The sequence below is a fragment of the Osmerus eperlanus genome, chromosome 2 (assembly GCF_963692335.1).
Source record: "Osmerus eperlanus chromosome 2, fOsmEpe2.1, whole genome shotgun sequence".
In the NCBI taxonomy this organism is placed as follows: Eukaryota; Metazoa; Chordata; class Actinopteri; order Osmeriformes; family Osmeridae; genus Osmerus; species Osmerus eperlanus.
Genome location: NC_085019.1, coordinates 6,867,557 through 6,938,099, shown reverse-complemented (window position 1 = coordinate 6,938,099; position 70,543 = coordinate 6,867,557). Strand labels below are relative to the sequence as shown.

Sequence of the window (70,543 nt, the reverse complement as noted above, 5' to 3'; positions counted from 1 at the left end):
TTGACTGCACATTTTGTAGGTACATATATGGCTGAACTCAGCCGCGAATGCAGCTGATCCAATCACATGTCTGTGATCTCAATTTAAGATCGCGCAAGAAACTTGCCATTATCAACAAGTTTGTCAAATGTTGAGGGTTTAACGGACTCAATCTATATATGTGCTGAACAGGAAGGAAATGTGTGACAGGAGGAAAACAGTTCACTTGACGGTATGCTACATCAAAGTATGACCACGTTCATGCAGTGAACACAAAATTGTAAGTCGCTTGGCAACAAGGAAGCAGGGCTTTCACTTTGTCCCTCCTTTTAGAAGATCTCAGAGCACCTGACATACCAGACTAGATTTTTGTGAATGAAATCCTTGATCCTTGGATTTGTCCATGCAAAGCAAATCCATTATAAACGAAGCTATGGTTCACTGATGATGTATTAACAAGTCTTAAATATATTTAGGTTCAAATATTTGTAAACAAAAACATTTTATTTGAGAAAGAAATGTCTCATGAAATAAAGATATATACATATCATGCCTCTAGTACTATTACCCAATCCAATAGACTCTACAACACTTGATAGCTGGCAAACTATAACCCAGTGCAATAGAAAGAGAAATATAATGGCTGAGGAATAGCCAAAAAGCGCCTGTGTAGTACGATAAGCTTAACTGTCTGATTGTTTTCCCACCTATGCTTTACTTGCAGTGTGAAATAATCTTTTTATCGTCACAAATCACAACTCTTAACAAAGCAAATATTTCTTAACAAATACACTGAATTGAAAAATACAGTCAATTGATTAGTCCAGTAGAGATATTCAGTTTTACTAGACAAAATAATCCTTTCTTGAAGTCCACATTGGGGGGATTATAGTTAACAGTTGTTAATAGTGTATCTCAGACAAAAATGGACAGCTGTATGGAAACACCGCATGTCTGGCAGTCGACAACCATATATGAATGTCCAAGGTCCATTCCGGAACAAGGGTTGGCGAGGGTGAAGACAAAAGTTTGTAACTTTGTTTAAGTGTTTCTATAAGCAGTCCATAGAGTTTTCTGGAAGCAAGCCCATGGGTGGGGCCTTGCCTGGAAGACAGGAAGGGGGCAGCATAGAATTGGGGGAAGGGTCCACATTCTCAGAGTCTTCCATCCGTTCAGCACATCCTTCCCAATTGATATGGAATCGTGTTACACGTGGGTTTGAAGCCAGGATATTTCTCTGCAGCTGAAAGACAAACAATGTTAGGGGGCATTACATTGAAGGAAGTGTTAATGATATACAAGTGTTGATAAATGTACACTCACAATTGTATTTTAACAATTGACATACTCAGTTCACAACACTTTTTTTCCCGTTTTTCTGCAGCCACACATCGGAGACAACAAGAAGCATCTGCCCACCAAAGTAAATTCCTTGTTGTGTAAACTACTTGGCGAACTTTAAACTTTATTCTGATTCATATAATGCTACATGGTGTAGTACATCATTCATGATGACTCAATACAATTCACCTTGGACTTACCTGTGCATAGTCTGGCTTGACAGGAGGGTTCTCACGCAGTTCTGGGTCTGTGTACTCATTGTTGACATAGTATCCGATCCGAATGAACTCTTGTCCACGATATGTGCAGGTGATAAGCGCCACAGTGACACCTACAGCATCACTCTCTGGAATCAGACCAGTGTTTGGGGCATCAGCCTGTGGGTTAACACAGAGTTTGGAGCTAACTTAAGCCACAAGGTGAAGGAATAGAAGAGCAGCTTGTGTCTCTAACAGATGTGTCTACAGCTGGTTAACAATGAAGAACTAGCCGTGGTTCAGTGTATGTAGAGAATTGTATAGAGTACGGTAGTAAGGAAAGACATTCACTGAAAAAAGCACTGTTGTGACAAATGGTTTGTCACCAACTAACGTAGTTAGCTACTGAGGTTGCAAGCTTATTTGATTTGAAAACTCACTTGAAACACAAACATGTGTCTTCCTGCTGGTACTGGGCCAACCAGAACAGAATCAAGGGTCTGGTCGTATTCTTCACTCTCTGCTGAGCCCACGTAGATGATTTTCCATTCTAGGTCTGCAACACATAACGTGTTTCAGTGTTCAAACTTAAAATTTGCGCGCTAACACCTAGCAAAGTCCGATGGCCAGTTAGTTCGCTACAGTAGCAAGGTAGAAAGTAGCTAATTTATGTTAGCTAGCTAGCACTGGTTAGCTAGCTAGCTACCTAGTTGCTGTTCTGGGTAGAAAAAACGAGTTAGCTAGCTGACTATTTCGGAGAGCCACAGACTAGTTCTGGCAACAATCATAACAACTTACCTTCAGACAGGTCTTCCATGCACTCGAATGTTATTTCAAATTGGAAAGGGTTTCCGAAAGGACTCGGATTATCAAGAACAGCAACATTTAGTACTTGGACCTTCGCCATTGTTGCAGTGTTGCCGCCGCAAATGCTGGGCTGGCGCGTAAACCAAATGCTCAAGTGTCAACGTTGGGCCCAGTTCGAACATCTAATAATGTATCCTATACTTCATTCCTTCTTCTTTCAGGAAATCGTAGGACTAATAAAAGTATTCTATTTAGTCTTAATGGTGCAACTCCGTCAATTGCATACCACTATATTGATAGGATAATGGCAGTTTTGTTGACAATACTATTGTTAGTGTGCAAGGTGAGTGTGGTTCGTTATTTTATGTTCGTCGAATGGGATCCCTTTGGAAAGGCATTGTTATTCATGCAACAACCAGATGAGGGCAATTCATTCGTATGGTGCAGTCGGCTCTTTCACTCTCAGCGTCTGCATACAGAGTACTGTATCTTAAATCAGCTAAACTTTTAAATAAGTAGGTTAGTAACAGCGTACAAACGGGTTGAACCGAAAAATATAAAATGTTACAACATTTGCACCAAAAAAGATTCACACACCATAATTTGAATTGCCCCAATTGGGTAATTATTGTTGGGATGAGTGAATCACCTGTCACTACGCCAATTTGAACGCCAAATAGCCTAGTCCTACAATGCACATTTCTATCTAGTCGAATCTTTTTACTTTTGTAGGCTACATGACACTACTGTAGCTACAAGTAAGGATTATTTTCGATAAATCCATTGTGGTATTTCAGGAATGTGTGATCTACATTTGAGAAAAACGCCTTTTTGTGCACACCACTAGATGTCATATTTCACATTGAAACCATATTAAATCCAAATTGTTATTACATCATAATAATGAGAATTGTAATAATAATGAGAATTACACGATCATATCACAATTTGGCCTTGGCTATAACTTAGATTAGACAATAACAGTTAAAACATTCGGTAGAACTATTGTTAAGATCCCAGTCTTGAATTCCAATTAGAAGTTGGACAGAAACGTCAACGAAATCGACATGGAAGGCAATATGAGAGGGGCCTGGATGACTGTAGTGATAGGTCCATTGAGCAGGTGGATTTTCTCTTCTGCCGTCCCTCTTTGACTCGGGTGTGCATACAAAGGCTATCTGTTCTTCCCGTGCAACGGGTTGATACCATGCACAGGTACTGTAACATGAGACATGACCACGACATGTGACCAAGGGCGAAGAGAGGGAAAAAAAACTGTTTTACATAGTTAAAGCCACAGGTAGGCTAGGCTACGATGATGTCGAGACGCATCGATCATTTATCATCTAAAAGGATAACTTAAAAAAATCATTAATAAGGCACTTGATGAAGTTTGGATGTTCGGTTGGTCTCTTGATAAGGTGAGGCGGAAGTAAACAGTTGTTGTTTTTACACGGAATCTACTTGACTTATTTTCCGGTTGCCTCACCTGGATATCTATTGCAAGCAGCGCAAGTCGGTATGTACTTCATATTCAATACAGTTAAACGTATAATGGTATAGGCCTAGTGTGTGTAGAACTGAAGCGTTGGTATTTTATTGGGCACGGATTACCAAATAGCCTACAGGCAACTGTTGCTGTTTAAGTACGCTTGAACTAAGTGACATATTTCGAAACCAACTATTACAATGTATTAAACCATAATACGATTTCAGCTGTTAGGGTTTTGATATAACTATTGAAAGTATTTTGTATTTAAACTTTGATTGTTATGGATGTATCGCCATACACCCTTCCTTTTTGAACAGGTGCAATTTTAGACAGCGCCTTTAGCCGATATGGTTTTCGCTCGCACTATGAACAAAAGTAGGCTACTTTAAAAAGTAGACCTATTGCAATTGAATACATCTATACCAATCTCTTGTCAATTAAGTTGTCCAATCCGCATAGTCATGTGCCTGACAACACCGGCATGTAGGATTCTACAGGTTTACTGTAGCCTATCTTTAATCCTTGTTAAGTGGGCTTAGTGGTCAAATCAAAGAATACTCAAATTAATCTTTTTCTAGACACCACTGACTAATATGTCGTTTTGGACCCATGTGGCATGTAACAGTATATTAACTAGACAATGATAACAACATTAATTAGACTCCCAAATTGGAATAGTTTTGTCTTCATACACAAGCCATGTGATTTTTACTGTAACATTTATGTTGATTATCTAGACAGCCTCTATAGGGTTGTGTTGAATGTTGGTCCTGCTGAAATGGCCCCAAGTTGATGTCCCAATGGCAGTCTACGCTCTATGAGGCCCTCCTGGTGCGAGATAGACATGGCACAGCTCCTGGATATCATTCCGATGCCTGGTCTATTGGCAAGGAGTATCCTGCTACTGGTGCTAGCCATTAATCATGCCGAAGGTGAGTCACTCCATCCCTACTTCCTTCAACTACATTCATTCTGTTAGCCCTTCCTCTCTACAGTAAAGTGTCTTATACAACATGAAAACACACCCAGTCTCAATTATTATAGCCTCAAAAGCTGTTGCAGTTGTTCATAGCTCAGAGAACCAGACATGTTATGACATGTTGCCATAGCAAGACCGTCTCATAAAATTTGGTTTAAATGTAATGTGACTGTGCTCAGGAATTACATTTACATTACATTTAGCAGATGCTCTTATCCAGAGCGACTTACAGTAAGTACAGGGACATTCTCCCCAAGGCAAGTAGGGTGAAGTGCCTTGCCCAAGGACACAACGTCATTTGGCACGGCTGCGAATCGAACCAACAACCTTCTGATTAATAGCCCGACTCCCTAACTGCTCAGCCATCTGACCCCCTTAGGAATGTGAACACAATAATTGTTTAAAACCTCTGTAATGTTCAAACTGTCAACCTCCCCTTGTGTTGCAAGCTAAAAGTAACTTGCCAATATTACTGCCTTAGACATGTAGAGATCCAATAGAGAGAGCAAATGTGTTCACCCTCCCCCAAGTGTACCGTTTCTTTTTGTGTTCTTTTTTCAGAAAGGTGTACTTTTGTCCTTGAGAAACTTTCTGTTTACTCTAGTTAAAGATTAACTCGCTTTGAATCCGCTGAGTGGACTGATAAGGCTTCTAAACAAGACACCTTCAATCATTTAATTTCTGAAAGATAAGCATAATGACAAGTTGACTTGTGTTTTTTATGATTTAAAATCCATGAGTTTGGTTGGAAAATGTCACTGACCACAGTCACAGGCTGCATTCCAAGCACTCACCTCCCCCTCGCTGTTCAAGCTGTTACTGTGCGTGTGATCTCACATAAAAATCACATGGTTGGCCATGGATAAAGTTCCTGAGACACAGTTGCAGTAGCTGGACTTGAATAATTTTGCAAAGCAACACCTTGTGTATTCTAGAACATGAAAGTCCACATTTAGCTTTTGGTTCATTTTACACATTACTCACAGTGTTGCTGGTTTAACTAGTGTTTGTGTTGTTTTAATGCACTGTTTATAATGTCAGACAGCTTTCATGACCAGGACTTTGATACATTTTTATTCAAATGTAATAACAATCTTGGACTCTTTTCATAGGTCAGAATGATTCAACTACCAGTCCCCCTAGAACTTTTACAACAACAAGTGCCTCGGTTAGTATGCTATTCATATTTTCTTCCTGCTTAAGTTAGACCATTTCAGTATTAAAGAGAGTAGCTCTAATCCTTGTGTTATTCCACCTGCAGGGACCAAACATTGCTGCCATTGTTGCCCCAACTGTTATCCTGGGGCTTTTGGCTATAGCTTCTGCGGTCCTTGCATGGCTTTTTTGTGTGGTTAAGAAGAGGCGGCAGACTGAGGGGACGTACCATCCTAGTGCTGAGGAGCAATCGGGGACTCGCAGTGTAGAAGCGCCAGACACACTCAAACTACCCAAGGAAGAAAGGCTCATTTGAGCCTTGCTCGTGGCGTTTGGGGTTGCTATTTGGTGGAAGCTCCGCACCTGGAATCATTAACACCTCATTTGACCTTATTGTTGGAGGAAGAACTACCTGTGCAGAAACAAAGGACGTGTGAGCTGCAAGATGTGAAAGGTCATTACAAAAAAAGCCCTGGAAAAGGATGTTTCCAAGTTCTGGGTTCATGATCTGCTTTGGTAGCCACAGATAATCACTGACACACAATTGTTGACTGTAAATAGCAATTGCTTATTCAAGAGGAACAAATACTAAAATGGTCTTATGGACGGAGGTATCAGACTACTGCACTAAATGAAAGAGGAACAGTATTTTGTCATTACACATTTCACTGATGTTGTGACATCCGTCATGGCCAATCTGTCTTGCTTTTCAATAGCTAAATGGTGGAGATTACAACCGATAAATACATTTATGTTTCAGTATCATCCATTCAGGATGATTAGTTGAATACTGAATTCTGAATACCACTATTGACTGTTGATATTTATGATTTCTAGATAATTTATACTTCAGTACAACACTGAATTTCAACCACAGACTAGTGTTGTTTTGAAGAATATGCTATGGACTTGCCTTTTATTGGTTACTAACTAGTCAGTTATCTAATATCTAATACCAGTTGTTCTGTCTTATTATATTGATTCATATCATTTTCAGTTAATACAATAGTATTGATTATGTTACCAAAAAGGAATAATTGTTTACACTTGAATATTTAATCTCCCAATTATTCCACTAAGTAAATGCTCCAAGATTTCTAGAATTTGGTATGTCAATGAATAATGACACTGATGTGGAGATATTTAGCAATGCTTTATCTACGCTCACAGTGGAATAAACTGATGGTCATTGTTTAAAATTATTCACCTAACGTTGTCAACAATTTTGAAAAAAGCTAGTGTTGAACCAGAACATTAGCAATTTTGTGTAGTTGCTTTCACTTAATGCATTATAGGAATGCAGAGTCTGCTTGTGCGCCGCATGATCACAGTAGGCAATGCAAATTGTTCTTATTCTGCAATATGTGGTGAACTGAGACTTGGATTTGAGCTGTCTGGCTATTTCTCTGGTTGTTTGACATATTTAGAAATTAATCTGATCATTCAATGTCAATGCTGCCATCTGGTGGCACACATGTGTCACAAGTATCGTTTTTCAATACGTATCAAATGAGCATTTATTTTTATATAATAAAATAAAGACGGTCAGCATGATTATCAGTTAATCAGACACCAACTTTTAATTATTGTCCAATTCAAGGGTTTCACAGTTAAATTCACTTTCTTTCTTAAGAAAACAACTGGATGGATGTGGGTATGGGAAGAATTCAGTGCATTCAAAACACACAAAGGCATAAAAGTTCACTACTATAAGTTAACATCACTATCTGGTGCTATGATGATTGAGGATCATAGTATGCCAAACCATTTCAGCAAGTAAGGCAAACAATTTAAAGTGAGTTGAGACACGAAGGACAAAAGATAGGTATGGAGTTGGGAATGTAATGAAATGTTGTTTAGCAGTTAAGTGGCCAGAGGGTTTAGGCCACTTCCTCTTCTCCTTCCTCCTCAAACTCGCCCTCCTCTGCAGTGGCGTCCTGGTACTGCTGGTACTCCGACACCAGGTCGTTCATGTTGCTCTCTGCCTCAGTGAACTCCATCTCATCCATGCCCTCGCCCGTGTACCAGTGGAGGAAGGCCTTACGACGGAACATGGCGGTGAACTGCTCAGAGATACGCTTGAACAGCTCCTGGATAGCGGTGCTGTTGCCGATGAAAGTGGCGGCCATCTTGAGCCCACGGGGAGGGATGTCGCAAACGGCCGTCTTCACGTTGTTGGGGATCCATTCCACGAAGTAGCTGCTGTTCTTGTTCTGCACGTTCAGCATCTGCTCGTCCACCTCCTTCATGGACATGCGGCCGCGGAACACGGCGGCCACGGTCAGGTAGCGCCCGTGGCGGGGGTCGCAGGCGGCCATCATGTTCTTGGCATCAAACATCTGCTGGGTGAGCTCAGGCACGGACAGGGCGCGGTACTGCTGGCTCCCCCTGCTGGTGAGAGGGGCGAAGCCGGGCATGAAGAAGTGCAGTCGGGGGAAGGGCACCATGTTGACGGCAAGCTTGCGCAGGTCGGCATTGAGTTGGCCAGGGAAGCGAAGGCAGGTGGTCACCCCACTCATGGTGGCAGAGACCAGGTGGTTGAGGTCTCCGTAGGTGGGAGTGGTGAGCTTGAGAGTGCGGAAGCAGATGTCGTAGAGAGCTTCATTGTCAATGCAGTAGGTCTCGTCTGTGTTTTCTACCAGCTGGTGCACGGAGAGGGTGGCGTTGTAGGGCTCCACCACAGTGTCAGACACCTTAGGAGAAGGCACCACACTGAAGGTGTTCATGATGCGGTCAGGGTACTCCTCACGGATCTTGCTGATGAGCAGGGTACCCATCCCTGAACCAGTGCCCCCTCCCAAGGAATGGGTGAGCTGGAAGCCCTGGAGGCAGTCACAGCTCTCTGCCTCCTTCCTCACCACGTCCAGGACTGAGTCCACCAGCTCAGCCCCCTCTGTGTAGTGGCCCTTGGCCCAGTTGTTTCCAGCACCACTCTGGCCTAGAGAAAGCAGAAAAATTGAGATGCCCAGAAAAGCATTAGAGGATTACAAGTTATGATACTAAAAAGGGCTGAATTGAAAATAAACAACACATCTAGCATAACCAATCAGAGCCAATTAAAATTAAACAATTAAATGACAATGAAATACATGACTGGACTCCATACTGTTAGACACCTTTGATTAAAAAACACCTACCAAAGACAAAGTTGTCAGGCCTGAAGATCTGTCCGAAGGGTCCCGACCTGACTGAGTCCATGGTGCCAGGCTCTAGGTCCACCAGGATGGCACGAGGAACATACTTTCCACCTGCAAATGTGACAGGTTCACCCCTGATTGTTTTCACTGGTTCACGATGATGCTGGCATAGCATGAACTATAATGGTTTATTTAGGATACGAGAATTATATGTATACAGTAGAAATAACAACCTGAGGCTTCATTGTAATAGACACTGATCCTGTCCAGCTGCAGGTCACTGTCTCCATGGTAGGAACCAGTGGGGTCGATGCCATGTTCATCACTAATCACCTCCCAGAACTGAGAGAGATAGGGAGAGAGAATGGATATAGGTTGGGGAAAAAGGATGGGTGTAAGAATGTTGACTGATTAATTGCTAGTTTTGAATATAACCCTTACATATTTGTGTCTCATGAGCCATGCATATGTGATACATTGTGTCTTTGCAGCTGAACATTGTTATGCAATGATGGTAGCTTGAACTCAAATCAGGCAACTAAATCATGATAAGACAGAGAAATGTAGAATAAATAGGTCAAGTTGGTTGGGGAGGGAATGGCATCTGATGGCATCAGTTTGAGACACCATGACAGTATACTACCAACTTCCTCCTCAACAATGATTATAACAAGGTAGGCTAACAATGAGGAGATAAAATGCATTTGACATTGATTCGTGACTCCGTGACCTATATTCTATAATTATAGGCACAAAAAACAATAATGATATATAATAAAAACAGAATTGCATAGTCTACAATTATGTATTTATTTAATGCACAAAATATACAAAATCTTCTGTCGCGCACGTGAATTACAGTCATGCAGTTTCATGATGGAAATTCAGGGATCCTCCATTTTCTGCGGCTTTCTAGCGAATTGGGATATGATTAGTAGCCTTTCGGCTGCAATAAAAGGAATCCTGCAAGCAATCATGCATGTAAATATGTTTTTTTAAATCAAAATATCAAACTAATATATTTCATACCTTTGCTCCAATCTGGTTACCGCACTGGCCAGCTTGCAAATGCACAATTTCGCGCATTTTGATAAGAGGATTTGACAGAGCTACAGGAATCAGGATTCTTCTCGCAGAACGCTCATGCGCTTTGACAGTCTAGGTCACGCCCGTCTTTAAAATGACCAAATCATTGATGCAACTTCACGTCATCCCCATGGTAACCAAAGACAGGAGGAGGAGATGATGTATCCTTGTTCGTGATAAAGATACACATTGACAAGTTGGCCGACAGCTTGATCGGCTAGCAGCTACGTGATCGCAGAAGCGAATGTTATCAAAGACTGAGTTCACTTTGGCTCTTTACGGGCAGTCAAAGTATATGGGCCTGTATAATGTAGCTCGTTTGAACACAATGAGTCAGAGGGAGGGCAGCCTCACCCAAGCGACAACCAAACGGATTAATAAATAACACCACAGACCTACAAACCTCTTCTTTTTTTTCTCTCATCTTGAACGTTTTGTACCTATGTAGAATGTTTCTATATAGTCATTGAATAAAGTATTCGAGTTTCAGACATTTCTATACCTTACAGGTAAAAAAAACATTCTATTCCAAACAAGCAACGGGTTTTAAACAAGTTTGAAACTATTTCACATTTGACCTACTGTAGGCTACCGAGCAGGCTTGACTTCCTGTTTCCCAGGGTTTTTTTGCATTCAGTGTCAAAAGTGCTCCGCGTCTCTGGAGTCAGTCAGACAAACCGAAAACAGGAAAATGGTCTATTCTAAAATGGTTTTCTCTGCGTCAAGAACAATGGAACAACAAAGACTTTAGACTTTTCATTTTAGGCTAAATGCTGTCTAGATTTAGGTAAAGTTTAAAACAACCTACTTTTCTTCCTCTCATTATTACGTAGTGTAGTTAGTTTTCAAAGACAGACAAGTTTTTTTGGGGACATTGGAGCTCCTCTAGCCAACCCCTGACCAGGTGAAGGACATGTCATGTGGCGTCTCTCTCCCCGAGGAGGACCTCTACTGTCCTGTTTGCATTGACATCTTCAGTGACCCTGTCCTGCTGACATGCAGCCACAGCGTCTGTCGGAGCTGTATCCAGCGCTGCTGGGACACTTCAGCCTCCAGAGAGTGCCCAGTCTGCAGGTGCAGGGCCTCCAAGCACAGCCCGCCCTCCAACCTGGCCCTAAAGAACCTCTGTGAGGCCTTGGTACAGAGCAGGCGGGAGAGCCATGCAGGCAGGGAGAGATTACTCTGCAGCCTGCACGGGGAGCAATTTAAATTATTCTGCCTGGACGACATGCAGCCTGTCTGTGTGGTGTGCCAATCCTCCAAAATGCACAAACACCATGAGTGTTCACCGATAGAGGAGGCGGCACTGGATTGCAAGGTGAGTGAGAGGTTTAATGACTCAGTGCCCACACAGAATAACACAAAAACAGATGACTCAAATAACCATGTTATTCCATTCCAGTCAGGTTGAAGGTAGAATTCTTTAAATGTTGACCAGAGAATTTGAATGTCAAAGCTTAGGTTTATCACCATCTAATGGTTTATCACCATCTGCTGTCAAATACAGGAATTTTCCTGTTTAGAGTATACAGTAAGTGCATGAAAGTATGTATGGATGGCCTGGTTCACACAAATAGAATTACTCTTCCAGAATGAGATCTGTGCTTCACTGAAGACCCTGAAAGACACTCTGGACTCCCTCACCAGGGTACCCAATACATTAAAGACCACGCTAGCACACATAAAGGTAACTCCTAACACATCACCAGTTTGATGTCCAAAGAAATTCGCAGAAAAACAAAAAAAAGTATCTGCGTTTTGATGTTCTTCAGAGTCAGGCTCTGGAGACTGAACAAAAGATGAAAGACCAGTTTGGACAGTTGCACCAGTTTCTTTATGAGGAGGAGACGGCCATGTTAGCTGGTCTGAGGGAGGAGGAGGAGGAGAAGAGGAGCCTTGTGATGATAGCGATGACAGAGACTGCTGCAAGGACACTGTCTCTCACAGAGAATATCGCAGTCCTCGAGAAGGAGATTGCGGAAGATGACATGACATTGCTACAGGTCTGTATACATCTAGGATACCGTCCAATTAATTGAGACAATCGACAAGGATCTTAACAGTGATAATGGTTTATTAGGTGTGAACTTGACACAATGTGTTTGTTTTCCACAGAACTTCAAAGCCACTTTGGAAAGGTATTTGAACACACTGTCTGTGTTGCACAAACCCCCCCCCCCCACACACACACACACACGCACTCACACACATACACACATCCTTCCTTTCAAACACACTTTGCTTCCTATTTTGTTTCAGAGGGAGCTGTGTGCCACAGCCTTCAGTGACAGTTTCAGGGACACTTGTTGATGTGGCCAAACATCTGTGTAATCTCAAATACAGAGTCTGGGAGAGAATGTCACACCATGTGGATAAAGGTAAAGTAGTAGGGGGTCAGATGGCTGAGCGGTTAGGGAATTGGGCTCTTAATCAGAAGGTTGCTGGTTCAATTCCCTTAATGTTTTGTCCTTGGGCAAGGCACTTCATCCTACTTGCCTTGGGGGAAATGTCCCTGTACTTACTGTAAGTTGCTCTGAATAAGAGCGTCTAGTTGACTATATGTAAATGTAAGTATATGTAATCCAACAGATGGTCTATCAATCCAGCGGGGAGATGGAAACTCTTTCCTGCCCTCTAACTGTCCTATTTCCTCTCCCTCAGCTCCTGTGATTTTGGATCCAAACACAGCCCACCCCTGCCTCATCTTGTCTGATGACCTGACTTCACTCCACTACAGCAGCTTGCCCCTGGGTGTCCCTGACAACCCTGAGCGCTTTCACATGAGTGCAGAGGTAGTGGGCACGACAGGACTGGGCTCAGGGAGTCACTGCTGGGAAGTGGAAACAGGAAGTAACGAGGACTGGATTCTGGGTGTGGTCAGTGAGTCTGTACCGAGAGCGGCTGAGGCGTTAGCCAGGCCTGAGAATGGCTTCTGGACCTTGTGTCTGAGGAATAAAGAGTACAGAGCCATGACCTCTCCCCCAACACTGCTGGCTGTTGCTAGGAAACCCCAAAGGGTCAGAGTGCAGATGGACTGGGACAAGGGGGAGGTGTCTTTCTTTGACTCCACTGATCGAGATGCGGCCTTGTACTCATTCTCGCAAACCAAGTTTACAGAGAGAGTTTTCCCATATTTTTATACACAAAGTAAACACCCGCTGAGAATCCTTAATGATGAAAAACAATGTTTTGGATGAAAACAATTAGATTTTAATGACAATGTCAGAAATGATGGGGTTATGAAAATGACAGAGTGACTTGAGAGTTTCATTTTTACTTCATGTAATGTCATTTCCATATTCTATGAATGATGATCAATAATCGACTTTTTACTTTCCAAGGAAATGATCTTGAATATAAAAATGTGCATGTTTCCACATGCAGTTTTAAACTTGTACACATGGTGGCGGCCCAGCTCCAGCTGAATGTAATCCATAGAGAAGAGGATGACGCTTACCCATAATATCTCATTTGCTCTTTATATATTTCTTCGTAAGAAAATGTACAAGCTGATGTGGCTACATGAATACATCAATGTTTAATAGAACTCTGCTTCAAACAACTTTTCCTGTGACTACTTGTCCATACTTTAAATCACCTAAGAAAACATACTATATATTTAGCAAAACAACCTTTGGACAAAGAAATGGTTAATCTTGGACTTTTAAGCAGCATTAACAGGAGGTGAATCGGGCTTCTCCTTAGAAGTGTTCCATCTCTTCAGGCAGGAGTCAGGAAGGAAGGGAACCTTCTCTAGGCGTGAGAGGTAGATTAGTGGCTGGATGCTGCTACTGATGTTGACAAAGGCAAAGCCCACAGGCTGCACATAGCAGCGGAAGGCATGTGGCGGGTAGTAGTCCTGGAAGGGGAACAGAGCTACAGGTGGCAGGTAGTTAAACACAATGATAGCCAAGATGGAAAGCACCATGTTAAATGCTTTCTTCTTCATGGGGTGCATTTCATCCTTGCCTGCCCCACGGGACCTTTTTAAGGCCAACAGAATGGCGATATTGCAAAAAACCATCCAGGTGAAGCTTGCCAGGATCTCACCAGTGAAGACCTTTTCAAAGTCACGGAGGCCCCCAACTGTCTTGGCCGAAGCATAGGCAAAGGTGAGACACAGCACGAAAACAGAGAGACCTATCCTGTACTTGTTATCTTTGAGTTGGCTGAAGGCTATTGGGCAGAGTACTGCCACAAAGCGATCCAGGCAAATACAAGAGAGAAAGAGGGGGCCACTGGTGTCTTTGACACCGTAGGAGAACTTAAAGGCGGACCACATCTTCATGCTTTCCCAGTAGTAGAGATTTAGGTAGATAAGGGGTACCATGCAACCAAAGTAGAAATCCATGAAGGCAAGGCACCCTAAGAAGATGTCGGACGTGGAGGGCTGGTGGCGGTTACGGATGAGGATCACCATCACCATGATGTTGGCAGGAATTCCCACCACCACGTTGAAAGTCTGCACGGTCAGGTCAAAGAGAATGCCTTCCACCATGTCGTCACAGCCATCAAACACGCTAAAGTGGTGCACGACTGTAGCGTTGGCCAGGGTTTCAATGGGGGCGTCAAGGGTGGATGGCAGGGGGGGCGTGGTGGTGGTGGTGTTCACTGTCAGGTATTTATTCAGAAGGTCCCACATGATGCCCTCACAGAGATCAGATTGAGATCAACAGCAGGAGTCTGAAGGGAGAACATAGAGAAGGGTTAGGTTAGGTAAACATCAAGGCATCCAGATGTACTCTCTCTCCAGCTTCGGATCCATTAGTCTTGTCAGCTCCCTGGAGTCCCTGATGATTATAACTGGGCTACTGTGCCACAAAACACAGTTGAAAAAACAGCAGGGACAAACAGAAAGAGGGCATCCCGCAGGCTGTTATTCTGTTTTTGAGTTCTGGTGAGGCACACTCTGGGCCCTGTTTCTCTCTGGAGAACCACTTCTCTGTACACACCAGGAAATCAACTCCCAACTGACTAGCTCCCCCAGTGCTGTTCCATCAACCCCACCCCTCTCACATAGAGATAAAAGGACACTCCGCTCATTGCTGGGTGTTAGAAGCCCTTGTCAGGCATCTGTGGTGATTGGTGCATTCAAGCAATTGTTGTGTGAGTAGAAGTCTTTGCTGACATTTTTCGATTCAGTTATTCCGAGTTCTTTTTTGACATTAATGCAAGCAAGTCATGTTTAAATCATAGCTTTTTTACATCCAGGAGTTGCCAGAATACTTTGTTGACAACAAATATCGACTAGACTGATGAATACAGTTCTGACAAGGAACTGTCAGATATCCTAGTCCTGATTTCCTTCGACAGTCTAAGTCCTGCTGTAGTGTGCGTGCCACAGGCGGGGATCATCCCTGCTCCAGTACTCTGAGGGCCTGCTCTGGGTCACACTGTTTCCCTTCTTACCCCTTCTTCCTTCCAGGCCTCTCTAGGTTTCTACCTCCCCCTGACCTCTGAGCTGGCCCTTTTCTCCTGTGGAACCAGAGGCCAGACTGTTGTTTTCTGCCGATGGTACTACAGATGCAAAACCTGATCAAAAGTCCTTTGTTTATAACCACCTGACAATGTGAAACCAAAATAAATGACGGCTGAGTTGGCGTGGTGGTGACAGCCGGTGTTAAATGCCCATATAATACAATTACTGTTGAAAGCATTTAGCATCAGAGTCTAATTTGGTATATTAGAACATTTGAGGAATTATGTGATATGAGAAGGTGATCATTCATAATCAATTTAGAATGTTACCCGTCACCTCAAGATGTAAACGTCTCATCCCGTCAAGGCATGTCATTCCACCCAATCTATTTTATGGAAACCTGTCACAATAACACTGCCTTTCTGTCTTCACTCTCTGTACAGGAGATGAATAAACATTTCCATATTGGGAATGTTAATTGATCCTTAACGTTAACACAAATTCACGACGACTGTTTTGTTTGAGACCTTCTAAGCCAAACTGAAAGCAATCAAAATAAATCCATGTTGTCATTCAAATCATCAGCATGGCTTGATGTAGGCCTACAACACAGGGCAAAATGAATAAAGATCAAACATACACTTACCTCAGCGACGGCGAAGCTCTATCTTGCAAAAAGTGGAGGTTCTCAAAGAGGGTGATTTATTTGTGGGTTTCAGTTTATATATATTCTCTGAAGAGGGATTTGTTTGTGCTGGGGGAAGTAAATGGGAGGTCCTTCCACTTTGAGGACATGTTCCTGTGGGGTCTAATACGTACTCTCTTGTTGGTTAGCATGTGGTCCTCTGTGGAACACGCCATCCATTTGTACATTTGTATTTTGTGTAATATTTGTATTTTTGTCTTTTTATATTGTAAATTACGGCGCTAGTTTATGTACCCTTCGTATAGATAGTCCACATATTTAAATTTTAGGTCCCTATATGTTTATTGTATGCACCTTCCTGCCAAAGCAAATTCCTTCTCTGTGCAAACTTTCATGGCGAATAAATCCCATTTTGATTCTGATTCTGATCCGTATCACCTCAAAGTATTTCTGAATGTTGTCTGACCATAACTCCTAATATAAAAAAATGCAAGTATACATTTAAGTAAAAGAATAATAAAGCATGATTGTTGTAAAAAAAAAAGGAAAAAAAGCAGTTCGGTGATGATGAGTGGATACTCTCGATCTACAATGTTACAGCCTGACTAAACGGCCTCCCCGATGCTTATAGGAAGGAGGTGGTGTTTTGTGTCTCTCGCTTCAGCCCTCCCTGGGCCCTCCAGGCTCTCTGAGTGAATCCAGGGGCCTGATGGGCATCATGGGACTGGTCCTGCTGGAGCAGTTGGAGTCAGTCCCCCCCCCGGGGCCATGTGTGTCATTTTCACTCAACAGTTCATCTCATCCGCTGTACAGCCTGAGTTGGGGAACGCAGGTGTTAGAGCGGCACGGCATCCACATGGTGATCACGTCACTCAGGTGACCTGATACGTGTGTGTCCGTGCGTGTGTGTTTGTATGTGTCTGGGATTGTGGTGGTGGTGGTGAGGAATACTGGTGAGCACGCATGGACCTTTCGATCACTCGAATGTCCACTATCTCAAGGTGCCGCTGTTCAATTCAACTGGAATTGAAGCCACTTTCCACGTGTCAAGAAAAACACGTTGCATTTGCACCTACGGATGAAGCGTGTTCATGCAAATCATGAATGTTTCCTGGTCGGTATTGTCGCTGCTACAAAAACAGCAAGGTGAAGGATGCTCTACACCTTGTGTGTGCGCGCAAGTGTGTTTTAAAGTTTATTGAGATTGATTCTGGCACAGGGCGGTTAAGCGCATTAGCCTGTCTTCTAGCAGGAATGAAAGAAGCCAATGTTCTGTTCCCACTGTGGACACGTTATCTGAGCGACACAATGACCCCTAAGACTGGGAGACAGAGACGGCCGTGGCAGAAAGACCATAAACTTGACTGACCAGAGGGGGCAGCAGTGATCTATAGTTTTTGTGTCACCAACATCTCACTCACCGACGGCATCACGGGCACTGTGCTCTATCTATCATTCCAAGAGTCTGTGTGTGTCACCTACTTCATCATGGGCACTGTGCACTATCTATCTATTGCTCCAGAAATCTGTTTGTGTGTTTCTCACAGTTATCTTAATCACCGACTGCACCATGGGTACTGTGCAATAATGTAATGAATGAAGTATGCAGTTCCAGTTGTACTTGGAGTTTCAATACTAAATCCTGATACAGTATATGCCGGACTACAGCTTTGAGGTTGTACTGATGTGCCATCTTCCTACATCAGAGCCTCTGGTGTGTGTGTGTGTGTCTCAATTGTATTATTGGCTCAGTATTTCACTGCGCTGTTGTGCCACACACCATTAAACAGCCACAGGACACGTATTTCCTTATAAATGTATTTGTACCTGGAGGTGAAGGTTCAATCACTTGCCGTTGAGGAAGGTGGTACGTAGGTTGCAGAACAGCTGTCTGGCTGAGTAAATGTGGTGCAGTGCTAAGGTGTCTCAGGAGATTTAGCCTTTTTGAAATGTGCAGGAGAACTCGAAGCCCCGGAAGGAATGAAAACACGAATATAGCATGGCTCACCGCCATCTTAACGTGATGGATATCCATTGCCGTCTCATACTCTAAAGCATAATATTCACAAAAACAAATTCTGACTTATTTCCTACTCTGCTCTCCCAGTACTACCTCTCTCTCTCTCTCTTGTCTCAAACCTTTGGGTGTAGAGCAAATGCTAGTGGGTCAACGAGGTCATGGCCTCTGTGGGATGCTGGTTTAAGTCACATAAAGTCAGGGGATTATTGAAAAAGCAATAAAGAGAGATGACTGAGTCATAATGAGTCATAACTGGAGGAGGCTGGAGAGAGAAGGAATAACACAATGAAATGAACTTCACTTATTCTAACAAGACAGTTTGTTTTCAAAAGTTTACTTTTTTTCACTGAGAATCGAAGGATGACTTAACTTGTTGCGTAAGTAATGGCAATGATCCAACACTGTCTCTTGCCACACCATCAATTTAATCAATGATCACAGGTCCTCTATTTGGAAAGCTCTAGAGAAACTGGTCACTCTCTGGTACCGACACCAGGGGGTCTAAACCAACCCAGACGGCTTGTCCAATCTTCATGAAACGGTGTGGGCCTGCTGTAGTAGAGACAGATGGACTCATTAAAAACTCTTGTATCACATTCAATCAAATAGCTCACTGCCGTTTCCAAATAAAACATTATTGGACTAGTTTGGCTGAGGCATGCCACTTCTGTGGACTTGGAACACCTGTGATTCAAGTCTTCTATCCTCCAGTTTTTTCCCATCTAAAGCATGGTGGAAGACATTTGTCGATCAATTTGTTTCCCCTGAGTTTCTCTTCGAACATATTATGTTGTAATGTCCACAAGTGTATGCTGACACACGTAAACACTTCAGCAGCCATGGTCTGCCCAGCAAGTACAAAAACACAGATCCCAGACACTCTTGGAACTTTGGACTAGTCGTGTAAGGATTGCAGGAGATTCAGTTATCCGTTGTGGAACAATAATTATTAAAATGGCAAACAGGACTGAAGTTTAGAATATGCACCCCCCCCCCCCCCTCCAGAAACAGCAACATCGATCACAGCACTGTTCTGCACCTATACAACAAACTATCTAGAACCAGATGGAATCTGTTTGGACGAGAAAGAGAGTGAAAGAGAGCGAGAGAATGGGAGAGAGGGAGGTTGTATATTTCACTTAAATTGATCAGTGAGCAGCAGTTTTTCACCTCTTGTGTACAGTCCAGGGTGTAAACCTTTCCTGTTTTCAAACCGGTCACAGTAAATCACTTGCTGAGGGACAAAAAATACAACAGGGTCTTACCTCTGCAATTACTTTAATGGAACCGAAAACATGACACTGACTGCAACTACAAAACAAGCGGGCATGGAGCCAGGCACAGTTAAGTAGCGAATGAAACCATAGCCATGGACTCGTGGATGTGAAGTCCGGCTGAACACGACACAAGCCTATGCTCGGTCACAACAAACATCCCCAATTAGTGGATTGGAGAATGCTGGTGGACAGAGAGTGAATGGGGGATAGTTGTTGGTTAATGAAGAGACAGTGGCTTTGAGTGCACCGGTACTAGCTGCCACATAGGCCATGGGTGGCTCATCAGACTCCTGTTAATTATCCAATTATGCCAGTCAAAATGTGAAGCAATTATCATAATCACAGGCATTAATGTGATGGCACATTACCAACAAACAACCAACCTGTAGTCTCATTTGACAATCTCTGCTTAATGGAGTTAATTATGAAATTAAACAAGAGGAAATCATTATTCATAAGATAGCTTCTTTAAACTTAACAGTTACTCGAGACAAAGAAATGGAACATATTTTTTTGTTGAGAAGTACTTTTTAAAGCAGCTCAATGAGAAAACTCTGCAACGATTGTGGAACTTCGAATCAATGAGAGCCACAACAAGTCAGCTCACGTCCTCTGGTGAAAGGAGGTCCAAGGATACTGTGACACCAATCTCTGACTCACAACCCCGCTCCTACTGTGCAACCTCCTCATGCTGATTGAAAAAGGATTTTACACAAGAACAATTTGAAGGAGACATTTCAAAGTGGAAATATGTCATAATAAAACTTGAAATGACTCACTCAGGACACTACAGTGTGTTTTGTTACAAAATATACTTAATCTGGACAAACCTTTCAATTACAGTACAATGAACTTTGGAAACTTTCAGGTCAGTTGTAACATAATTTGAAGATTCACATGAGGATCCATGTTGTCAGTTTTCACAGTAGCCACCATGTCAGAAGTAGCCCACTTCAAATGTTTAAATATACAATATACATTTAAAGTACATATACATAACATTTCTTATCTTCTGCGTTAAAGTTTTTTAATATAATCAATATAGATGGATCATTTGTGTTACGTGTCATACAGGTATGCAACAAAGATAATGATTTAATTTAATGAAACAAAAATATACTGACTACATTTCTACCATGAAATGAATGTATTATGAAATGTAGTCAGCTTGACAGTAACAACACTAAGCATGCCCCCCACCCCTCTACCCCAGTGACCTTGCACTCTCTCTTTTAGCGTAGTTGATAATTGTATTAACATTATAACTCTGCCACTGCTGTTCTGCACAGCCACTGGGTAGAACGTCTCACCCATTAGACAACACCAGCTAGAAAGATACATTATGTTATAGCAGCGCCTTTGTCTCCTACCTGATGTGATTAACACGAGAGGCGAGGGATGAAAATAAAGTAAAGCATGCACAGAGCCTTGGGTTGGCAGGCCAATCTTCTCATCAGGGTTAATGCAGGTGCCAAGGCATGGCCTTCTCCTGCTTCCTCCGAATGAGGGGAGAGAAACAGCCCCCGGGAGGAACGCAGCCAAAATAGCTGTGCAAGTAGTCGGAGAAACAACAGAGGCTCTGTGAGAGTCAGCAGTGATGCTACTGCTACACATCAAAAAGGTTGTCAAGAGTTACACGAACTGGGCACAGCCGGCTTAAACTGTACGCCTTGTGATTTTCTATACTCCGTCAGCAACTCTATTTTTCATCCAGTCTTGAACGAATTACTGGAAAATCTAACATTACACTTAGGAGGGGCTGTTAATCCAACCAGTACAAGAACCCTGGGGTCTATTATATCTGTTAGTTCAGCAACATGAAATTCAAATGTCTTGTCTAACTATTTGACCTGAATATTTCCACTGGGTTGCGGTGTGAGTGCTGCAAGTGTTTTAGTATACCGTTTCTCAACAAGTGAACACACTGACAATGAAACTGACAAAAAACCCTACTATTGTATTTGTTTTTTATACATTTAAATATGCATATACAGTACATACACCACAGTAATTGTTCAAAGTCATGGCAAGATTGTACATAATCCTTCCCAAAACACATTTTTCTTTCTTTTATAAATTGTGAATAATTGGTCTCTACACTGCAGAGCGCCTTGCGTGTTAAACATGATTGGGTGAAGATGGGCCGACCTGAGCCCTGACGGCTTATCTGTCCCCATTGGTGATGTAACACCAACTAAATTTGGAAGTATTCTAGTTTGACCATCAGGGATGCCTTCCTGACTCAGAGCTGATTGTGCTCCATGGACACGGAATCTTTCAGGTCAAAAATGAAATCTGCATGAATGACATCCCTCTGTCGAAATACGTGACAGAACATCTGTTAAAAGACTACTCTAGCATTAGTGCTCTACTTCATAAACAACATTGTTTTGTTTTGACAGAATGTAGGTAATCAGTAAATTACAATTACGTCTATAAGGTTCCAGACGCTTCTCTCTCATTACTTAAGTCATGACTCCAGACTCCTTCCTCCTCCCCCTCTGTGTGTGTGTAGTCACAGTAGCTGACCATGACCTTGTTACTTTGATCATTTTCACCTGTTGTTGTTGGTCTCTCCATTTAAGCCCTGTCTGTTCCTCTCCTCTTTGCCAGATTGTTTGGCAGAACTCCTGTGTCTGCTGTGTGGGTGTCAGGAGTGTTGAAGTGGCAGTGTTACAAACCCCTGGAGGGCAGGGAAACGTAACGGGCCGCTGCAAACATAACCGCGGAACCAGACTGAGGAAAATGGAGAATGAGGAAGGGGACACGGAAAGAAAGGGAGTTTATTGTCTCCTCACAAATACACGGAATAATGATAATAATAGTATAATGTATTATACTATTATTAGTGCTGGTGTGATTAATGTATTATATTAATATATAATATAATGATAATGATAGTGATTAACGGTGATGCTGGGAGAAAGGGGCTGAGTGGGACCAAAGCAAAGAAATCAAGTTGTAACGTCCACACCCCTAACCTCTCCTAACTCCCTACCCCCAACACTCAAACTAATCTGGCATACAAACAAGGCGCCCTCAGCAAAACAATACAGGGGGTGGTCCGCCCAGTGTCTTACCTAGGGTGTATAGACAGAGTATTTCCTACGAGTGGAAGGTAAGCCCATGGGCATCTTACCTACAGGCATCCCCCTTCCCCCCAGGGTTAAACAAACGGCAAAACACTGATAACATACACTGGGTACTAAACCTAAACCATACATCGCCCAGTCAAGGTATCACATAGCAAAACAAAACCCTCCCCACAAGGGAGAACAAAGGAACTTAAAATAGCAAGAAGAAAGCTCTGATTGGTGCAGGGCAGATGGGTAATCAAGTCAAGTCAAGTTTATTGATCCCACTAGGGGAAATTTGTTTGTAGACAGGTATTAAAACACATTCAATCCATCATAAAATACTACATAACCAGCATACCTGACACCACACAAGACACAATTGATAGTTGGGTGCCACTGATTGGATGTCCCTGATTGGATGTCACCGATTGGATGTCACCAATTTCACAGGAAGGGCAGGACCTGGAACCCCTGGGAAACATAGACATGGACAGGACAGAGGGAGACAAACAAACATTACAAACAGGGACGGGTCTCGGGACGTAACAGGCCGTCCTAATGTTGAACATCTCTTAATCATCTAACTTCCTCTGATGTTATGTTATCTGTGCTAAGCAAGGACACCAGATGAAGTGCAGTGGGTGGAGCCGATCCCAAAACAGCTGTCTGTCTCACACAGACCCATGAAAATGACTGCACCAAATACAAACATGCAGATGCACACACCCACTCACAAACTAAGGAAACAAACAAGCACTTGTCAACTGAATCGTTCAATTGTTACCAGATAGAAGGGGCACTACAAAAGAGGAGGACTAGATGCTAACCCTGCAGTTTGGACCCTGAGTCAGACATAAGACTCTGGCTGTTCCCTCTCACGTCCTCTCCTTCACTCTCCAGACATATTTCATCAGATGGAAGACTTTTCCCTGCCTTTTGGTTCACTCCACGTATGTTGGACAGCTCCAATAATCCCACTGTCTGAAATGAGTTGTGGACTGCATTATAACCACCAATTGTTTTCATTTCAAACCAACACTTCAGATTCAACCTGAGCTCTCTCTCTTCTTCTTCCCATCTCTCTTCACCACAGTAATAATCCACAGATTTGAACTGAGCAGGTGTAAACCTTGACAGGGCTGTGAATCACGTCCAGTCCATGTTGAGCCAGTTTATACGGAGCATCGAAACCACAATGGCTGAGAAGACAGCTCTTTTATCAAGATGTGGGTTCCAGACACTGGTGAAACCACTGAATTAACTCGGATGAGAGACAGAGAAGAAACAGAAGGGAGCAGCAGAGAAATAAAGCAGGATGTCTTGATTTGATTCATTTGAACCAGTACTGCCAGAACATCTTCATATGCGACCAAAAGTGAAAATCCCATCCATCTGACAGTCCATACAGGATTCGACTGCAGATATTCTATAAAATCACCACAGGAAAGCCTAATGAGAGATGGAGCATCTCTTATACATTATCTTAAGAAAGTAAAGGCAGCTTTGTGAGCTTAATTGTATTGCTTTAGCTGGTTTTGTCTGGGTCTGGAAGCTTATCATTAAATGATTTTCTTGGGGGAGCAGACAGGACAGCACTCCCACAGGTTTGTAAAATTAACTATCAGAATAACTTTGAGTGTGGAAGCAGAATGGATTCAGGCCATTCTGAGCCAGCTCGGATCACCGTTTTTATTAGAAAGATGCTAAATGAACACGAACAACAGCAGAGGAAAGTTAGTTATGGAATCAGGAATCTCTCTTAAATGTCTGGTGCTAAACTATTCTTGTTTGTACATGTTCCGCTCCAAACATCTTTTTATACAATAATAATTCACAGCAAAATAAATGTAAATCACTGAATTGTTCATTATGGAGTTAGTGCTCCAGGAGCCCCAAAACATTAAATAATCCAAAGATCTCATTGGCCGCTTCATCCAGAACTGTCAGAACAGCTGCCCCCCACACTGTAGGAGAGACAAGACCACTGTATCTCTAAAACTGAAGTTAAACTGCAAAAAGCTAAAGTTTTTCACCTTCGTAAAAGTGTCTTCCTCTTGGTTGCTCATCTCTAAACCCTGGGATACAGTGATGCCATTCAAAAAGCCAAACAATATGAACACCAACTTTGAACACCACTTTCAGTTTACCCAAACTTTTTATGGATTATAATGGATAAGAAAAAATAGATTTACCATGAATTTCTGATGTTTTATGGCATTTTCATTACCTTAATTAAATTCTCTTTTGCATTTCAATTATGGATAATTATACACTCTGTTTTATGATGCTATTATAATTCCATGTACATTTAAATGAAATAAAAGGTTGAGAGAAAATGAGAATTGTAAGATCGATTTTTTTTGATTATACTAAAAAGCATTACTCACACTTGAATTTATCTAGCATTAAATACTTCTTGAAGTGACTATAGCGGCAGTTAAAATCACGATGTGAAACAAAAACACATTTAGTCTCCTCAGCCGTGACACATCCCTCTGGATGGCATCCTGGGACTGTTACGGGTGTGCACTCTCCCCACCACTGAGTTAGAGATGCTGTAAACTCAGATTGTCAGCCCCACATGGCCCTACAGATATCTTCAGATAGAAGGAGAGAGTCAGATAGAAGGAGAGAATTAAAGAGAAGCAGGGTTATGAAGTGGCCTGTCATACTACAGATGTAATTTCGCTTTGGATACAGGACTGCCTTGGCGATATCAGATATTCTAATGATCAAGTTTATGCAATTTTAATGGTATTACTGTACATGCAATCTTAAGCACTTACATGTGGAGATGATGGGATGCATTTTATTGCTTAATTAACGGAACATTCCACCTATGTCTAAAAGTGGAGGAGTACATTACATGATGCAATCTTGCCCCATTGTAGTGTCGGATTTAAAACAGGCGGGTTCCTTATCGTGGCCATAGTCCATCAACTAGTAACTCTAGAACCCCCATGGACACTGGACAAATCACTGTCAATCCGTATTCATACAACCTACTATGCAGCATGACTGAATCTGTATTGGTTAAATACTACTTTTGCCTGATTGTGTGCATACATGTGAGTGTACATGTGTGCATTTCCTTCAGTAGTAGGAAGTGCAGATCGACGATATTTAACCCCAGGGCAGTCTTAATGCTTAACCTCCTCAGAGCAGCAATACTGCAGTGAATAAAGGTGTGAATATTGCCCTGATTCTGTCTTTGATCAAGGAGATCGTTCCATTAGCCATCATCAAATCATATGCTATCTGTGTTGAGAGTCATCCTGGGCTCCTCTCAGCTCTTAATGTCGGAGGAAATTAGCATCTTCTTGTTGTTAAGGTGTGAACACTGGGGAATAAACATGAACTAACTTCAGGATGTCTGTAAATGGGTTGTACTTAGTATCACTACTGGTTTAAGAAGACTGTTTGAATACAGTACACCAGCTAACGATAATTGCCAACAGGGGAGTTTGAAATGGCAGAGGAAATGTTTACGCAAACCCATGTGTTGAATAACCATGTAATCTCACTGATGGTAGTATTTCTGCCTCTAGCTCCTTATAAGTAAGGGAACATTTCCTGCTTTACTGAGCAAGAGAAAACCAAGAGCCAAATAAATAAAACTATATAAAATGAACCCTGGGGAGATGTGCCACAGTGAATATATCCTCAAAGCATTTAAAAGGAATAGCCACCACCACCGCCAACGCAGAATAAAAGTTGTACAAGCTTACATAACATTCCTTTCATTGTACCGTTTCTGACTTGCACAGGGAAGTAACACTTCTGTATGTGAACATGAATATTGATGTACTCAATAATACTGCATCAACCATGGGGCACTTTGTATTGAAATCTCCCTCACAAACCTGTAAAGCTGAATCATCTAGAAGGAGATCTGAGACCTACGGTATTTCAGAAAATGAACTGCATGAATAAAGAGTCCTGCTGTGATTTACAAGGGACAGATATTTCCCCTGTGACTGAAAAAGTGAGAGGTTCTTTTGGTTTTAGTTATTTGTTCCTTTTCTGCTTGTTAACATACTCAAAGATAACCAGAGGAGGACAAGGATTTTACATGCGCATTTTGGTTTATGCCCAAGTAAATGCATGTTTGTTTGAAAGATAGCAAACTAATGGTGTAGCATCTGTGAACGACTGTATGGAGATATGGTCTGCTGTAATGCATCTTTCATCACCACTTTTTCCACAAGCCATTATTGGAATGAGACTGAGATTAAAAAGGACTTCTTGTCACCAAAGTGATGTTGACAAAAATCAAATTAGCAGAACCAGTTCTAAATGGCGCTTTTGTCAGTAAGGTCCTTAGGTGAGGATTTGAGAACCCACCACCACCCTTTCCTATGTGTGTTCTTAGCAAACTATGTTTGTAACTTTATCTAACATCCGAATCAGGAACAAAGTCAGTTGTTTACAATCTACCAGAGAGCATGCAGACAATGGGCACTGACAATTAATCATATTCACTCGCTCTCGCATGATAACCCTGCATCCTCCTCTGAAGACAAAATAGAAAGAATATGTTTACATTGATGTAGGGCTGATTGCATCAACACTAGTAATACTAGTAATAAAAAGGTAACTAAGATGAGGATTCTCACTCAGAAAGACTTTCTTAATGAGAAATAAGGGGACTCCAAGTCAAGACACCAGGCCCACCCAGGTCATCAACACAGGAACAAACAAAAAATGTATCTCAATTACCACTTCAGGGTGGGGTCCCAGCTCATGTGAGAGATAAGTGGACAGCTTGCCCTTTGCTTGTTAAGGGTTGTAGAAAGTGTTGGAGTGGTTGACTGTGCATTCAGAGGTTTTCCTAGTTTGATAGCTGGACAAGTTCACACATAGTGTACACCAGTAGTACACACCATCAGTCATGGGTGATGAGTGACAGTACTCCCATGACAACTCTAATGCAGGGGGGCGACCAGGTCAGATAACCCTGGCCCTCAGGTTTCAGGCTGGAAGTGCTGGTGTGATGAAATCCAGTCAGCCTTAGATGAGCAGGCTAACACTCTCCTGACGCCCACACAGATAACAGTCTGGAGCTTACCCAGTACGATGCTTCTACCTTGAGAGAGCTAACAGTAGCCAGGCGTCTAGGGTGTGTGGCCCCCTAATGCATTTGAATGCAATGTGATAGGAACCAATCCCAAACCCAAGAAAATCAGCTGTTTGTCGACCCAGATGTTGACCCAATGACAGGCACTGTTTTTGGACTCGGTTGTTTTTTTTTTTGAAAAGGGGTTTCATACATTTTGAAAGGAAGTACACATCTGAGAGTTCGGCCATACACTTTGAGTGTCTATTGTTCTCTCAAATATACGCTAATGGGTGCACTTCTGATATCATTCCAAAATGTTATTTCAGCCGTGAGAATTTTCCATTCACCCAAAGTGGGGTTGTTACTGTAACTTCCTCTCATCCTCACCATTCTTCCTTCTCTCCCACGTACTCATCTGTGACTCTGGATGATCCTCCAACAGGTAATTACTGCAAGGTTTAGACAGTTTCCACTTGGCGCCCTCTCCAGGGCTATGAGCGGGCTATCTCCACCTGCAGCTGTGAAGACGATGGAGGAATCCCTGACCCAGGGGATTAAACATGTGCATCAACAACCATGGGTTCCAGCTCAGCTGTCCAGCTCCACGCCTTCTCATAAGTCTCATCCCATTGGCCGAAGGGTGAGCAGGCATCTGTCCTCCACATCTGGGTGAATGAATGCGAACATGAATCCCACCACGATGAACTATGGGTCCTCCATGACAGTCAATTCATGCATAAGGATGTAGGTGTTTGTCTCTAAACATCCTCTCGGTAGGCAGTCAGGCAGGCGCCGAGTAAACCATTTCGTTTCAGGCCCAGAAAGAGAGTGTTTGACTAAACAGCTTATGTCTCCAGCCAGCATGTTCATTCAGCCAGTTCTGTCTTTCAGAGGAAGCTCCAGCTGTCTGAGGAAACAGAAACTCTGTGTTGCTGATCGGACTGTCTCCAGGGCTCGTACACGCGGCAATAATACACACCACGAACCATATCTAATCACCCCCCCCCCTCTCTCTTTCCTGCACTTTCTCCCCGACCCCATATTTCTCTCTGTCTCTCTCAAACCCTCTTTCCACACCAATTATTCTTTGTCTATCTCCCTCACTTACTGGTTCTCTCTCTCAGACACAAACACAATTAGAGACATACACTAATTGTCTTCCATTTCATTTGTTCTATAATCCATGGTTAATTTCTGAGATCAGAAGTTAACAGTGGCCATTAACAGACAGATGCCTTCATTTGCAGGGATATTAGTCAGGTAATCGAGTGTTAAAGACCCAGGTTGCACTTCATAGTCGTGTTGTACATACATAGTAGTACAGTTAATAGTATTTACAGTAGTGTGTGAGGGTCACAGTCTGGCTGTTCATTTTTAAGGTCACATATTTGGCCCACTTGTAGTGAACTTGTGATCACATGGCATATTGATCATCAGGGTTGTGAGGGCATATAAAGTGCAGACTTGTCAGGCACAGACAATTACTCTGTCACATCTGTCATGGAGACTGATCATGTTCTTCATAATGACATTTTTACTGCCTGGTTCATGGTATTGTACTACACGCATCCCTGATTTGCTTGATTTAAAAAAAGAAATATTCAAAACAATGAACCTCTCTCTTTGACCAGCTTTGTGTATGTTTGGTGTCTTATTTGTGTAAAAAACTCCATCAGGAATGACAGATGGTTGAGGGAAATTTGAGAATCTCTTTAGTGATCTAAGCAGTCTTTCCACAAGAAGTAGTTGATGTTCAGATGGGAGCATTCAAGTTAATATTATAACTAGCATAAGAATAATTGTACAAAATGACTGTCATCATGAGTGGCCTTGAAATAAATTATGTATTGATGCCCTTCTCTTTGACATTTAGAAGCTTTAAAAGGCATTATAACAGCTCTTTACGTCATTCCAGTTTGTAAGAGACTGGAATTACCCTTTTCAAAGACTTTTGACTGGCCATGACATTAGGGATGTCAGAAATATAAAGACTATCAAACTGAAAATAGATGTACATTCACACTCATGTCTTTGGTGTGCGATGTTGATGTGTTGTGAAGGTGCTGGGTGGTTATAGAAAATCTCTGACATGAGTTAAGCTGGGTGTCAGACTGTGGACAATGAACATCCTCAAATTTGCAATGGTGACATTTTCACGTGCCTGGGTCCTTACACAAGCAGGAGGAGGGTGGAAGAGTATGGGAGGAGGGAGGAGGGAGAGGTGTGGTGGGTGGTGAGAGAGATGATGGTGGGTGGGTGGGGGGGAAATGGTAAGTAGGTATGTGCAGTTTCTTCTCACATTGAAGTAAAATTGTGGAAGCTGGATCCCACAAGACAACCCTCCAGCCTCCTATCTTAATACAACTAAGAGTGGGTTTATCTCATCAACCAGTCCTATTCTCCCCCTGGGTCATTTCACCACAATCATAATGTTCACTACATGAACTTTATAATTAACTTTTATAACAATGGCTGTAGCAATGGATGCTTAGCATCGAATGTGGTAGATTAACATTTCTCACTGGGCATCCACACAGTCCCTACAGTGGAACAACTGTGTGCTGTCACAGGTATATTGACGGAAGGACCCCCATGACCCACACAGTGGCTGTTGAAGTGCTAAGCCTCTGTGAGAACATGAGTTCTACAGGTTTACCCCAGTGTTCAACACACACGCAGGCTAGAGAAGGAACATGGAGAGGGGACAGGTACATGGTGTCCTTTTAGGGTAATACCTTACAAGAGACATCAGCTGTGAGAATCAGAGAGAATCATCCCGGTCCTTCAGAGGACACTCCCACGGATACATTTACATTTAGCAGACGCTCTTATCCAGAGCGACTTACAGTAAGTACAGGGAAGTTCCCCCCGAGGCAAGTAGGGTGAAGTGCCTTGCCCAAGGACACAACATCATTTTGCACGGCCGGGGAATCGAACCAGCAACCTTCTGATTACTAGCCCGACTCCCTAACCACTCACCCACCTGACTCCCTATAGGAGGTGGGTTCCGGGGCGAATCGCATCTCCGCTCACCTCTGGTCTCCCCGACCAGGCAGGGAAAATGCAGGGCGACAGGCATCCCTCCTTCCTGGGTCTCACATAGGAAGAGTCCGAGGAACATGCCATCTGGAAGCCTGTGTCAAGGGAAGTTCGGTTTATTAATGTGCAGAAAAGCGTTGTATAATGTATTCCTTGCATGCCTTGCAGCGACAGAGTGTCTCTGTGTAAAGCTGCATTAATATTCTCCACATCGAAAAGCCTGTCTCTGTCTCTCCCCCAGGCGTGGCCTGAGTGTTAACTTGTGTCACGTGTGTACCACATCTGAGGCTTGATGGAACACACACAGTCTGCACTCATCCCATTCCTCAATATAATTATGATAAACAAGTACAATATACAATCCCAATATGTTAACTTGCAGGTCAATGAGGAATGGATGCTGAGCACAGGACAACCCAGAAATGCAGGATGTTGCGGGGTATTTTTTGTGTGTTTTGTTTAGCTCAGCCAAACATGAATGGAATCATTCTTTCAGGCTTTCATGGATTTACGTTAATTGCTCCTAATTTCAAATGACTTACAATGTAAGACGAGTCTTTAAAGCAATACTGTATCACTCACGTTGTGCCCAAAGCTATATTTTAACATGACACATACAAGAATGGATGTTCTGTTTAGAGAAGTCCTGTTTACAAAACCGGTTTTTAATTCCTATGCCTATTCCTATTCCTATCCTGAACACATATACTACTGTATGAAACAGGTAAGCATTTTTATCCAGCAGGAGAGTGAAGTCAGCTCACTTTGAATCGTTCGGTTGTAAATGGGAAAGTGCATCAAAGAGCAGTGTGACCCCTCTGTCGAGCTCTGCAGAGTCTCTAAAGTGAGTCTGTTCTGTGAGACACTGTCCTGCTCTCCACTCTCTGCAGCACACAGCTAGCTAGTGAACTCGGATGCGAAGGCTCAAGACGCACTTGTTCCGGGAGTACAACGGTACTTAGGAATGGTTCGCTTGACCCAATGTTAGTTTCCTCAAGGATCACAATGACTCTTGCTTAGAGACTTGTTGCTCTTGTGGTTAGTGGTAACTGATTTAAATTTTTGTACTCGCTGTGATATATTGTTTTTATTATTGTTGCTTGTTTTTTCTACAGGTACACTTGCACTTATAGCGGTTCATGTTGTTTAACTACATGCTCTTATGATTCTTCCCTTTGGCACTTACTTTGGTTGTTCACAATGTGTGCTTCATGTTTTGGCTACTCGCAATGTTTTTGTGGCTATGTTGTTGTTATTATCAGTGACCTATGCACTTTGTAAAGCTCTCTCTTGGAAGTCGCTTTGGAGAAAAGCGTCTGCTAAATGAATAAATGTAAATGTAAATGGATGCACTTCCGAGGAAACCCATTGCAGTGAAGCGATGTACCGTTGAGAGACTGAAGCTGTCATGTATCAGGGGGAAACAAGCTTCACCTCAGGGTGTGCTACCCAGGATGAGAGGATGCATCCTGAGACTGCAAAATGCTTCATTGTTCTCCACTAGAAACTACTAGAAACAACTGAAGGGGCCAAGTTGGTCCACAGCAGCCTGTGGACACTTTCATATGTCATCGTTGATGAATGTATTGCCTGAAACCTATGATCTTTTTATCCCCACTGAATTGTTTGAGTGAATATGTGACCTGAATATGTTGAATGACATGCAGAACTCATCATTTGCTCAGATAACTTGGTTCTGTTCTAGGACGCATAACTAATTTATGTTGTACATGTAACAAAAGCTGAAATGTGCAATACAATGGAGTGAATTAAGTCATGCCTTAGCATCTTCGCCATTGCTTGTAATCTCAATGAATGGGTTCATTGAGATTACCAACCAACCAACCATTGGTTCCAAATACAAAGTAATTGGAACCAATGGTTGGGTCAATGATTAATGATTAATGATTAATTCCCATCTCATCATCTCTGTGTGCCATACCTAATGTCTGACTTATCTCATTAGAGATTAGGTGCCTCAGATGAACTATGTAATATTCATGTCAACAAATGCTAATGTGAAGGATAATTACAGTGTCAAATGCAGATTGGTGTGACCATGACTCTCAGTGACAATTCAAGATTTGATTGACTCCTTTAGCGTAGGAGTTGCCTTGGCTGCTTCCTCAATGGGGGATGAGAATGACAGTTTCATGAAACGGAAACAGTAGAGCATTATGATTGCAGTAGGATTCAACGTTTATGGTGTCGGTTTAGAAGACGTAATAATGGCACATTCAATGGGAGAGTGATTTAGTCTGTCAAGTTGTTGCCCTTGTCACTATAGAGTAGACTAGGGTTAGAGAGAGGATGTGAGGCACAAATCGCATTATATTATTTAAAGGAAATTACATTTCCATCATTAGATTATTTTGAGCGTGTTGTTGCTCTGGAATATAGACATGAAGAAATGAAAGACAGGACATTGAATTTCACATTTTCATTATGTAATTCGGAAATTACTTGCATCAGAGAACCTATTCATCCTCTCTCATTTTGTCTGACAGTACAAACAAGGAGACTGAATGAAAACCTTCAAAAGCTTTCTGGGACATGTGGTCAGTAATATCATTTAGTGGATGGACTTTTGTTGACAGCTAATTATAAGTTTTTACTTGAGGACATTTCACTGGGTGCTTCCCAGAATTAAGTAAAGTGGTTCAGGAAGATAAACAAGTTCAACAACACAATCACACACAATAAGTTTTACATTGAGCTGCAGTATTTCATAGTTTTGTATCTCTGGATGCCGATATACTATGTGGGATGGTGGGTCTCCTCGAAGGTCTGACGGTATAAACATTGTACTGAAGTGTGTCGGTGGATGTTAGACTAGTGCAAGATAAAATCAATGGCAAAATATGTTCCTGTTGTAAAACATGAAAGGTACAGTAATTGTTAGGTATTTAAATGAGTGGGATCTTGTAAAGCGGCAATTTAAGGTTGTTTTACCAAAACAACATCAATGCTGATATGCACTTAGCATTGGAAAGCCCAACCTCCCCGAAAAACAAAGTTTCATGTGGGAAATAAGTTGTACTGCTAAACTGGAGTATTGCTGTGCAGTTACATGGTAGTTAAAGGCAGGATAGGCAAGTTTTGCGAACCTAGCTATTTCAGCTTGAGATTGAAAGGATTCAAACAAAAATATCCCACCCTCTCCCTTCAAAGCCCCTCCTACTAAACACATGAATGTCCTGCCTGACTACTGCCAGGAGTCGGTCCGAATGCCATCCAATCATTATTGCCGGTTCGACCTTAATGATTGGTCGTGTTTATAACAGTCCAGCGACGCCCACAGTAATCAGATTGATTTAATTTTACTGTCAAACATTTAGACTTATTGGTAACTATCAGCAAGGCCAGATCTACCATATGGGCAATCTGGGCATGTGCCGAGGGGCCCTTGGGCATAGAGGGGCCCTCCGTGATGGGAAAATTGTATTTATAATTTTTTTTGGCTACATAAAAACAGTGTACACAAGGCTTGCTTGGCCCTCGATCTTGATAGTTATCCAATCAGAATAAAATAAAAATTGTTTACAAAAAATTAAGTATGAGTGGGGGCGGGAGGGGGCACATGTGTTTCAGTGCCCAGGGGCCCTTTGGGGTACTAATCTGTCCTTGGCTATCAGGATGTGAAGTTTATTTCAGAAAATATGACAAAAAGTGCTTCTTAACATTACCTAACCTGCCTTTAATGTATCCTTATGAAAAGTGTTTCCCAATCAATGATTGTTGATTCATCGACATGTGAAGAGTGAATGTTGTGTCATGTTTGAGAATTATACTCGTGTATTGTGTCAGTATCAACCATACTATATATTCTGTGGATTGTTGCTGTGGTTTGAAGATAGTCAAACCACAAAGCCTTACATGTCTGCGCTTGCTTATTCTTTGTTCTTTGTTGGAATTGGGCATGGTGACTTTCTCACTGTTTTGTCTGTATGGTATATGGCAATATACATGTGACAATTAATATTATTCAATACAATGTGTTGTTTTTAAGTTGACGTCAATCTTACTATAATCAGAGAGAGAGAGAGAGAAAGAGAGAGCGAGAGGGAGAGGGAGATACAGATAACAGGTTTCAATACATACAGGGAGCTTGCACAAGCGAGATAACAATGACTTCTCGATCACTGCTAATGAGTGCTTAGAAATTGACAGACTTCTCTTGTATAAACGGAAGACGGCTTGCCAGTGGCGGTTCTAGACAAATTTTACTGGGGGGGGGCAAGGGGGGGCCAAGGGGGGGCCAGTATTTAATCAGAGGGGCACATTAAAAAACGGAAACAAATGATATTAAAACATTAAATACTTTAATTTTGCTTTGCATTAAAATCATACAAACGGCTCTGGCTCTCCCTCTTCCAGCTCCTCAGCTCTCTCAATACTTTGATATGTTTCTCTAACTTTTTTATTTACTAGGGCAAAAAAGGCTGCAATGTCCCTTCCTCATTTCATGATGACTACTAGAAGAAGAAAAACGTGAAAAAAAAAAAAGCACTGGCCCCTGTAGGCCCCCGTGTAGAACCGCCCCTGCGGCTTGCTCTGACAAGACCACTGGCCCACAATCAGTAAGATACTTCTGCTCCTCAGTCAAAGAGTTTAGAGTTAATCATGCAAGGGTTTTGGCAGCATTGGTAAAATGAATGTCTGGGCATTGTCCTGAGACCTTTAAGGTGCTGCTAACCAACTGACAGTTGAAAAGCTTCCAGCCTATTGTATACATTTTGAGGATGGGATCTCCTGAAGGAGCTGTACTTTATATTGTTTCAAATTTGAAGAATTTGAAGATTTAACTTGAAAACCTGCTTTTGAAAAAATGATCAGTGCACCCTTGACATGCAGTTTAAGCATAATTTCTAGTATTTTGTAAGTGATATAACACAACAGCTTACTTTCACATCAGTGTGACAACTACCTTACCTTCTTTTAAATGACAAATTCTTAAAAAACCCCAGCATAGGTCACCTCTAAAAGCAAAGGAAAACAATTAGAACTAAACCTTTAAGTAGAGTAAAAGGCACTATGACAACTGGCCCCAGACTATTTTCTTTCCAATGATACACACATAGTCCTTCATATTACACAAACATGATAGATTGTCATCATGTCAAATATTGTGGTTGGCCAAGTGAGATAGATCAGTGACTGTTGTATTACCACTGGAGTGTTGGATGAGGGTTACAGGGGCAGCCAGCCAGACTGGCAGTGCCCAGTGCCCACAGTGAGCCATGTGGACAGACCTCATGGTGTGTGAAATGGCTCCAGCCTTGATATGGGACCAGGGGGACTCGCCATGCATGGGAATTTATTATCCTCTTTTGTTTACAGAGATTCATTGCGAAGCACAGCTGGGCAATCGTTTACTTCACCCTGTAGTGAGGCTACATACAGCACACATGTGTATTCTCTATGTACAGTACACCCATGGACACATACATTTATGTACACTCACACACACACTAACACACACACACACAAAGTTTAACAGAAGTCGAACACATGAATGAATCTATAAAAAGGAGAGGACCAGGAATAGGAATAGTTTGTCTCTGGGCCTGCATTTCCATTAAATAGTCCTGTATTCTGCTGTTTTGTTCTCATTATTTCAGAGACCATGCGCTGACCTCTGGTACGATCCACACAAGATTTCAAATACCATCGGGCACATTCCCTGTACTTTAACTCATTAAATGATGGCAATGTTTTAATTTGTGTGTGGAATAGCAGTATCGCCAGCATCATGTAATATTATGATTTTTCAGGTTCGGATTCCCATGGCCCATGTCAATCATGTTACTATTCTATGTAAATCAGAAAAAACCCTGAGGCCACTGTCACAAATCAAATCTGACTGCAAGGTGGCATTTAGTTTCACTGATATGTCTTTGACACCCGACATGTCGTATTGCAAATGTTAGTATTCATACACAGTCTTCACTGACATGTCTCCCCAGGGTCTGGTTCGCTCCTGCTGTTGGGCTTAATGGAGCCTGGGAAAGGGCCTATCACTGGGGAGTCAGAGGCACAGCAGGCCAATCACAGCCGCAGAGAGGGGACAAACTCACTGGCCGCACAGCCAATTAGATTCCTTTTGTCCACATCGGGACACAGCCGAGCTCAGCAACCTTAAAAGGACACGAACATAAACATGGGATTAAGTCTTCCCATGTTTTGGATACAGTGGGGATTCTGGGTTGCCTCCTCGCATTCTCCGCACGGAGAGAGTCTTGGGAATTGACGGTCTGTTTATTTCATATTGATTTATTTCATGTTGATTTATCCTTTATGGTCATCATCACTTGGACAATTTGAAGCTGGAATAGGCATTCTCTATAAATAACTATTTGATACTTTGTCTTTAAGTTTACTCTACTTCGATCATCAAAAAAAAGGAATTGTCTGTGGTTTTAGAGACAGTAGTTCTGATTAGGGCTCCCCTCTCAGGTGAGTGTTCAGGCGGCCTGACAGTCAAACAGCAGCTTGCTGCCGCTGTTGAACAGAACAGACAGTGGGGAACAGTGCTTTTTACCACCTGACCCTGGGGTCCAATCAATGCTCACCTTCCTCGAGCACAACCACTTAGCCTCACCCCACTACTGGAAGAAACACCTGCTTATATTGGGCTCCATTTTGTGACGATAACATTCTAACATTTTAAGAGTGTTTTCAGATGTTTTGAGTTTGAGGATTTACAGTTATAAAAAAGGCGATGAAAAGACAATCATGTCCCACACAGTAATTTAATTTTTTCCATCATCTGGACAAAATGTGCCCATGGATCACAAGAAACATAATGTATATACAACAAGGTAGCATTCTGCTCTCTGTCCATCTGTTGGTTTGTCACACAGGATATAGGCTTCAACAAGCTCTTATGAGGGAAGATGGAAACATGGAAACATGGGACAGAACTCACTGTGGGGAATACATTCAGACAGAACCACTGACCCAGAAAGGGGAGCAACCTCAGTCACAGCAGAATATACACTTGTTTCAGCCAGAACAAGAACAACGTTATTACTAAATATGACTGCATACTAAATGGAAAGCCATATCCACACATTACTAAATTATTTTCACTTAGTGGCACAATGATTGTAACAGAATTGCATTTATGCTATTTATAATGATTGTTCTCTAGAATGATATGTTCACTGCAATGTAAAACAAAACAATATATTGTCTTTTTTTTCACAGCTAGAAGGCATGGTGTCTGGTTATGATCTTCCACTCCATTAGGAACCAATCGTGGGTGTCTGTGTGTATGTAGTATGTGTGTGTGTATTCACCAGAACCCCCCCCCACCACCACCACCACCTGCAATGTGTTTGGCATGTCACCTGGCTCGGATCTCTTTAACAACAGAGGTTAGACAGACAGCTGGCATCATCCAATCAACAGTTCACTCAGCATCCCCACTCTGATAGCGCGCGGGTGAAGCACGCTCCGAGATCCTCGGCGGAAGGCACAACTGCTCATCGTCCTCCTGCCTTGTTCAGGCATTGCTGCACACAATGTTAGATGCCGTATGTGATGTCATGCATGCAGGCTCTTTATGTGGCTGACATGCGATGGGGGGGGCCGACAGAGAATCAGATCACACTTTTTTTACCGGAGCCTGTTGGCCCAGAGACTGTCCAGCTGGAGCCAATCAAATGGTTCAGTCTAGCACAGAAGAGAGGACTCTTCACTCCTATCAAATCACCACATTCCTGGAACCATATAGTCACCACTCCGGACAGACACACATATGTGTATTCATGCACACACACTCACACACACCCACATGTGCTCACATATACACACACAGGTACAACCCCCCCCCCCCCCCCCCCCCCCACCACCACCACCACCACCCACCCACACACACACACACACACACACACACACACACACACACATTATAGACATTATAGACATAGACAAATATCACAAATATGATCATGAACTAAATAAATCACTTGAATGTCAAAGTACACATATTTACATATTTACCATCATAAATTAACATGTGCAAATAGCCATACAAAGTCATATTGAGCAACACCGTCCATCATTTGGTAAAACAAATGATGCGTATTTTGTATGAGTATTCCCTTCTGTCGCAAATAACATCACACTTAATCAGATACACATTTTTCAATGACTATCACCTTGTGATGGTTCATGCTGCGTTTGACTTGGCAATCACGGGAACAATGTGCATATCACTACACCGGTTTGAGCCACAGCAGAAAACGGCTGAACGGATTCCATTTTTGTTCATCGAATCTGAGTTTGTTCTACACTGACCACTGGCCACCACTATTTCATCGGACAGAATCTAGCACACAACACTGACGTTATGTTATAGATTGAGTTTAAAGTTCACTTGACATGATGGCCTGATAAGGACTGGAGGGGCAGTCCAGTCACAACCAGGTCAGTCTCAGTGGAGGAGTTTGCCAGGGGGCATGTAACTACCGTCCACAGAAACCTGATGTGACATGTTTCTCTGGGAGGCAAGAGCTGTCTGCCAATGAGTCACACCACTTAAGCTTAGTACACTTGTACAATCTGCATGCATGATAGAAAGGCTATTTGAATCGTGACAAAAACAAGTTTTTCTTGAAGAGAGAAATGCTCTCGTGCGTCACAGTGATGGCTTCATATTTTACGCATGTATACCCTTAGAGTACAGGCCTGCCGAATGTGGATATTGGATGTATTATATACAACCTTGATATGAACGTACAGTTCCCTATATCAGTGTTCACCTTCATGGGCCCCAGGTGATGCTTTTTCAGTCGGTAAATGTAAACCCATGCTGTGTTTTTGTTTGGACCTGTGCAGCACAAGCGATTCTAAAAGATCTTGATACTAGTAATCGCCAAATGGATGCACCATGCACGTACTCTTTGTTTGATCGGACCTGGCCTCAGCACCACCCAGCTACCCTCTTCTGCTCGACAACACACGCCGATCAGGTTGGCATTAGTTTGAATAATAATACAGTACATGCCCAAATTGATGCTTGTGGTCTTCGGTCGGTGTACTTACAGTAGCAAAAAAATCAAATAAAAACACACACGAAAGTCTCTGGAGAGGATGAACGTGTATGTGTGAATGATAAGACTTGATAACAGCTTGCTGGACCCCCACCCCCCCCACTGCGCACGCCCTCCTGTGATACAAGCAACTGCCAAGTTCCCATGGATCCTGGAGGAGTGTGTGTGTGTGTGGGGGGGGGGGGACAGTGGTGCCTCCAAGATCAGGGTCAACCAAACGTTGCCTTTCAGTCTGGCCCACTTCATCAACAGGCAAAGGGGTCTGCCGTGACATATTGGCTCTCACAGCATTCACTGTCTCTGTGATGGAAGTCATTTGGTCTGCTTGCTTGTGTACGGTAGGTTACATGTTCTCAATGTCCAGTTTGTCTTCTAGCCTCCAGTACCACACAACACCAAGTTAACACACGATATACAGCAGAAGCTAAAGCTACGACCCTGTTTTTTGTTTTTATTATTTACTTTATTTGAGGTTTGTCTTATTATTTTACATGGCATGTTTTGCTCTCGTTTTTTTTCTTCAGTCCAGCATATACTCTACATGCAGCGGTCGGCCATGCTGTCCTTTTGACACCAGTGTCAGACTTATCCGACATAAAAGCCCGACAGGTGTCCAGCACGGAAGCAGCGATGTTTGTCCTCAGCATGGTTGTCCTCTTTGACAGCAGAGAGCGCTCCGTGTCACCGTCTCCCACTCACACTTGTCCCAGACCAAGACTATTCCCACAGACACACACTCTCCCTTCCCCCGGCTCACGCCGCCGGCTCCTCACCGCGGAGGGCCGGGGGGGCGAGCGAGGGAAGAACGAGGAGAAGGGGGACGGCTGGGTTTCCAAAGGGGATGACGTCTGCCTCGTCCGCTCTCCCCCCCCCCCCCCCGCCTCAGAGGTGGCTCTCTGCGCTCTCCACGGGAGTCTCGTAACGCCGGACCTGGTCTGGCGGCGAGATGTCCTCGATCTGGGTGCCGCGGCCGATGGCGCCGTCGCGCGGCGGGGCAGCGGGGAACGGCCCGCTGCCCTTCCTGCGGCTCATGCCGTTGTGGCAGCTCACCACCAGCGTGTGTTTCTCCTCGGGGGTGCAGGCCAGGCCGGAGGAGGCGGTGATGTCGGGGAGGTGGGGCAGTTGGGAGACGTTGGTCACCATGCTGCAGTTCTTGGTGTGAGAGGGCTGGCTGTAGGTGTGGCGGTACTCCTCCTCAATGTTCCTCCCCAGCTTCCAGCGTTTCCATTTTTTCTGGATCTCCGACTGCACCTGGGAGCCGAAAGGGTCGCACGACTGCACCTGGGAGCCGAAAGGGTCGCACGGTGGACGGAGGGAGAAAAGGAGAGACGCAAAGGAGAAGAGTTGCTCAGTTAGACAGCTGTTCTCACGGGAACTGTATGTTATGTCAGGAAATGGCCGGGGAGAACGGATACCCGCACGCACCTCTTTGTTGACGAAGCAGTACAAGATGGCCACCAGCAATCCCTGTTGAGACGTCAGATTGTGTTAATTTGGCACTTTTGTGTCTCACCATGTGTGTCATATACCCAAGCTCACCACAGGCAATTGGTACTTTAAGCCCAAATCGAATCGTTTCATCCATGTGTGTGGCCTGTCGCTTGAACTCACTCAACCATTCTCTCGCTCTCTCTTTCCCGACTTAGAGAGAGAGACGGAGTGAAACGGGGGGGGGGAGAGAGAGAGCTCTCCATCTCTCTGTGTATCGTGGATGATTATCTTCATCAGGGTGATTCCTCTGATGATGTGGTAGAAGCGTTCTCGCATCTGCGTCCCTCCCCAGCGTGTCACATTTAGTTCATCACAGAGTGAGTCAGCAGCAGTTATAACGACAACCACCCCCCACCCCACCCCCCACCCTCCACCGCCACACACATCACAATAACATCCTGTGCTCCCATATTGTTTTATCACACTATCTCGCACCCTTTCGAGATGCAGCAGAACAACTCGCTGAGCATGACAGTACTATCGTCTTCATTGTTGCCTCGCAAATAGCTCTCAGATGGCCCAAATCGCTAGACATTAGCGTAACTAGCATTAGCACAGATCTCAAAGATCCATTTGAGAGATTAACCCTTGTGTTATCTTCGGGTCATTCTGACCCATCAGTCATTGTGACCCACCGTCGTATTGTGACAACTTTACCGCATACAAAAACAAAGTGAAGCATTTTCTTTTAACCGTTGGGCTGTCTCAGACCCCCCACATTGCAAAGGTTAAAATACATTTATTTTTATTTGTTTTTGTATTGGGTAAAATTGGGTAAACACAACGATGGTTCGTTATGAACCTTTGGGTCATGTGACCCGAATGCAGCACAAGGGTTAACACACGGCTATGAAGCTCATGGAGCAGTTGGAGGAAGGGTGCGTTATTTTCCCCACCAGTCTGACCTGGAAGGAGGTGAAGAAGAGGTCTATGAAGAGCTTGGTGAGGTGCAGGGTGATGGAGTCCTTCGTGGACTCGTCAGTGATGAAGACAAACACCACCAGGTGGATGCCGAGCAGGGGGATCAGGGTGAGAGTGGACTTGGCCAGCCTGGGACGGGAAGGAGAGAGAGAGAGAGAGAGAGAGAGAGAGAGAGAGAGAAAGAGAGAGAGAGAGAGAGAGAGAGAGAGAGAGAGAGAGAGAGAGTGAGAGAGAGAGAGAGAGAGAGAGAGAGAGAGAGAGAGAGAGAGAGAGGAGGGCGGCATCAGATAAAATGAGAAGAGCAACTGGGGGGGAGGGGGGGGGTCAGGCAACAGAGAAAGTTCACTGACCAGGAAAGAGGGGATGACTCACCGAAATTTGTAGTCTGAGTATCTCATCTGGTGGGCTCTCAGTTTCGACACGAGGATTTTGATGATGTGCATGAAGATGAAGAAGTTTATCTGTTGAAAGGGGTTGAAAACATCCAATATGGATGAGTTTACCAGATATACACACAGATAGGAAGGAACACACTAGAATATTCCAGGCATTTCCCTTCTTAAAACCCTAACACTGGCACGACAGGGCAGCAGAGGAGAGAACCAGACCCAAGTAAGTGGATTATTGTCTACCGGGATTCCATGTTTGAAAGAACGCTCTTTGGGGACTTTCTCCAACAGACGAGACACAGCGACAGAAACTGCTTTATCTGATGAAGACTGTGACCTGTTCGGAGACAAACGACTGGATAATCTGATGCTTGGTGTGAAAATGCGGTTGCTCATCGTTGGCTTCCAGCATTGCATATTGAAACGACTGGAGAGACGGCGAAGCGCTCGGCCCCAGTCTTGTACCTGAGCCACCTCTCCTCCCTGTGAAAACCCAAACACAGGAATTCCTGCCGTGCACAGACCACTTAAAACAGGGCCGCGCATGGAAAATGTTATTCCATCGGTGGGACAGACCGCACATGGCGGCCATGACAAATTAGCCTGTTGTATAAGCTCAAGAATGACCTTTAGTAACCGTGGCTACCACACTGTCAGCTCTGGTAGGAATGCTCGAGAAACACCGCCGAAAACCCCCCCAAATGATCAGTCAGTCTGAAGGACCCGTGCATGCCAGCTTCACTCGGCGCTCTGTACCAGGAGCGAGGGGCACCTATAGGGTTGAGTCCCTTTTACCCCTCATGTATAATAGAGGTCTCTTGAATATTGTAGAGTGTGTGACTGTGAATGTCACCCAAAGTGCCACATGTGAATGTGTGGCTGGTTGAACGGTGAAAGGTGGGAACGGGTTCCACACTGTCGACCCACACAAACTAACACGACCTGCCCTGGTCTTGAGTGTTGAAGAAATAAACAACATCACTTATTCACTAAATGTGTCACAACGGACGATCGCCGTCGTCATTATCCTTGCGTCATCCTCTGGGGCGGAGGGAGGGGAGGGAGGGGAGGGAGGGGAGGGAGGGACAGAAAGAGACAGAGAGAGAGGCAGAGTGAGAGAGAGGTGAACAGACACAGAGAGGGAGAGCAAAGACAGAAAGACAGAGAAGCAGTGTAATTCTTACCACAACCGCCAGCAGGATAGGAGAGCGTATGATCCACCAGTATTGCATGTTGCTGTTAAGCTCCCAGCATCTATGAGTAACACAGAGCAAGATATAGTGAGGACCATGAGAGGAGAGAGGCCCAAGGCCACTTCATGAAAAAAGATGATCCTCACACAAATACTGTGCAGACACACACCCGTGTGAAGCTACACATGCCTTTACACACAAACACACACTCTCTCTTTTCCTTTCTCTCTCTCACACACACACACAGTCGAGGCTGCACCTTCCCACACTAATTTGTTGGGTCTAGCGAGGTCTGTGTAAATGTCAAAATGAAAGTCAAAGAGTCTTAGTCCACCTCCTCGGGATGTGAAATGTTGAACCTCCAAACCCCCGAGGCAAAGACTATGCTTTGCCTAGAGTTCAGGAACGTTTTTCTTCTTTTTTACATTGTTGTGAGGGCTAGGGGGCAGGCTTCATCTTTCTCCTCACTGAAGGAACATTCAGGGGACACTGAAGCACTGAAAGCCCTAACAAGGATGTTTTTTCGCCAGGGGAAGATCACATACACGTGAGCACACACACATAGGCAGACAAGCGGTTAGAGACACATGCACGCACACACGTAAACAAGCAGTTGGGCACACATGCACGCACACATGCATGAGCATGCTCGCGCAGACTCATGCAAGCACTCGGTCCAGACTTTTGTGTTCATGGTGTTCATGTAACAAGACGTTGAGGTTTCAAGACAAGACAATAGCAGTCTTCTCTTAGCTTTAGTATAGCAGTCTACTGGCACATTAAACCAAGTCAAGACCATTTTTCACGTTTGGCCTTTCCCTCAAAGAAGAACTGCAGTCAGCTTCCAAATGGTTGGATTTGAGTAATCGCTGTAATTCATCTATGAACTTCCAAACAACTATACCCTTCCCACAGTGCAGTTTAAAACTGATTTACCCTGAGGTGAAAATGAGTCGCTTGACCAGTCTTAGTAAGATCCCTATGATATTACATTACGATCAACAACACTTATCTAAAGGTTAATGTGCATTACTTCCCTGAAATGCTCGGCTTCCATACTGAGCAGTGAGAAAACGGAGGGAGAAAGAGAGGGGGAGCGAGAGAGAGAAAGAGAAAGAGAGAGGGGTAGAAATTGAGAGAGAGAGAGAGAGAGAGAGAGAGAGAGAGAGAGAGAGAGAGAGAGAGAGAGAGAGAGAGAGAGAGAGAGAGAGAGAGAGAGAGAGAGGAAGAGCGAGAGCGAGATAGAAAGTGAGAGAGAAATAGAGATGGAAGGGTAAAAGGAAAGGGGGGCTAAGCACACCAAGGTTGGAGATAGTAAACTAAGAACTTACACTTCGTTTTCATACAAGTATTTCACTATGACCCAGGGCACCAGGAATAACAGAGGAGCACCTGTTGAAAAAAATGGATCAAAATCAGAATACACACACACTCAACCCCCCCCCCCCCCCCCCAACACACATACAAGCACACACACGCAGCCTCACCCCAGCCAATGCACAGGTAGATGTTGAAGTAGTTCCTCTCAGTAAAGACAGCAATGACAAGGAGGTTATGGAGGTAGATTCCTTCCACCAGCAGCCAATAGCAGTTGGCCATGATGCTGTACTGCATCATTACCACAGCAATGCGACAGCCAACCACCGTCTACAACACACAAACAGGAAGAGACTTCTGTCTATTAAAATACCTGTGGAACACAACTGCTTTCTCCATATGGAATTCAAAATGTGCCTGGGGGGGTGGGGGGGGGGTTGCGTAAAGTTGTGAGGTAGTGTTTGTTTGAATGGAAGAGGAGGAGGAGCAAACCTCGTTGTTGACGAGCCTCTCCACCTCCGAGTCAGGGGAGAAGTCCTGGCCGATGTTGAGAGGAGAGGGCTCCAGCAGGGCGTCTTTGATGAGGATGGACAGACCTCGCAGGATGAAAGAGGCAAACAGGTTCATGTGGATGTTGTTCCTCATGCAATGTAACTTCCTGGGAACAATGAGGAAAGGGAGGAGGTCACAAGAGGCGGGACTGAAGTGTCCGGCGTCAAAAGCGCTGCTGTTTTGAAAGTCCCTGAGGTGTCAGAAACCTTGGATCAGGGTCATTCCTTTCTTGCTCTCACTCATTCACTCTCTCTCCCCCCCATTCTCACTCTGTCTCTCTCCTTTCCTCCCTCTCCCTCTCTCTCTTTCTCATGGGTTTTACCTGAAGGATATCAGGATACCCAGTGCAAGTACCAGAGCTGCCAGGGATAAAGAGTACCCCACAGTGTACATGGTCCGAAACTTCCTGAGGATCTTCCCATAGTCGTTCTGCAGAATCACAGAAACACACACACACACACACACACACACACAGATTAACAGATGGGGGTGTATTCCATCATGTATTGAAGGCCAGGATCACACAGTTCACAGCGTAATCTCCCTCTGACCTTACTCACATGTTCAATCTCGTCGCACTCGCTTGTGTTCCTCCGAGTCACCCACTGACCTTCTGCATCACACTCTTTGTACACGGAGCCATGCTGGACTGGAACACACATGAAGGCACCGTTTCAGGGCGTGTGGGCGCGGAGGAGGAGGGTGCCTGTTCTGGCTGCGTGCAGTGGGAGGTACTTACCTGTGGTGTACCAGGGCAGGAAGAAGGGACAAGGCACGCGCACAGTAGTGTTGGGCTGTCCATCAGGCCAGCAGACATACATGTCAAAGGTTCTGTTGCACACCACTCCTGTGGGGGGAGGGGAGGGGGGTGTCAATGACAGCCAATCAGATAAACACAGACCGATCCCTTGCCGCCACCACCCCCCCCCCCCCTTCCCCCTCCTCTAAAAAATCTAACCGCCCAATAAATGACCTCCCGGGTTCATGTGCCCCCAGGATGTCCAAATCCCCCACTCCCCACACATACACACACACACAAACAAACAAAAACACACTCCTGCCAGTCTGTTCGCTGAAGTGAAGCTAGAGCTGGCTGGCCAACTCACCACTGGGCAGGGGCTCTCTGCTAAAATTGCGGCTGCACTCCTCCTTATACATGATCCATTTGGTCACCACCAGCTTCAGAGGCTTGGCAGGGGACGCCTGAGGGGACAGAGAGAGGACAAACGCAGCAGGTGCTGCATGTGTGACAAACTCTACTCTCTTTCTCATGTTAGCGTCTTCATCGAGTACATTTACATTTAGTCATTTAGCAGACGCTCTTCTCCAGAGCGACTTACAGTAAGTACAGGGACATTCCCCCGAGGCAAGCAGGGTGAAGTGCCTTGCCCAAGGACACAACGTCAGTTGGCAGACCGGGAATCGAACTGGCAACCTTCGGATTACTAGCCCGATTCACTCACCGCTCAGCCACCTGACTCCCTGAGTAGCCTCGGGTCAAGTCAAGGGAGCCAGTCATGGGATCTTTCCTATGGCTGCACATGAGAAGTTAACAGATGTTTTGGCACATGTGGTCGATCGCATCGATTTATTGTCGCGTGCTTCCCCGCGGCTGTATAACTCTGTGTGTTTTAAGAGGTGAGATGTGTTCGGTGTGTTTAGCAGTGACGGTCAGTGTTATGGTCTCCTTTCAACACGTCTTCAACACGTTCCACTTCGATGGTCCATTTCATCACTTGGTTTTTAAACACGGGGGGGGCATGTTTAGGCTGCCAAACAGTGGCTCTTCTCAGGGGATTCAGTCCCGCCCTGTAAACAGCAGTGATGAAGTGTTGCTACCAGGGGGACTGTTGTACCAGTGGTCTGTAACTCTCTGTCTCAGAGGGCTTCCTACTGTACCCACCATGTGTGTGTGTGTCTGTGTGTTACTAATGTACACTCTAACTGCGCGTAAGAGAGTCTATGTGCGTGCGTGTGCGTTTGCTTGCAGTGTATCTTGTGTCAGAGTGTTTGTCTCTGTGTAGGTGTGTGTGTTTGTACGGTACCCTCTATGAGAGTGTGTGTTTGTGCGTGTGTTTGTTTGGGAGCCTCTATGAGCATGTGTGTTTGTGTGTGTGTGCACGGTCCTCACCGGGATGCTGGAGGTGAGCAGGGTCAGAAGAAGGAACGCCCGTGACATCCCTTAGTCCTGCAGTCGAGGCTGAGAGGGAGGGGGGGGCTGAGGGGTGAGGGGGGGGGGTTCACCTCATATGGTGGCTTCACCTAGGCACACCACACTACCTGGATGACACAGAGAGACACATGAGGCAGGGCTTAGAACACACACACAGACACACACACACACACCTACACACACACACACACTGTTGACCACAACCAACTCCAATCTCTTCCAAACCAGCACATACTGCACAACAAAGGAAAAACAGGAAGAGGAACATGTTGACATTCAGCCTACACATGAACACAGCCAACACATGAACAGCTGTGTTCCATGGAACATTCTCCAGGACTCCTCCACTGGATCCACTGTGGACCATTGTGTTCACCCATCCGAAGCACTCAGCTTTTGTTTACTCTCAGCTGCCTGCCTCCCAGCCCCCCCAACCAGCTCCCCTTCATGCCTGCCTCGCTAGTCCTAATTAGAGAAGCTCTGAACTGATTGAGGGAGGACGCTATCGACCACACAGGACAGAACAGACCGCTGGGAAGGCCTGCGGAGGTCAAGAACCTCAGGGAAATCCAGTCCCATCAGACATGCAGACCGTTTAGAGAACATTCCATCACAGACACGTCTGGCTGATGTCCATGTAAGGCTCAGTGTACGTGTGTGTATGTGTGTGCGCGAGGGCCAGACACCGTTTGTTTTGGTTTGATCTCTGGCAGAACAAGTCCGTCACTCACCTGCTTTGCGATCCACATGCCACTACCCCCCCTCCCCCCACCACCCCACCCCCCAGAGCTTCAGTTGAAGTTGGAGAACGGAACGAAATCTGAAACGTTTCTGCAAAAAACACCTTTACCATGGAAACATTTTTGGCTAAAACGTTTCAAATTCCATTCTGTTCCAATCTCTTGGCAGGGAACGGTCAGGGCGAGGGAGAGCGTGTGTTAGGGTGTTGCTCTCTGGTGGTATGAGCTCAGCAGACAGGAGAACACAGCCATAGCACAGATATATGTTGTTAGGGAAGCTCAAAACAAACAGCTGGCATCCCTACTTCCTGTCCCTCCATGGAAAGGTTCTGGTGAAGGGGCTAGCCACAACACCGTAGTAGGGCACAGGTTCACCTCATACAAACTACAGTCACTCCGCCCATCATGACATAGGTCTTCAAACACAGACCAGGCCTCACATGACAGGACCGTTCATCGGAGGGGTGGAGCATTTCATTGCGGATCAAAAGGTTGCAGGTTCATTGTAGGTCGCTTTTAAAACAATTATATCAGAGCTACTGAGCTAAAGAGCTGACCCGAAATTACCCTGTCACTCATGACAGGATACAGTTAGCTGGCTTTACTCAAGGACCTCAGGGCGAAGGGACACCTCGGTCAACATGGCCATGGTGACTGGCCAATGACGTCCTGACTGGTAGATCACCATGGCACAAGTCATGTCAACTCGAGTCAGGACCTGTCAATCATCTGGCTACAAGGATTTCTATATAAAGCACAGAATGAGCAACGATCATATTTAAGCACTGGAGTCCTAAGTAGACCCATCCAAGGATATAGGTTTGGAGGTGAAAAAAAAAGCTACGAACTCTATGTGCCAAAACTCCCCCTGCTCTGCCATTAACTATGAATTGCGACTCTTCAATGGTCTTTGGTGGTGACCTTGGTAAGGACATCGCCTTAGGTGAGCTGTCTGGGGATTCCTAAAGACAGAAATGTGGGCCAGACGTCCACAGAACAGAATGAGAACTGTCCTCACTTTCACCTGTGCGAGTGTGTCATGAGCAGACCTGAGGCACAAACCCAGTCCTGTTTACACACCAGTACTAACAAGATGAGACACAACATATGCCTGCAGGACTCTGATCACCATAAAACATCAACTCTGATTTGATATGAAGGTATAGCTGTAGAACGCAACACTCAGCACAATTTAATCATATGGTTAATAACACTCTACAGTGATGCAGTCTACCCCAGTTAATTACTATTAACATAATCCAATCCATCCCAGTCATGTACTGCCCTGTATACTTTAACCAGTGGGTGACCTGTTACATGGTTAATGACTTCGAATTAGTTCCTCAATTATTTGAAAGAACTCAAGCAATTCACTTCAGAAGGCATTCAGCGCAACTGCCAATCGGAAACAGTTTCATCCCACGATTATATGCCCAGTTATAGCCCACGACCACAACATTTCCATCCATGGTAGCTGGAGCTTCCTAGTGCTTACCAGAAAGGAGAGGCAGAGCACCTTCTGCAGACATGCTGGCTCTGAGCGTGGCTCCAAGTGGCGTGAGAGTCTGGCAGGGTGGAAAACACATGGTCTTGGCTCACCAACCAGAAAACGTCATCACCTCATAAAGGGTTCCCCCATTTCATTATCTCTCTCTCTTTCTCTCCCCCTCGGTGTCGCCTGTTCTCTCACCTTGCTTTTCTCTCGTTCTTTCTCTCTATCTCTTTCTGTTTCACTCCCTCTCTTTCTCTCTTTGCCACACGCACACGAGCAAACTCTTTTACTAACACATTACCCTACTTACTGTGAGTTTTGCCACGAAGCACAAGTAGGTGCAATGATTAACCAGACGCCACTCCATGAGACCTCATGACAGCGGTAGAGAGAGAGAAAGCTAGATAGACAGAGTAAGACACGTTAAAAAGGAGAGAGAGGGAGAGACCCAGGGGCCCAGGGGTATGGACATGGGGAGGTGACATCAGGGGTGGTGACTGACCATTCATTAACCAGGACCACTGGTCAAGGTCTGACATTATGCAACCAATACAGAGAAAAACAGCCAGTCCAAATCTCATAAGCGGCAGCAATCTGACTGCACAGCTGCTGCCTGTGTAGCCACTACTAGATTTAGCGGGCAGGTTTCGAGAGAGACGTCATTCTGTAAACATAATTATTCAGTTTGAGCATAAATGCCTTGGGTTCTTTCAAATACATTCAGGGCTACCACAATGCAACTCATTATCAGACTTTGATTTGCAGCACCCCCCCTCCACACACACACACACACACACACACCCCACTCCCCATTTAATGCTTGGTACAGGACAAAATCAGTCCTGGCCCTTAATAACACAACGACTAAATTGTGATATTCTCATCCCGGAGGTGTGTAACACATTAAACTGCGGGTTGTAGCTAATCTCCTAACACTAGCTAACATGGCAGAAGCCAAAATTAGTCCCCGTTGCTTATTAGCAGTCATGGAGGACGGCAAACAACACCTCCAGACTGCAGGTCCCGGGGGCTCTCCATCTGCACTTAGCTTCCCCAAACATGTCAACATCTTTAATTACATCAAGGGCTCAAATGGCGAAAACAAGCCAATCTGGGAATGGACGCTCGTGTTGTTATCCTACAGAGAGCAGGGAGTAAACAACTCGTGCTGGACCAGGGTGAGGGTCTAGCTGATGTGGAAGGGCCTGAGGACTCGCTGTGGTAGGGGGAGACCTCGTCGACAGCACAAAATAGGCCTTATTAGCCCAATGCAGCTTCACACCTCAGAAAACGTTAATTCCACTCCAGCTGAGTTCCAATGGCCAGTATAATTGCCATAATCCACATTACTGTGAAGGCACTGAGGTGGACATGTGTATGTGCGAAATTCACATGGACCAGGCATGAGATAGCAGGGAGCATATGTTGCTAAGGCATTGATTATTTCGTGTGTTTTGAATGCCTTTGATGGTAATAATGAGAGGATTCTATTCTCGGTATAGCTATGTCATGCCCTTTTCAGACACTTGTCTCAAAATAGCCAGATATTCATGGGAGCAAAAACTATTCTCAAAAGCGTGCAGCACATGATAATTGCCTCTATTTGTCAGGCACAAAACACCATGCCACACAGTGGTCAAGTATGTTCAGTGGGCCCAGTACAATAGCCATTGAAAACATGTTTTTTGGAGGATGCTCATATTTGATTTGATTACTGTGTGTGTGTGTGTGTGTGTAAGGGTGGGGTTAGGGTTAGAGAAATTCTGTGAGAACAAAGGAAGCTTTACATTTGTGTTGAATAACCACAGTATTTCTCATCTAGTTCTAGAGTCCAGCTGCTCACATGACCCTCCTCTCATACAGTGAGCACGGCTAAGCAAAACAAGTTTCACAGTCATACAGATTCAGAACTCGGATTATTAGAATATGCCTGGGATGAATTAAACAAATGAGAGCAGTCACAGCCTTAATCTTCCTCGATTTATTATCATCCATGTATGAAAGATCCAGTGAACCCTAAAACCAAATCGAAATAATAAAGGTAGCCAAGCTCAGAGATTTCAAGAATGTTTGTCCACACACTCTGAGTCGGACTTTAGGAGATAAGTACTGAGCCGATCAACGCCGTAAGTCGGTTTACCAGGAGTTCAGTCCACTAAGTCTCTTCCAGTGTTCTCCCCTCTCCGTATCCCAGGCTGCAAAAGCCATCTAAATCTGTGTCTGATAACACTGTAGCTGGGGATAGCTGGCTGGGGATGGCAGCGAGTAGAGGACAGGGGCAGAAATTCGGGCCATTCACCCGGCGGGCTTCTGTGGACGTGACAGTGAGAGGCACTGCTGCATGAGTGGTCGCCCGTGCGATAAGAGGGTGAAGCAGAGTTCAGGGGCTTCGCAGTCCCCGGCTCCGGCTCGTTCTCCGGGTTTGTCAGGCGGGCAGATGGGAAATGGTTCCTGACTGGATGTCAGACGTGGCGGGCCGCGCTGGTCTGCCAGATACCTCTCCATGATGATTCTCCACAAGTCTCAATGACATTTGCGACTGTGACTTGACGTTTGACTGCAGGAGACTCTCTCTCGTAGTCTGTTGGACAGTTGACCAAACACATGCATCCTGGCAGTGAGCCAGAATGTTCACTTCCCCCAAGGTTTCCCAGTGTATCTGCTATCTGTATCTCCAATAGTTTATCTCTTTCAGCTTTTACCTTCCCTCCATCATAGAGGAATATCAACAAATGTCAAGCTGGTAAAGACTCTGAAATGTACTATAACTTCATGCTATTTCACCCTTCAGGGATTCTGATCTTACCACCATCTTTGGAAGATGCCACTACTGATGTTGGAACCGAAGCTGTTGAATTGCTACCCTGCAGCAAATGGACCTCGCTGCAACTGATTGGTCCGCACACCTGTAAATCAGCGGGTAATCAAACGGCTTCAATCAAACTCTCAAACTAGTGATTTTTCTCCTTTGACACCAGCTGTTTTACATTATTGCACGCAGTACATACATTGTGGTTTCGATAAATGTGTTTGAAATAGACCACCCCCTCAGATAATTTAGAAGGAAACTGATGAGAAACTAAGTGGTCCCTCGGGGTCTTATTGAATTGAATTAACAATGAGAGCCTGTGTGTTTCAGACTTGGGTATGTCCTGGTGGCTATGTGTGTGTGTGTCTGTGCACGCACATGTTTGCGTGTCCGTGTTGACACGGGTATCTGAGTGTGCGTGTGTGTGTGTTTACATGCACATGTGTGCATCAGTGTGCGTGGTCATGTGCCTGTTACCCATCAATCGCTACCAGCATCAGAGGCGTTGGTTTGTATCACTGACCCTGATGATATCGTAAAGTGCTGGTGCAGTGATGACTGATGGGACTGTGAGCCTCCCAGTCGGTGATGAACTCGATGTCACCACTGATAACTCATTCAGCGCTCCCATGCCCTTGGTCTCTACATGACCCAGAAGAGACACACCATCTCACTCTCACTTCTCAGCTTACAGGCAGACACTGACCTGGTAGGGCTTAATGCTGGGGTTAGCATATGCTGAGCTCAATCATCCACTCGTCATCTCAACAACCATGCCTCTGATCCTGCATTCGAAATGTATCGACGTGAAGACAGCGTTTCAAATAACCCAGGGTACGAATAGAAATATTTATGAGGTCCTTACCCAGCACAGAGTATCGGGAACTTTTATTTTGAAAGAAAAGTTGGTGACGTTCCGAGAGATGAGAGCATGGAAATCATGAGATGGCACGTAAAGCCTAACTGTTTCCCAACTCGTTCCCAACAGAACACCAACGCACTGTAAGCTGCAGAGCCATGCCTGCACGGTGCACAGGAGAGAGTGACGTTCCCCCGAAAATCTGAGTGATGAGTGGGACCAGGTTTCCAGAGGAGGGTTCAATACAGGAACACCGAATTTGGGATTGAACCAGAGCAGTTCTTCCTGTTGCCAGCATCCTGAAGCCTGTCACCTTTCATGCAAGTCTTGCGTTCCTCCCTTCTCTCCTCCACTCAGGTCCAGCCTTCCTCCTCTCATCCCACCATGATGGGAGGAAACTCAATGAGTCACTGACTGTCTGAGGTCGACTTGCCAGGGCTGTCTGATTAATCATTAGCCACCTTCCAGGTTCGTCTCTGGAGCCATGTATTCTAGGACCATGCTCTTCTATTTAGACCAGATGTCATGTACTTGATTTTCCTACTGAAGTCTGTATTCTAAAAATGACCTCAGCCTTATATTACAGGTACGACAAGCTTTCCTTGTTGAAAGGTTGGAGTTCAGGGTAAAATAAGTCTCAACACTAAGTCAAGAGACTTTGTGAAGTGAGTTTAATTGCAGAAGAGTCAGTGGAAAAGATTCAACTCCTTGGCGCCAAGGAGCACTCCAACAGTATTGTCAGTGGGCCAACTTTAAGATAGTATGTTAGTTACGACTATCAGAGCGCATCCGTTCTGTAAAACCATCTCAAATCTACTTTAAACAGGGACTGTGCTGAATAATTTACGCTAATTTCACTCCCTTTAATTTGATCAAAAATGTATCTCTGGTTCCATTACCATATCTCCAGCAGATTACAGTTCTTTTCATCTGAGGCAGCCAGAGATGCTGGCTCAGCAGGGATACGGCATATTTACAGAACCCAATTAAAATTACGCACAACTTCCCATTCTTGTTTAACAACCCAAATGTGTGTTTTAGTGGGACATCTTCACTTCCTATGTGTGTGGGTTTCTTTCTCTCTCTCCCCCCCCGCCTCTCTCTCTCCCCCCTCTCTCTCGCTGTCTCTCTCCCTGGCGTGATGAGTGAGTGTTCGTGGGCTAGAGGATGCAACGTTGCCTCGAGGTGTGCTTTGAAACTTCCATCCTTCCGAACTTGCTGCAGTGGACATTTTTAGACACGGTGCAGCAGGAAGAAAACACGGGAAAGGACGAGCAGCATGTGGATCGCCGTGTCAACAGGAGCGTAAATGGCGGTTGCGAGCTCACCGGGGACTCTTGACACAGTGGGAGACAGGACGTTACACAGTGTGACTCATGGATTTGGGCAGACACAGCTGCTGGGACGCGGAGGTGAACTGCTCCAGGGCTCGTTCCCGTTGGTTGGAAGCGTATTGAGTCATATTGAGAGAGGTGTGAGGTGGAGGCTGAAAAAACGAAAAAGGGACTTGAAACGCTTCGCTCGAAGCTCAACAGTATGATGAGCTCTCTTCGTGTGTTTGAGTGGCCAAGCACTTTGACATAGATTTTTGTTTATTTATAGTCCTGTTTAGACACCGGGGGCTGTCGTGAGGAAGCGGTGGGGCCCTATATATGTTATATAATTATGATGATTATTTACCTGTGTATGGAATGGATTCATTTCGACTGAGTGGGAGACTGGTGTTGACTGTACATCCGCTCATGCACTCTTACACGGGCTGTTGTGAGGGCACACTAGCGTCACTTCCCTAGCAGCAGATGCTCAGTGTGTGTGTGTGCGTGCATGTGTGTGTGTGTGCGTGCGCGTGGGTCTCAGTTTTAACGTGAACTGTGAATCCACAGCTGGGCACGCTGGTAGTATTAGGTTATTAGCTGGCAGCTGTCTATCCCACTTTTGAAACACATTTCGTACCTATCGTTGAGCTCCGAACTTCAAATAATTTCAGAAGGTTATTTACAGCTCTGATTAGTTTGACTGATATGACTCAGCCTTGCAGTATTCATAAAATTGTATGCAGGAAATATCCCTAATCCTTTAAGTGCTATGGAGTAGATGGAGTTGTCCATCCACCTCTGTCCTCCCTTTAACCTCCCCCTCCTCCGAATGCCGCTTATGGACTACAAAGTTTCTTTCTCTGTGTATTTCATAGCTAAAACAATTCAGAGAGAATTTTGTGCTTCCATTATGTGCCGAAGGCCAGGACAAGCCGGACAGTCCTGCAGAATATTCTGCTAGACTGTAAAACCTCCCTTCGTCTTCAGACTGGAAAGCCTATACCCCGTCCACATAGTCAAACAAGAAAATACAACAATCAAACCACAACTTTTCAAAAACGGGGAGGAAGTGAACTCGACCACCGGCTCACAGTGATGTGCAGAAAGCACTGCCAGTGCCGATTCACTTTGCTGTGATTCACGCTGCTGTGATTTTAAATGCGACCTCCATAAATCACACGACACCGTTGCTTTCTCCGAGAAGTAGATGTTCAGTCACAGCAGAGCCGTTGTTACAGCTGTGCCATTCCCACAGTGTGCCTGCCAAGGACTGAAGCACAAAAGGACACAAACCCACATTGTCATCTCCTCCATTGATGACAGCAGCAGCAGCAAACACACACTTCCTGTCAACGCCTGCAGTTTAGCCAGTCACCTTGGACATCCGGCTCCTGACTGTGAGTGTGGCTTTGACGCTCTTCAAAGTGGCATTAGCTAGCACCAAAACGTGTGACATGGTTGTCATCCCACGACGTGACAATGTACGTATGTATGACACACACACACATCCATGCAAACAGACATACTATTCACACAAACACAGTACATACAGACCCTGACACATCCTTACACACACACACACAGACACACACACACAGATACACACACGCTGTTGTCCCATCACAGCCCAGATTTGAATTTCAACTCTCACATTAATAAAGTGACCAAAACAGCTTTCTTTCACCTGAGGAATATAGCAGAGGTACGACCATTCATAAACCAAAATGATGCAGAGAAGTTAATTCATGCTTTTATATCCAGCCGGCTGGACTACTGTAACGCACTTTTCACTGGTATTCCCAAAAAACCACTGAAAGACTACAGCTCATTCAAATTTCTGCAGCTAGATTATTAACCAAAACTAAAAGGAGAGAACACATTAGTCCTGTCCTAGCTACTTTACACTGGCTCCCTGTTACCTTCAGAATTGACTTTAAGGTCCTTTTCCTCACATACAAAGCTCTACACGGACAAGGACCTAGCTACATTGCTAACTCCTTTATAAACTACACACCAGCTAGAACACTGCGATCATCAAATGCAGGCCTATTAGAGGTCACCAGAAGCAGTCATAAGAAGATTGGTGATTCGGCCTTTGTCAATTACGCCCCAAAACTATGGAACAAATTACCCATAAATATTAGGGAAGCAAACACTCTAGACATTTTTAAAAGACAGCTTAAAACCTACCTTTTTACCGAAGCATTTAAGTAATTTTATCTCAAAAGGGTTTTCCTACTTTTATTAATTATATTATTGTTACTTTTAAGATGCATGTTTAAAGTTGGTTTCTCTCTTGAACAGAGATCTTATTGGGATTTTTATTTTTGTTTGAATTGTTTATCACTTGTATTATTGTTTTTATTGATTTTATGTAAAGCACCTTGAGCTGCAATTCTTGTATGAAATGTGCTATATAAATAAAGTCTTACTGTTCAGATGCTCTGGTGAACAGGTGGCTCGTGGGGATGAGGGTAGGGTGGTCAGAGATCCAACCTTCTGTCATGGTGAATTGTTGCTCTTTTCATGCTGGGCTGTTAAATTATTAATATGTGTAAATGTAAACGAAAAGATGAGCAGGTTCAGCAGATCTCGTGGATCCTCCATTTATGAGTCAAACTGAATGCGTCTGCTATCCGGTGAAGATTACATCACCGATGGACAGTGCTAAAAGTAGCTGTTTGACGAACAAATAGCCTTATCAAAACCATAAAGGCAGTTACCCAATGAAGTCCATATCGACTGGGAGTCTCTAAGTTCATAAAGACTGCTTCTATGAGGGATGGAGAGAGATAAGATAGTACATCGAGAGAGATGGCGTGAGACAGAGAGAGGAGAGACAGAGACGACAGAGAGAGAGAAACAGAGACATGGAGAGAGACAGGAAGAAATAGAGAGACAGAGAGAGAGACAGGAAGAAAGAGAGAGAGAGAGATATAAGGAGAACTGTGGCGCCACAGCTGTGTGTTATCACTTATCCAGTCACTCATGCACAACAACCACCAACATGAGAGTATGCCCGGGAGGGCTCACAGAAGTCCCGACCTCACCTAGTTAATGTTAATGAGTTGTACTGAATAATGAAGCATTCCTTCACATAGTGGGTCCTGTATTAGAAGCCCTCCCCGGCTGCTCTGGATGCGTCGTAGGCCATTTGTGTGTGTGTGTGTGCGTGCGTACGTGTGTGTGTGCGTGTATGGGTGTGTGTGTGTGCGTGTGTGTGTGTGTGTGAGAGCCTTGGGCGCCGTCAGCGGCCAGGGACGTTTCACAAACACGGGAAGAATGATCAACCTGATCATGCTCACTAGAGCTGTGTAGAGTCACAACAGTGTACGAATAGGGGGCCCAACAAAGGAAGAAGCACACACAAGCATGCACACCCACACACACACACACACACACAAATGCATGCCATATACATGCACCAGTACATCTGGTAGATATAGATGGATTAGTGAGCAGATGGCAAAAAAAGGAAAAAAGACAGGCCACTGGAACTGTAGGACTTCATGCCCCTGTAGAATGGACATATGAATAACAAGACACAAAGTCAATATTTATGAAATGCGATGCTTGCGCTGTAGGGTTGCCATCATATCAGAGGATACCCGGTTTGCCCCCTCATGCCTTGTCGTGAATAAAATGTCTTGCTGAACATAAACAAGGACAGGAATAATTAAGAGGTCGCACTGTGGGCCTGCGCCAGTGTCTGGGCCTGTTTGCAAGTGTGTCAAAGCGGACGGAAGGGAACATGTCGCGTGCACGTAGGGGGCACCTCAGGAACTGACAAAGAGTGACATGAGCTGATACTGTCCTGGGCGACCCCAGTGAAGCACCACGGTCTCTGAAATATTCACTGCTGTTTACAGTATAGGCCCGAGTGATGGCGGTTCAACTCCGCTCAGATACAACTAAAACCGACGTCTGTGCATTCATGATATATTCATGGGTTTCAGGGAACATGCATATTTCCAAGTTTGAGGGACAGCCCACAGGGTAGCTGAGGGCCGAAGCTGTTTTGTGGAGGAAGTTGTAAAAAGATTTCCATGTTAAGATGACTGGAAATGTCTTCTTCCTGCATTCACTCCACAGGGAAACATCAACATAGTTTGGGGTTATTTGTCTCCATTACCGATTGTCACCGCCTTGTTTAATTTCATTCCTGTCTCGCTCATCAAGGTTACTTCACTCTGTTTTCCCCTCTGAGGAAATGGATCTTTCCTGATCTGATTAGCAGGACATCCTATCGAAAAAATAGGACGGTACAATGTGTATGCTGTCTTACGGTATACTTCAGTATTCTAGCGCATACTGTCTCTCTCTCTCTCTCACACACACACACAAAGACACACAAGATGCTTTCAGACAATTATGTAAACCTTGCCTGTGGGCCTCCTTCTTTTCTGGAACAGTGAGGGGGGTCTCATTTGTTCAGCCTCGTCTGACAGCAGAGTCTAGCTGAAAGTGACAGACCGCTCCACCCTCTCATCATTTCTCATCCCACTGCCTGCTAAAGGCCACATTGAAGATGACTCCTTTGTGGAGATAATATCCTAGCTCTCTCAACACCGGTGTCAGGCCAGCAGACTGGGGCCTGGCGCTCACTTACTGTATCCAGGATGCCAGGACACTCTGGGGGCCAGTGGAGCTCCTGTGGCTCCCAGTGGCTCCCTCGCTCTGATCCTCTTCTCTCCCATGCATGACTGTGGGGGGTCAGGCACTACCAACAGCCCCCTGATGAACGGGCTAAGCACGCATGGATAGAGGGTCCCAGGAACAGACGGTACTTACAAACCCAGATCTGTATGTGGAGGCAGCTCACAAGCAAAACAGGGTACTCGAGCATGAAGCTATGCTAAGAGTTAAACAGCTTGTTTTTAGGGCTCTAATTGGGCGAGACAGATAGACATTTCCGCTTCTCCGTCTGTGGAGAGTTTTAAACTTCTGCCAGAGGACACACTGGTCTCCCATCTCGTATCTTCCAACCAAACAGAAGTTTTCAATCTTAATTTATTCCTGGAGGAATTAAGTGGGAGCTGAGATATCACCATGCCTTGCAACAGTGAACAACAGAACCAATGGGGAGGAGCGGTGTCTCTGTCAGCTAACCCACCCCCCCCCGAGGGACAAAACGACTGGAAATCAATCACCAGTCGTTTCACACATGTGGGGCTCAGATGGCTGAGCGGTTACGGAGTCGAGCTATTAATCAGAAGGTTGTTGGTTGATTTCCAGCCGTGCCAAATGACCTTGTGTCCTTGGGCAAGACACTTCACCCTACTTGCTTCGGGGAGAATGTACCTGTACTGTAAATCGCTCTGGATAAGAGTGTCTGCTAAATGACTAAATGTAAATGTAATGTTTCACCATTCATCCTGGGGACTGGGACTATCCTGGGAGCACAACTGTAAAAAGAAGGTGAAATGATCATACAAGTGAAACAAGGGCTTAGAGAACGTTCTAGTCTCAGGGGGTCGAAGGGCTTTGAAACAGGCGGCCACCACAGAAGGCCAGGGAGAGAACGGGCCGGGGGGACCATATTGGTGAGACCATCTCTCACTCTTTGAAACGTGTCACACGACAATAAACTCTTGTGATTCATCCCGAATGTCTTTAGAATACATTGGAATACCGTGAAAGAGTGACAGATGCGTGTTTTGTTCCAGAAGGATGGAGCCCAACACACAACTGTGCCCAGGTGAACAGGTGCAGGAAGATTCAGCTGCAGAGGGGTCAAGACAGCACACACCGGCAGAAATGACTGTGCACATTCTGTAATGTAAATGTATTCTGTAAACAGAGAACAATTAAGCAGTATAACAGATGTGCAGTCCCACACACACACACACACACACACACACACACACACACACAGGCAAACAAGCACACACACACACAGACACTTACACATACAGACACAGACACACACAGATGCAAGCGCACACACGTCCCTCCGGCTTAGAGTCTATATACACGGAACTGGGCAATTAAACACTGATGTCACTAGAGTGTAGGGCCAAGTTGAGGTCAGCTACTCCCCATAGAATACTCTGTCACCAGGGAATGGTCCATAGGGATGACAGCCCAACAGGCTGGAACTCTGCCCTCACAGCGATAAGCAGCGAGAATTACAACAAGACAGAGGGAGCGACATGGCCTGGTCTTCTATTTGATCAAAACATACTCCGATTGTCACACTGAAGTCATACTGTTCCATTTTCTGTGTGTGTTCTTTTTTCTGCTGTGGTGACATCCAATTCAGGGATTATCTACATGTAAAATGCAGCTAACATCAGCAGGCACACTGATGAAAATCGCAGTGAATCCAAGCAGGCAGCATATCCCTAGACAGATTAGTAAAGAAGGACTGTGGAGCTGTTCAGCCCTATGGGCACTTTGATTCGATTGGTAGGACTTTAAAACCCAGCTCTTGAGAGGCCTCACCTCAGTAAAGCTAAACTGGTCTACCCTGGTCGCCTAATCTTGACTGTCCTACCCTCCCATCTGGGAGAGATTTTCAGATAAGCAGACTGTTAAACGGCAACCTCTCTCAGAGAAACGTTTCATCTGTTTCAAAGACTTCTTTAATCTAGCTGTCGTTGAAGTGCGTTAAGAGGATGAGGTTTCGTGGAAAACGGCAGTCAAAAGTGGGTGCCGGGGTGTCAGTGGATCCTTCAGCAGGTAGACCATCCGCCTGGGGGAGGGACAGTGACTCCTGCTGTGTACGCAGCAGCTGCAGGCCCCGGCCGGGCCGCTGCGGGGGGGCCACAAACATCCTGACATCAGCACTACTCAACGTGATGCAGTTTGTCATGTTGTTTTGCTCCAGCCACTGGGAGCGACTGCTCATAGAAACAGAACAGAAAGGCTCTATTCATTAAAAGGTAACACTTGAATGCGTAGAAGAACATGGTTCTTGAAATGAATCAGATGTTGTTCAAATCCTTGTGTCTTCAAAAAGAACAAAACCACTGTTATGATTCGGCTGGCCATGGCACTGTGATGTCATTTTTGAGGTAGCAGACATATTTGTGTGGTTAACATCACAAATGTTTTGCCTGTCAAATGTGTCAACCTATGTGTCTGTCAGGTTGTTCGAGGAGATAAGCTTCTATTTTATTGCCCCGAGTGGGTCTTTTTTTCTGAAATGATTTACCACCCTTTATTTAGCCTTCATTTATAATCCTGTGCTATCGAGTGGGCTGCTAATCTTAGGTCACTAGAGCAATCTATAAATCACTGGCAAATCTCCACTTGAGTGTGGGCTAAGTGTCTGAACCCTGTACACAGCAACGCCTGAAAAACAATTTCTTACCCTGGCCATGATCTGAGAAAGCCCTGTCCCCGGAGGATGGATGGTGGCACTGTGGTACTTAACCACAGTCACACAAACTCACTGAGTCATGCGCTGACCTGGCATTGTATCTATCGCCTGGAAGGACCGATGCTGTCATTTGAGGAGCATTGACAATACAGCCAATCTGAGTTTGAGGCTCCAACACTGGGTGACAGTCTGTGATGTTGTAGAGCTGTCAGTAAATGTGATCTAATTGCACTAATTGCAGTAATTGTAATATAATCACGATCTACAGTGTGTATGAAAGACCAGTGTCCTTTAGCATAAACAGTTGTCAGATGCCCAAAAGGTTTGCTGAATACTGCCATACTGAACTTTTGTCAATAAACAACATGAGACAACCAATAAAATGACACATTTAGCAACGACCAAGTGTGTTGAAATGTGTCTGTACCAAGTCAGACAAATATGTTCAGTATGCCAAAGGACAAGAAGACAAGTGAAATGTGTCCAGAGAGAACTGGGTTTTCTTTAGGCTAGTCTGAGGCTAGGGTTAGGGTGTTTTCAGTTGAGCAGTTGCTGAAATTGTTTGTGTTCTGTACTGGAATATAGGTTGTGTTTGTAAGCCAAAAGAATTGACCCTCGACCTGTTCATGAAGCAAGAGGGGGAGGAGGGTATTTTTTGTGCTGTGGATCCGCACAAACATCAAATGGCCAGGCACAGTTTACTCCTGTGTTTACAAAGCGGTTCATGGAAGAGCTAAAGCTCGTTGCTGTCTTTCATCCTTTCTTTGTGCAGTGATCCAAATGTTATTGATGAATCCCGTCTGAACGTATCTGTTTGTTCCCATCGATAACTTGCTACTCCCACTGCAACAGGTCTTTCACCATGTTTGCTCACAGGAAATTGCTAACCAACTGAACCAAAGGTTGAATCTCTCCCTGGGTGAGACCCACAGGGAGCACTCAACAAGCCCACCCCGGACCTCCAGTCAGGTCTACCACCCTCCAGTAATTACAACTGGGGAACAACACAAACCTTACTACACCTTCCCAGTGAAGCAGTAATACAGGTACTTAATGAGTAATTGTCCATTTTGACGTGTAATAAAGCGAGACCTGCATTGATGAAAGTGTAATTCCTCATTTTAACCGGAAGAACAGAGTACATTTCCATCAAGATAATACATTTATACAATTTACAGATCTTATTATGCGTCTGCTTGGCCGACTCAAATCATGAGCTCGGCTGCATGTGGTGGCCAAGCTAATCTAGTACTGAGATCTATAATTAAATTTTATGGACTGTGCTACTACCTTCATACTGTTTTATGAGATACCAGGTGTCCACTGCACTCAAGAGTGATCGTTTTTTCTAACCAACTGACCTTAGAAAGAGCCCACCTTAAAGTAGCTAATGGTGAATCTGTGGGAGGGCATGAAGTAAAAAAAACTGCAATGCTAGTTTCAAACCCATTTTGATGAATTATGCATTTCATAGACAGATTTGACAGACAGATTTAGATCAACGAATTTCAGAGCACCTGAATGTCTTTGGACAAGTACTAACTAGGAGAATGGCAAGAAGACAAAACCAAAAGCTTTCATCCATCTACTCTCTTAGGTTATCCACTGAAAAAACGCTATTCTACTCTAACCTCTCTGCTCCAAAATCCTGTTGCAAAGGGTCATAATTCTGTCATTTCTTTTGGGGTGTCATTAAGGTGATTGGCTTAAGGACAGAAGTCTAGGCTTTTGCATCCTCGAACAGTTCTTTGAGAATTTAAGCTTACCCTCATGCTTTTTGTTCAATAATAATACTTCAGTCAATGGCCTCTAATAAATTGAGGGCCTCAGAGGCAGAGAGAAAATGACAGACAATTGTGTCTTGGCTTTCCTGAGGGGTGCTGTTCTTGTCTGTGGTAATAACTCTTTATATTATTAAGTTTGTTAAACTGGGAACATATATTATGGCAGATGTTCCTTCACTCGGAGGCAAACACACACAAACTCACACATGCATGCATGCATGAATGCACCCACCAAGCAAACACAGACAAACAAAAACAAAAAACGGCATTTTGCATTTATGGAACAGACCACACATTACTGCCTCATTTTGTTGTTGTTGTTGCTCCCTAGTGTTTTCAATTGCCCACACAACCAAACAGAAAAGCAAAAGTGCTGATGCCTTTTGCCCTCCATGCAGAAAAATCATTATTTCTGTCCACTGTGAAGGGGCAATAATGGAATGTCAAATCAATTTTTCCAAGCCATCATGGCACAAGACTGCAAGAAAAAACTAGCAGATCGTTGTTCAGCAAAGCAAGATGTTGGCAAGCCTCCACCAAACAAATGTTGTAATGTCTGGATCAAATCTGGTATCATAGGAAGGAACCAGGATACAAGGTTCACTGGCAGCACTGCTTCCATGTTGGGAGTTGCCCTGAGAGAGAGACCTGTTAGGATGTAGTCCAGAAGATGGGCACTAACACTGACACTTCAAGGGTATCCACACACACACATACACAAATGAGCAAATAAACAGCAATGGACACATTGTTGAAACAATGCTTCTTCATACACAAAGAGAAAGATCTTCATTCATGACACGTCAAACTATTTGTTGGACGCAGTTCAAACGTCAAGCATATGTGCAAACGTTAACACATCATTGCATGTGTGTGTGTGTGTGTGTGTTTAGGTCGCCTACTTGAGCTGTGCGCAGCATCAATGTCTATAGCTATAGTGTGTTCGCTTCTAAAAGACGACGAGAATTAATTAGGATCAGAAATGGAGGAGATGGGTTTTGCTGCGTGCACACTGTTAGGTGTACATGGTAAGATTGAATGAACTCGCAGCTCCTTTGTTTCATTTTGCAGGGTGACCGGCATAATGGCTATCAAATGAAAGCTGGTTAAGACTGGGAAGTCAATACCAACTTAATAAGACATGGCTAAATGTTTCCTCCTGCAACAGGAAATGTTTGTCCTGATTTCTCACGCGTGTGTGTGTGTGTGTGTGTGTGTGTGTGTGTGTGTGTTGAGTGGGTGAGTGAGTGAGTGAGTGAGTGTAGCTAAGCCCTGAAGCAGTATCCAGTTCTTATCATCCCTCTAGCATCTCCTCTCTGGAAACAGAGGCTGACAACCCATTGTAGAAGAGGCTATTCTTAGAGCCTGCGGGGCCACCATGCAAGCCGTCTTTGAACCCAGAGTATCCCAGAGTACAGGCTGTGTCGCTCTCCTGCTCTCTAATCCACTGTGACACAAGCAGTTTGGCGCACACAGTCCCATCTGAAGTCGCATCTGAGGATACTGTTTTACTGCACAGCAGACAGTCCCAACGCCTGGCCGTAAAAGCAACAACAATGTCCCCTCACATCACCTCACCCCTACATCATCCAACCTCACTTCAACCCCCCCCCCCCACCCTTGACCAGCAATGTGTTCTGACAAATGTATTTTCAACCCTTATTTTAAATAGTATGACAAAGTCTCCCTCTTATCAATGGTAAATAGTTAATACTGGAGTATCAAAGTAAAAAATGACAGCAAGAATTCCGTTTTAGTATTGAAGATGATAATTGTAAAACAGGCATGATACTGGCAATTTCAAAGCCTGGATAATGGCAGATAGCGAATACCCTACCACACAAATTAGCGGTTATCTTGGTCAGGGTTTTACTTTCACATCCAACACCTTCCCCTAGGGTCCCTGAGCAAACCGAGGAAATGATTTTCCTCTGTAAAGAGGAACGGCCTCACATGCATGTCCCTGCCAACACTCTCTCCTCCTCTGCTCCACAGCCATATTCAGTTTGGTTTCATTTTCCCATTCCCGACTCGACAAGGAGGATGTCTATTCAGTAATAACACGTATAACAACATTTCCCATTTCCATTTTCACTTTAGTCCTTTAGCAAACCCTTTTATCCAAAGGTGCTCATAATATTTGATCATAATACTTATCGAAGTAACTGTACATTCAAGTCATCTCAATGGTGCCTTCTTCAAGAACAAGTAACATTAGCAGTCACCGTGCAAGATCAAAAAAAAATTCTCATTCAAAATACAAACCCATCTCTTTTCCCAAAAGAACGACTTGACTTGAGGAAATCTTCCGGCTGATAACAGGCTGTCTGAAAAGTGACTGAAAGTGATGCCGGTGGAACCCAGGATGCTGATCGGGTCGTCATGCAAACGATCTGAGACGTCACTGACCAATCACATAGATCATAGATCTATCTTCATCCAGCATCCTATATCTGTGTAAGCAATACAGATGCAGAGCTCCGACCACCATGATGACCTAATCACTAGCTTGAGCTTCCGTGTTACCAAATCTAAGTTGGACACATTCCACAATCCTTTACAAAGGGAATCGGTTCCATACTGTATGCCTGTGCCATGAAGAGATATATCCACAATCTGACAACACGCCACACTTTTTTTTACACTCCTGGGACGACAATAAAGGCTTAAAATGGTGCAGCATCAAGAACAGGCAGAAACTGCCCCACAACAGATAGCCTGGGAATATCTCACCAGCAGCAATGCACTGAGATTTACTTATCTCCAATTCACTGTCACAACATGGCCTGAACCCTCAGCCCTGTGCTAATGAGGGGTCTGCGTTTCTCCTTATAACCTCCCTGGGGTTGTTCCTGAACTAGACCCAAATGGAGACAGCTTTGAATAAATATGCTTCCATAACTGAATGTGCAAGACAATATTCTCCTCTTGGGCACGGCTAACATAGAAACATTGTATGGAGGAACCAGATGGAGAAGGAGAGAGGGTGTACAGAGGAACTTAGGGTGCAGGTTGGGGGGGCAGACAGACACAGGGGGGCAGGTTTGGGATGAGGAGGCAAACAATGAGGCATGTCGTTTTTTTCTGGGGCTGAAACTGGTCGTAAAACGAGATGTTTTTATTGAAATCGCACATTGTATGCACTAGGTTCAGATGGAGAAATGTATTGCCATTCTAAACTACACTTACCTTCCCATAAATAATTCATAGCGATCATACACATACATCAGGCGAATGTTCAACTGAAGAGTCCGCCTGCGTAGTCAGAGCCGCAAATGTGTCACAGTGGCCATACATTAGGTCAGGGTAGTTGCCTGTAATGGGTTTGACCAGAAAATAGCTAACCTAATGAGGCAAAGGCTTAAGGTTTTGACCGGATGGGGCCTCTGTCCATTTGTGCTGCTCAATATAGGCATAGTGAAGGTGAATCACAGAAGCCCAGCTCCCTTGTCTGTGCCAGCTGCAGAGGCTCTGTACTTAGATGTTACAGATAGATGATACATACATAAGCACCTGTCATGGGGAATTTAGATAATGGCCTTAGATCTTTGTGCAGTATGTTAATGAATGAATGTCTGGAGAGTCTGAAGATAATCTGCATGCTCTACAGGCTATAATGTGTTTCATGTACTTTAATGTTTCAAGCATAAATATGACTTCAATATTTAATTCCTATTTCTAAAGAAGTCTTGTTTTTAAAAAGGTAGTACATAGTTTTTACAAGGTGTCATGATTCTTCCATCTAAGATGTAACTTCAACATTCAATTCAGTTCTAAAAAGTTCTGTCACATAGTTTAAAACCACATAGACCTAGTCTGTGAAATGCAGGGAAAACTCTGTTTTAACTGGTGCACTAACCTATGTGAATAACTAAAATTGAAAACAGAACAGAAATAGTCTGCAATACATAATGTGGCTATTGAAGTAGTTGTAAATGAAGATTTAAATAGAGGTTATTTGTAAAAAAAAATAGCTCCCAAACAGACACAGGCTTGGCTCCAGAATGAATTGGATGGGGGGGGCATTTGGTTTCCATAAGGACACATTTTGTGTATTGCTCTCATAGAAACTACAGCTATGGCACAGTATTCCATTTGGTGGGGCATTGCCCGTCAATGCACCCCCCTTGGAGCTGACCCTGTACATACATCAAATTTTAAACCTAATTGGTGGTAAACCCTGCATGACTAGACTGCTAATTTGTAAAGAATAATCCATATGTCGGTCCATAATCTTGCGAGTCACCGCTCTTTACGAAACATTGTAGGATATAACTACATTACATGAGATTAAAACTGTGATTGATTTCACATTTAGCAAATAGGCTACTTGTGTGCACTATAGGCTACATGTAATTTAAATATGTTCAAGCGCAGCTGGAACACAATAATTATTTTACATAAAACGTGCTTTTAAGGTAAAAAATTAGCTTTTGCAAAGGTGCCATCCTTATGACATTAATAATTTAGGGCCAACATTTTTGAGCTGGCAACAAACTCTTCCAATGGAATTCCTCATGGATGCGTAAAACGCTGTTTAGAATGAAGATAGAGCAGTCACAATTATTTCTAAAAGTGAAAACTACATCAAACTATTCTGTAGGACAAGCTTAATATGCCTGGGCAATGAGAGCCTACCTTTAATTGCATTGAGCTCCGCTTGTTTTACTATCTTCACTTCACAAATGCGGCTCATCTTCTGAGAAGCATTTAATATGGAATTATCCTTCCGAATGAGTTACGGGGTAATCCAATTTAAACGACAATGAAAACAATGGTACTGGTAGGAAAGTTTGATTATGTCAATTTCAGATCAAAGACTGCCCAGTTTTTATTTTAAGAAGTGCGAAAGGCAACCGGCGCGGGTTTCAGTGAGAGCTACAGTAATAAACGCGGTGCGAGATTGGAAGATTTGTCCACTTGGACTAACAGCCATGTGACGTCACCAGAGCTTCAGCGTCCTACAGCGATTGAATTTATCCGTCTGTACACTTTATCAGTGGACTAGGCGATGCACAGGTATGTACATCCTTTTTATTACACCTCTGAAGTTTATCCTCGCATTTTAACGACTTGAGTCGTTGATCAGCTCTTAGGGAAATCACAGATTTCCCTGGATAAAATGATTACGACGATAAACGACTTGAAATACAATTTAAGAGATGCTGATCAATGCAACCACAGAGAATGACGACGTTTATTTATGTTATAAATAAAAAAAGTTATTTACTAATGTCGATAGTTTTTCTTGCTTTCTTACGTTCTGTCCTGACCCCACTTCTCAACCAAGACCTCCAAATAATTTCCCTGACCCTCCTCGCCTCACTTGCCACGTTTTACACAAATACCTTGGCCACTTTTCATGTGCACTGGCTAGGTCATCACAATACCCCACAGGGAGGAGGGCTGATCACGTTATCTTCAAACAACCCAAAAGAGACTTGATCTAGCCCCTACTCTTACATTTAATCATTTAGCAGACGCTCTTATCCAGAGGGACTTACAGCAAGTACAGGGACATTCTCCCCGAGGCAAGTAGGGTGAAGTGCCTTGCCTAAGGACACAACATCATTTTGCACAGCTGGTAATCGAACCAGCAACCATCTGATTAATAGCCCAACTCCATAACCGCTCAGCCATATGACCCCTACTCTTGACCCCAACCCCCCTCCTTACCCCTCCACACATCGCCTTGGAACACAACTGAAATGCCAAGCTGAAATAAAGTGTTTTGAGTATGGTTCAGTGACCTTCATGAGTGACTGACTTCTGAGTAAAAGTGTTAATTACTAAAATAAGCAGTGAGGAGTGGAAAGACTGAAGAAGGCCTACAGATGGGAGGACAGACTAGAAAGCCAACCTGGCATTAAACTGCCGCAGGATTAACAGATAGTACATAGAAGACTTTCAGACCTATGCAGGGAAATTATTTCAGCAATTATCCCTCAGGTCACAGTAGTAAATCTGAAAAACAAAACAATTGGAAAAACAGGAAATGCGTAGTTAGGCAAATCTTCCAAATATTTGTCTGGGAAAAACCTAGAACTAACTTTGTTTTACATGTGAACTTCGTCCTTTAACAGAGTTCCCTGACCTTGTTTGATATGTCAATAAGGCATGGTGTGTCACAGTGAACACAAGCAATGATAAAGTTGATTTCATGTATTGCAATAAATATATTTCAATGGTAACATTAAGTTACTGTAAAAATGACTACAATGACAACTATTTAATTTAAACAATTGTTTAATTTCAGGTTGGCTAGTTAACTGTACAGTGAAACATTTCATTTGACAATGAGTTAAATGCGAATCAAATTTTATTTATGATACTGGCTTTGAAAAAGTCGTTTGAGGATTCTTCCGATTGTTGTAATTGTTTGCGAGACATGTTCACAATGCTGGGTCTTCTGCA

General features: G+C 44.1%; 6 protein-coding genes across 6 annotated transcripts; 2 read left to right on the top strand and 4 right to left on the bottom strand.

The window, feature by feature from the left end:
• Positions 1-462: 462 nt before the first annotated feature.
• Positions 463-2,515, bottom strand: asf1ba (anti-silencing function 1Ba histone chaperone). The gene is made up of 4 exons (XM_062450061.1): positions 2,316-2,515; positions 1,958-2,073; positions 1,521-1,697; positions 463-1,222 (listed from the first exon to the last, which is right to left on the bottom strand). Exons 1-4 carry the CDS (start codon positions 2,422-2,424, stop codon positions 1,031-1,033), a joined length of 594 nt encoding a protein of 197 aa, XP_062306045.1. The 5' UTR covers positions 2,425-2,515; the 3' UTR covers positions 463-1,030.
• Positions 2,516-3,445: 930 nt separating this feature from the next.
• Positions 3,446-7,152, top strand: crb3a (crumbs homolog 3a). Its single transcript, XM_062450066.1, has 4 exons — positions 3,446-3,843; positions 4,554-4,748; positions 5,908-5,963; positions 6,057-7,152. Exons 2-4 carry the CDS (start codon positions 4,634-4,636, stop codon positions 6,264-6,266), a joined length of 381 nt encoding a protein of 126 aa, XP_062306050.1. The 5' UTR covers positions 3,446-3,843; positions 4,554-4,633; the 3' UTR covers positions 6,267-7,152.
• A 340-nt stretch (positions 7,153-7,492) lies between these two features.
• tubb4bl (tubulin, beta 4B class IVb-like) lies at positions 7,493-10,297 on the bottom strand. The gene is made up of 4 exons (XM_062449962.1): positions 10,117-10,297; positions 9,321-9,429; positions 9,088-9,198; positions 7,493-8,888 (listed from the first exon to the last, which is right to left on the bottom strand). The coding sequence occupies exons 1-4, from the start codon at positions 10,171-10,173 to the stop codon at positions 7,831-7,833; spliced, it is 1,335 nt and encodes a 444-aa protein (XP_062305946.1). The 5' UTR covers positions 10,174-10,297; the 3' UTR covers positions 7,493-7,830.
• Positions 10,298-10,339: 42 nt separating this feature from the next.
• LOC134010052 (E3 ubiquitin-protein ligase TRIM35) lies at positions 10,340-13,733 on the top strand. The gene is made up of 6 exons (XM_062449917.1): positions 10,340-11,491; positions 11,765-11,860; positions 11,946-12,176; positions 12,289-12,311; positions 12,433-12,551; positions 12,835-13,733. Exons 1-6 carry the CDS (start codon positions 11,087-11,089, stop codon positions 13,368-13,370), a joined length of 1,410 nt encoding a protein of 469 aa, XP_062305901.1. The 5' UTR covers positions 10,340-11,086; the 3' UTR covers positions 13,371-13,733.
• Positions 13,734-13,837: 104 nt separating this feature from the next.
• On the bottom strand, positions 13,838-14,815 carry LOC134034293 (G-protein coupled receptor 183). The gene has a single exon (XM_062478740.1). The coding sequence runs from the start codon at positions 14,813-14,815 to the stop codon at positions 13,838-13,840; it is 978 nt and encodes a 325-aa protein (XP_062334724.1).
• A 23,798-nt stretch (positions 14,816-38,613) lies between these two features.
• Positions 38,614-68,995, bottom strand: gcgra (glucagon receptor a). Its single transcript, XM_062449579.1, has 14 exons — positions 68,768-68,995; positions 47,764-47,912; positions 46,739-46,835; positions 46,372-46,479; positions 46,193-46,281; positions 45,955-46,061; positions 45,573-45,738; positions 45,251-45,410; positions 45,095-45,155; positions 43,755-43,824; positions 42,554-42,642; positions 42,166-42,310; positions 41,195-41,236; positions 38,614-41,020 (listed from the first exon to the last, which is right to left on the bottom strand). The coding sequence occupies exons 2-14, from the start codon at positions 47,809-47,811 to the stop codon at positions 40,652-40,654; spliced, it is 1,551 nt and encodes a 516-aa protein (XP_062305563.1). The 5' UTR covers positions 47,812-47,912; positions 68,768-68,995; the 3' UTR covers positions 38,614-40,651.
• Between the last annotated feature and the right edge of the window lie 1,548 nt (positions 68,996-70,543).

What these genes read in the sequence shown, in the direction of transcription:
- asf1ba (XM_062450061.1), bottom strand. Translation starts at nt 2,424, where the DNA reads ATGGCGAAGGTCCAAGTACTAAATGTTGCTGTTCTTGATAATCCGAGT. An exon ending in CATGGAAGACCTGTCTGAAG is followed by an intron (nt 2,074 to 2,315) that starts GTAAGTTGTTAT and finishes TATGTGTTGCAG; the next exon opens with ACCTAGAATGGAAAATCATC. An exon ending in GACACATGTTTGTGTTTCAA is followed by an intron (nt 1,698 to 1,957) that starts GTGAGTTTTCAA and finishes GTTAACCCACAG; the next exon opens with GCTGATGCCCCAAACACTGG.
- crb3a (XM_062450066.1), top strand. Translation starts at nt 4,634, where the DNA reads ATGAGGCCCTCCTGGTGCGAGATAGACATGGCACAGCTCCTGGATATC. An exon ending in AGCCATTAATCATGCCGAAG is followed by an intron (nt 4,749 to 5,907) that starts GTGAGTCACTCC and finishes CTCTTTTCATAG; the next exon opens with GTCAGAATGATTCAACTACC. An exon ending in TTACAACAACAAGTGCCTCG is followed by an intron (nt 5,964 to 6,056) that starts GTTAGTATGCTA and finishes TTCCACCTGCAG; the next exon opens with GGACCAAACATTGCTGCCAT.
- tubb4bl (XM_062449962.1), bottom strand. Translation starts at nt 10,173, where the DNA reads ATGCGCGAAATTGTGCATTTGCAAGCTGGCCAGTGCGGTAACCAGATT. An exon ending in GTAACCAGATTGGAGCAAAG is followed by an intron (nt 9,430 to 10,116) that starts GTATGAAATATA and finishes TATCTCTCTCAG; the next exon opens with TTCTGGGAGGTGATTAGTGA. An exon ending in GCCTGACAACTTTGTCTTTG is followed by an intron (nt 8,889 to 9,087) that starts GTAGGTGTTTTT and finishes TGCTTTCTCTAG; the next exon opens with GCCAGAGTGGTGCTGGAAAC.
- LOC134010052 (XM_062449917.1), top strand. Translation starts at nt 11,087, where the DNA reads ATGTCATGTGGCGTCTCTCTCCCCGAGGAGGACCTCTACTGTCCTGTT. An exon ending in TTCAAAGCCACTTTGGAAAG is followed by an intron (nt 12,312 to 12,432) that starts GTATTTGAACAC and finishes ATTTTGTTTCAG; the next exon opens with AGGGAGCTGTGTGCCACAGC. An exon ending in GTCACACCATGTGGATAAAG is followed by an intron (nt 12,552 to 12,834) that starts GTAAAGTAGTAG and finishes CCTCTCCCTCAG; the next exon opens with CTCCTGTGATTTTGGATCCA.
- LOC134034293 (XM_062478740.1), bottom strand. Translation starts at nt 14,815, where the DNA reads ATGTGGGACCTTCTGAATAAATACCTGACAGTGAACACCACCACCACC.
- gcgra (XM_062449579.1), bottom strand. Translation starts at nt 47,811, where the DNA reads ATGTCACGGGCGTTCCTTCTTCTGACCCTGCTCACCTCCAGCATCCCG. An exon ending in TGCTCACCTCCAGCATCCCG is followed by an intron (nt 46,836 to 47,763) that starts GTGAGGACCGTG and finishes CTGTCCCCTCAG; the next exon opens with GCGTCCCCTGCCAAGCCTCT. An exon ending in TCTTCTTCACCTCCTTCCAG is followed by an intron (nt 41,237 to 42,165) that starts GTCAGACTGGTG and finishes ACGTCTCAACAG; the next exon opens with GGATTGCTGGTGGCCATCTT.